We start from the raw sequence: 69,563 nt of genomic DNA on the forward strand, positions 1-69,563 counted from the left end.
GAAACCCAGGTTCCTTGTAGTGCAGGTGAACGTGATGTCTGTTTCAGGAGTGGTGACTGGAAACCTCATCCAGATGTTGAAGTCCCAGAGGACCATGATGTGATAACTGCTTCACCAAAGGAGCAGAAGTACCTGGTGCAGAGAGTCAAGACACAAGCTCCAGTGGCTGAGAAACTCGGTGGAGGATTTGTTCAGTTTAAACAGTTACTGGATGGGAAGGAGGCATCAGTGCTGGAACATTAACACTGACGTATCAAGAATTCATGTTTTACTTCCTACCCTGGAGGAGTGGTTCCTCCTGCAATCTTTCCAACCCAGAATTATCACTTTTCTGCTGCTTCCCTCTCTAATACAGCAGCCATGAGAAGTGTTGTCTGCAGGTGGCAAAAAGGAAAGTAATTTTTTCCATCAGTTCAGTGTTAATGGTTTCCTGGCTTGAAGAAACCTGCATTTGGCTGAAATGGAAATGACAGAAGGGGTAGGGAAAGACCATGGAAAAAAAGATTACAGAAACTCAAAGCAGGTGTATGGATTGCATTTCCATCCTTTCTGCAAACATGGAGGCTGCATGGGCTTGATCCAGGAAAGTGTTCTAGCTGTAATACAAGCACTTTGACAAGCACACATTAAAAGATGGCCAGGCTTTCCACTAACACTAAGGCAAATACAGCCCTCTGGGATTAGTATCCGCGCAGAGGTTACAATCCTTCCACAATGCTTTTCAGTGCATTATGCTGAAAAAACATGCTCAAGGATGCTAACATGCACAGGAGATTGTCAATATTTGTGATGAAAATCCATTCAAATTCAGGAAATTACAGCTAACATGAAGCCTGTTTGATCCTCTTAAGGCAGTGACCTGATTGTGGAAACATTTCTCTCTGCCTGTTTCTCTAAAATACAGAGAAGTGAGGCAGGGCTTGACTGAAGATGGACCCAGGCTTGCCAGGAGACCTGAAGGTGTTCCTCAGTTGTGCTGCATATCAATTTTTAATGCCTCCACTTTCCCTCCAGCTTACAATGGACAAAAGTTCCCCTACCAAAGAGCAGCAGCAAAACTGGTATGAATTTACACCCTCAGCCAAGAAGCTACGCTCTCAGGCACAGCAAGCCTTCAGCCTCACCCATGCAAGAGGGATCAAGCTGGGTTTGACGGCACTTCTGAGGCGATGTGGTGGAGGCTCACACTGTTGCCCCTTTTTCTTTTGCCAGAGCTGTCAAGCTGAGATTGTGCTCAAGTGCTAGAATTTGCCATGTGACATTTCAAATGGTAAGCAAAGAACAGCTTGCCAACCACTACTCTCAGGTTCTGAACTAAATAAAAACAGATTACTGGCATTTGCTGCATCTGAAAGAAAGGCGGGTCTATCATATTCACAAACAGTAAAGGATACAGAAAAACAAACGTATTCCCTCAGAGCCAAATACAGTTCCTCATCATGCCTGGGAATCCCCATGGAAGGAAAAGGGGTCATGCTGTTTTAACAAGAAGGGATTTGACCAAAAATACTGAACCAACTAGAGCAGCTGCAAAGTTGTTTTTCTTTGTGCTGGATTTTTTGTTTGTTTGTTTCAGTTTTCAATTTTTTGCTTTTAAAGAAAGCATTCGCAGGCGGGTTTCTCAGTCGGTCCTACCATCACCAGCAATAGCAGGAGGACTTCTGCCCCCCAGAGCTTTCGCTAAGCTTTGCCAGACTGATTCTAGCACCACCGAAAGTCACGCTCTGAGTATTTCATTAAAAACATTTATGTGAATAACAGATAATTTTCTCACCTAGAAAAAGTAGCAGGGAGTCAAACGGCAAAATGCTAAATGTCAATAGCAAGGGAAGTAATAGTTTTCTTTCTGTTTTCAGCAGACGTCTATTGCAAGGTGTGAATTTGCTGATGTCTAATGAAGGTTAAATTTATGCTGTGCCTCCCCCTCAAGAGAGGAAGGGGAAGAGAAGAGCTAGGCATGCCGATTGATATCCTTTTTATCGAGCTGCCTGTTTTCAAACTTGCAAAAATTGATATCCTTTGAAATTGGTCAATAGATTCAAAAATTTTAGCAAAGGATCCATTTTATATATTTATAGACATACAATGCAGTTGCGTAAGAGTCACTGCATTAAGAAACCTTGGTAAAACTGACTTGTTTCCTTTACTAATTCTTTTTGTATGATGCATTAAGAAATTCTGAACTTTTTTCCTTTTTTTCTATTCTTTTTTCTGTTGGAAATGCTCAGTATGCCAAATCAGCCTTCCTCAAGTTCTGCTGGAGGACTTGTAGATCTTGATAGGTCAGCCCTTAACAAACGAGGAGGCCTCCTGGCCCTTTTAACAAAGCATGTTCTCAGAAACATAAAGCACTGTTGGGCGGTTCTGGTTTAGACGTCACCATTTTAGTGCCTTTCAGGGAAGAGGAAAAAACATCCTTGAAATGAAAGCGTATCTGAGGATCTCCCGATATTCATCTGCTGACCCTTCATCTCCACATACTTGTGTATGACTCCCGAGGAAACACCTCATCCCTCCATGCCTATTTGTCACTCCAAAAAGCCCTATCCTACTGTTCTTTTAATGTCTGTGAAGCCCTTGGCTGCCTCTGCGGTGACTTCTGCTAAAAGAGTCCTCAATAAATCAGAAAAAAATTGGAAGAGGAAACTTGTGCTGAAGTCAGGTGCTTTGTTCCCATTCCTTTGAATTTATGGTAGTTCTTTACACTATGCCACAGACAGGGGTTTATAGCCACAATGGTCGACAACCTGAGGCAAGGCCCTTGACCGAAAGGCTGAGCAATAGCAGCTCCTGAATCGCGCCAGTCCCTGAGGCAGCGCCCTGCTGAGCGACACCACTGTGCCTCACACGTACCCAGCACTGCTAACGGCAAGATGTTAAATATATCCTTCATAGCACTTCAGGAATGAGTGGCCTCCTCCCCACATCCAGCCTGGCCAGTGGGGGCCCTCATGGGCCTCTGCCCGGCCTGTGCTGCCTGGGGGAAGCGGGGGGCACCCCTGCACCAAGCCTAGGCCTGTGCTGCCTGCCCCTGCCCCTGCTACCAGGCCTCCCTCCTCGCCTTCCTCTTTGTCTTCCTCATCTTCCTCCTTGTCGTCTTCTTCTTCTTCCTCTTCTTCTTTTTCCTCCTCCTCCTCCTCCTCCTCCTCTGTCTCCTCCTGCCACACTCACCTCATCCGCTGCGCACTTTCCTCACGCCCCGCGCCTTCCTTTGCCCCCTCACCTGGCCCCGCCCAACCCCCCGATGGACACGCCTATTCTACAGCCACGCCCACCATATATCCCCGCCCCTTCCTAGACCCGCCCCTTCACCAGCCCTGCCGTCTCTTCTCTCCCCTTCCCATTGGCTCCCCGGTGCCACGTGACGCCGCGGCCGCGCGCTGCCGGAGCGCGGGGGCGGGGCCCGGCGGGGGCGGGGACGGGGCGGGCAGGGGGCGCGCGCGCGCGCGCGCGGGCCAGCGGCGGCGGCGGCTGCATGTGCGGGCGCGGGGCGGCGATCGGGGCTGGGCGGGCGGCGCGGCGCGGGGCGGCACGGCCGGAGCCGGCGAGCAGGTCAGTGCGCGGGACGGGCGCGGCGGCGTGGGGGAGGCGGCGGCGGCACGTGGGGCCGCCCGCGCAACAATGCGGGCGGGGGGGGCCGTGTGCTGCTGTCCGCGGAGCCGGCGCTGCACCGCGGGGGAGGCCGGGCGCGGGGCGATTCACCCCCCGCCCGGGGAGGCCGGGCGTGGGGCGATCGCGGCGGGGGAGGGTTGCGGTCGCGGCGGAGGGAGGCCGTGCGCGGAGCGGTCGCGGCGTGCGGGGGAGGCCGCGCACGGCGCTGCACGCTGCTGGCCCGGCGGGGGTGGGCGCCGTGCGCGGCGCTGCGCGATGCAATGTCCCCGGAAGCGATGAGGGGCCGTGCGCGGGGCTGCACGGTGCAGTGACCCCGGTAGCTGCATGGGGGGCCCGTGCGCGGGGCTGCACGGTGCAGTGACCCCGGTAGCTGCATGGGGGGCCCGTGCGCGGGGCTGCACGGTGCAGTGACCCCGGTAGCTGCATGGGGGGCCCGTGCGCGGGGCTGCACGGTGCAGTGACCCCGGTAGCTGCATGGGGGGGCCGTGCGCGGGGTGCACGGTGCAGTGACCCCGGTAGCTGCAGGCGGGGGGGGGGTCACGCACAGCCTTGCCCAGTTGCACTTATCCTGGTAGCAGCAGTGAGGCTCCAGCAAGGCGTTTGCACAGCGCAGCCATCCTGGTAGCAGCGGAGGGGGGTCATGCACGGTGCTGCAGCGTGCAATGGCCCCGGTGGGGAGGCCATGTGGGGCACTGCACGCTGCAGTCACCCACCCCATCAGGGGACTGTGCACGGCGCTGCACGCCACCAGGGCAGCTCCGAGCAGCAGAGCTCCCTGCCAGGCAAACGGCCCACTGCGCTACACGCTGGGTGTGATGCAGAGTGCAAAGCAGCGAGCGTGAGCACTTTCAGGCTCCAAGGGGCCTCACCACCCTCACGAGGCCGGACGCAGGGCTCAGCGTTGCAAGGGGCCCAGGGGGGAAGTGCATACTCCGTGCTGTCCGGTCTTGCCATCCCAATGGACGTTTCCCACCTCTTTGCAAGAAAACGGCATCAAATGCATGGGGCTGTGCTCGCTGCATCAGCAGTAGCAGCAGCGATGGCCTCTCCTGGGCCATATTTGAGCAGATTTCCATTAAGCTACCGAGCTTTTCACTGGCCTGGCCATGGCTTGGGGGATTTGGGAGGCTGGTGGGCCCCATTGCACAAGCAGACAGGTCGCATCGCAGAAGGATACCCCATGCAATGCCTTTCTCTGCCGTAAGTAAGGTGGATTTTGCATGCGACTGGAATTATTAATCCAAGCAATTAGCTGGAATCTGGCAAGTTTGCGCTGCTCCCAATTTCCAGTTAATTCGGTTACAGCTTCATCTTTCTGCTCAAAGGAGCTGAAACAGAAACGGGATGACTGAGTGTCTGGAGCTGCTGGGTTGGTTTTACATGCATCCTCGCTAAAGGAGGATCAGCAAGAAAACAGCTCTAATGAAGTCATGTATGTATTGATAGCAGTGTAAAAAGAGTAGCATGGATAAATGAGGCTGGTGACTTGTTTATATACTAAATATCATTAAACTCCCTACCCTGTTGTGAGCTAGATTTAAATTCCACTGCTATAAGGAGCACTAATTTTTTGGTTGTATTGTTGCTAATAGCATATGTTGAAAATGCTGCAGGTGGATTTAAAGCTGGGGGCTTTGTACACCCACCAATATTCTGCACCAATATTTATGTACATGCAGGAACTTAATAGTGTGTTGTCACTAGGCTTCAGAGTTAACCATCCAGGTGCTGGCTAGCGGGGGCTGTTGCAGTACAGTCCCCGACACAGCCGCTTTTTGGAGATGTCAGATGCTAGTAGTGGCCACCAAATTTGACACGTGGGTAAGTGGAGGAAGAGACTTTTAACGTTGGTAAATGCTCCAACCTGAAATTCGTTCCTTTGGGAAAGCGATACTTCTGTTAACTTTCGTGAGGCTGAAAATAGTCGCGTTACCAGAGCCCTACGAGCCTTCGCCCCTTTGGCTCTGCTTACGGAGAGCACTGCTTGCAGAAGCAAAAAGCTTTCATTACAGCTATTTTAGTTTTATTTTTATGTGTGTCTTGATAGCCCAAAAAATCACTCCCCAGCTTCCAGTCAAGGCAGTCCCGGATGAGAAGCATCCGCTGGGATCAGCCTCTTAAGTGCATTTCTTTGATTTGACGGCAGAAGTGCCTGTAGATACGTCAAAAAAACCCGGCATTTAGGCACATTTCCAGCTTAATCATCCCCTGCAAGCGATGGAAATCAGTGGCTTGAAATCCAACAGCACTTGATATTAAAATAGCAAACAGTAAACATTGGCTCCTATCAATAACTTTAATTATGGTTTGGGTTTTGTCTTAAATAGGCACGTGTTGCCATAGGGAAATAAAAGTTTAGCATCCAGACGTGCTCAGTGGGGTGGTAGCATCTTTGGACGTGGCGTAACGTGCTTTTATAGCATAAAATAAAACAGGGTTTTAGCAGCATAGCATGCTGTTGTGTAAGAAAATTGCACACTTTTGGGCTGAGACCGCGTGGTTTCTGGGCACCATGTGCTGCGGCGTGTTGGTGGATGGCGTTCCTGGGCAGCTTCGGACGGGGAGAGCAAGTTTTACCGCTCCAGAGCTGAACCCCGCTGGGGTTTTTCAACCATAAAACGAAGTGCAGAGGAGGCTTTGTGTGTGCCACTGATAGCCAAACTGAAAGCAAAAATAAACACCCGCGAAAGCTTTTTTTTTTCTGTCATTGACAGAAAAAGAAAGTGCTGGTCCAGGGGTGGGTGTGAAGTGCCGCGTTTGCTACGCTCCAAACCTGGAAAATATGGATCGCGGCACGTGGAAGGGGCATGCATGGCTCACACACACATTTTGTATCTTTTCTTTTTCCCCTCTAATTTTACCCAAAATTACGGGAGGGAAGCAGCACCCCTCGGTCCGTTAAATGTTCATTTTTGCCAAGTTACGCCACTTTGTGAACATGAGACGGGACCGGATTCCTGTGGCAAGGAGCCCTTAAAATTTCAACAGCTCTACCTATAAATATAGTCGCCGTGAAAGGCAATCCGGCTTTAAAAAAAAAAAAAAAAAGCCATGCTCTTTTTTTAGTCCCACTGTATCTGCCTGACTTTAGTGCAATGCAATGCATCTCCAGCCAGGCAGTGAAGGCGAGGCAGCGTGGAGCATTAAGTCTCTTAATTCCTCTTGCAGATTTATGTGAAGAATGGGTGCAAGCAGGGGAAAAAAAAAATCATTTTCGTTGTCCCGAAGATTTTAGGGGGTGGGATGGTGAGGCTGGCTCTGTGCAGCCACGCGGCTTTTGCAGAGGGACCTTTGCTGTTCGCTTGGTCCCGGTGGGTCCCCGGGAGCTGCTGCACTGCGGGGCGATGCAGGACGGGGGGAGAAAGGAGCCTGAAGCATCCCTTGGGTGAGCAGCAACGTCCCGGGTGAAAATTAAAAAAAAAAAGAAAGAAAGAAAGAAAAAAGCTAGCTGCCACCTCGCCCCGGAGGTGTCTGGGCTCACCCGGCTGCTCTCTGATGCAACTGCGGCTGCCCGGGGAGCTCAGAGTCTGGTTTTGGGCATGCCCAGGGTTGCCCAGGGACAGGCTGGCCCCGGGAGCGGGTACGGCATGTTCTTCTCCTGGGTGCTCCTCCACACCGATGGGGCCCCCCACCAGCCCCACATGATGGAGTGGGGTGATGGCCACCATGCATATCCGGTGGAGAAGACACCGCTGCCTGCAGGGCTGGGATTTAGCTGGAAAACCTAAAAGGAGGGGTCGTTTTGCAGCTTAGCAATGCTTTTCTGCATGCCCTGCACTTGCATGGCAGAAATCCACCTTTGTGGCCAGAGCGGCTTTGGCATGAAGCGCTCGGTCACCTTGCAGTGCAAAAACCTGCTGGGGGTTTTCAGACGGGGCACGGGCTGGAAAACGGGTGAGAGCGGGGCGGGAGATCTCGACGCGGCGAATTGCTGTGTGTGCAGTTCGGCGAAGTGCTGAGCCTGGGCTGCGCGGGAGCTGCAGACAGGCTGCTCACGTGACCGTCTGAATTTCAGATGATTGCTGGACCACTTTGCCAACAGCCTCTCACGACTCATCAGCTGCAATATCACTTCTTTTTTCCCTTTTTTTTTTTTTTTTTCCCCTTTCCCCTTTTCTTCCTCACCCTGCCTGATTTCCAAGCCGAAGCAGGAGGGGTGAATACAACACGGAGGGTGGCTGCAGCTGTGCAGGGTCTGTATCCAAATGGTTTCCTGGAAGGCAAGTTTTTTTGTTGTTGTTTTTTTTTTTAATCTTAAAAATATTTTTACTGTGAGTCTCTTGTATCTGGGCGGTTTGGATGTCAGGTTTCGTTTCCCATGACATCGAGCAATTAGAGGGGGGGAAAGGAGGGACTGAATGCTTTTTTACTTGCAGATCTCTCTGCAGCGGTATCGTAGCCGATCGATCGTAAATGTGTTCCCTCTCATCTTTGCGATAGTTCTCGGCGATTTCCTCTTTTACGTCACTGCAGTTAATAAGATGTTTAACTTGGGAGCTGGGGGCAATGTGGCATGTTATCGTGTTGCAAGGAAGGGGGGGGATGGCGAGTTCCCGCACAGACTTGTGCTGGGGAAGATCGTATCGATGCAACCTTTCAAGCTGGGAGAACAGCTGGGTTTGGAGTCAAACCGCTGCCTTTCACCCTTAATGAACCCGACCTGGCTGTATCTAATTTTTTTATTTTATTATGACAATGATTATTTTTCCTTCCAATACTGAGAGATGCAGCTCAATCCTCTATATCAGCTGCATTGCTGGAGTCAAGGGTGCACCCCTTGATTTTTTTTAAGCAGACTGTACCTGCCTGACTGGACTTTGATTCCCCCCCCCCCTCCTTTTTTTTTTAATCCCCTGAAGCATTGTACAAGACCACTTGATGGCTTTTTTGGGGTGACAATGCAGATGCGGTGCCTGCAGAGCCAGACTCCTCCCCAGGAGGGTCATTGACTGTGTGTTTTGAGTCCCGTGCATGCTTCCCGTTGATTATATAGAGTTAATAAAGCGTCGCCGTTGTACGCGCCTTGACCAGAAATAGCGTCCCTCCCTGCCGTGGTTTGCAAGGCCAGCTTGTTGAGAGCGGGTGAGTTGGTCAATAAACGCTCTGAGTGGCACCCTTGGGAGTTTTGCACCGAAATGGAAATACTTGTGTCCTTCAGCCCTTCCCTCCTTGCCAAGTTGTTTTCTTCCCCCACTCCTTCTCCAACCTGCCATTCAAACCCTCTCCTTTCTGCTGTGTTTTTCCACAAGTGTCTTTCAAGCATGACAGCAGGGAGAAGAAAGCCAGTGCGGGCCATGGGCTGTGGTGCGAGGAGCTGATGCCTATCAGCCCAACCCTTGCCTGTGGCTTTGGTGGCCCCCTTTGCTCCGGGTGACTTGGCGGCTGCCGGCTAGCCATGCAGCACAGGTGGGTTCACATCCGGCAGCAGTTGGGCATGGGGCTGTCTCTACCCACCACCAGACCCATCCCACCTGCCTGCACCTCTTCCAGAGCTACCACCTCATCTCTAGGGTTTGAGTCAGATAGCCCAGCCAGGGTGACCAAGATGTCCCCATGTAGGTGTGGAGCAGAGGGCTCCATAACCCTCTCAGGGCAGCAGGGTAGGTGTGGGGGCACAGAGGTTTTGCAAGAGGAACAACAACAGCTCAGGTGGTGGCATCTTCCAGTCTTCAAGCAGGATCTGTCTCTCAGAGTCCTGCCAGTGCTCAGCCACAGACTTCCATTGGTGATTTTGCTCAATAACCCTTTTTTTCTTAAGAAAAAAATGCTTCTTAAAAAGCAGTGTGCCACCAGCACATTGGGATGTTGGCTTTTTTTTTAATTTTTTTGGAGGGTCACAGCCTCCCAGCTCTGCTTTTGGTCCATGGAAGAAGCAACGCGGTTGGGTGCAATTTTCAGCCCTCATGGGAACAGGGTCTTAAATAACCCTACCACATCCGAGCTAAGCAAGCTCACACCCTCATTGCTGGATGTGGGAGTTAATTTTTCTTGCTTCTGCCATGCACAACAGCCCTCTCCGTGCTGCTCCTGCAACGTGGGGCGAGGGGAAAGACGGGTGCAACTCCAGGCGGTGCTGGCTCGGCACATGTTCCCAAGCTGGGCGGTCACCCGGGGCCCACTTCATGCGAACGGGGTCAGCAGCTGGGAAATTGCAGAGCAAAGTGCCTCCCTGGTAATTCCCAGCTGCCGTTAAAGCGGCTTTAAAATAAATTCCCTCAAAGAGCAATTCCAAGTATTTGAGGGTTTGAACTTTTCCAGAGAAGGGTTTGGGAGCTGCTGGCTACCGCGCTGCACCCTGGCACGGTGGGGAAAGGTGTCGGGGGAATTGCCTTGATTATCCCAACCTCTAGAAAACACTTTTTTAATGTCTATATTATGTTTATTTACTAGCTGCGTTTGCAACGCAATGGTCAAAAAAGGAGTGCTGCTGGAAGCAAAGTTTGCATTAAACTGGGAAGATGGTTGCTGAGCAGTGTCCTGGGCTGCAGGCAATGCCCAGGCTCAGCAACCCTCACCGTGCCCTCGTACCTGGCCGCCAGTGCTTACCCAGGGGTGCAGCCTGGCTGGGCACCCCTCGCCGTGCATTCCTCAGCCGGCTCTGCTTGGTAACGTGGGCACAACAGAAAACAAACTTTGCAGCGAGCCTTGCTCTCCCAGAGCCCCTGAAGCTTGCTTTAAAAAAAAAAATACTTTGGAGCAATGTGGTCTTTTTTTTTTTCCTTTTTTTTTTTTTTCTCATGCTCATGAAAATTCTCATACCAAACCAGTAACCTCCGCTGCCCCCAGTTCATTATTTTTTAAGGTGGTGTTAGGGGGTATTTAAGGGGAGGCTTGTCCAGCCCGGCTTCCCAGCCTCTGCATCCCCTCCTCATCTGCACCCCATCAGTGCCAAATTGCAGCTTCGTGTTTGCTTATGTGGTGGGCAGAAAAACAGGGATTTTGGTCAACAAAAGAGGAAAATTTGTCTCATCCCCACTTCCCCACCCTGAAAGGCTCTGGATGTGCCTGTGCTGGTGCTTCCCAGGGTGATGGGGTGATGCAGCCCGGGGGGTGCAACGTGCTGGTCACAGGGATGTCCCCATGAGGCTAGGTACCCCGAGCTGGGGACAGCCAAGCCTTTCCTTGCAAGGACAGTGCTGGGCTCCTGCCAAAGTCCCCTCTCTGGGGCCCTGCCACCAATGCAAGTGCAGCCAGGCTGAAGGCTGGTGATTAAACCCATGATCCAGGTCACCTCCTGCCCTTCTCGGTGCCCCGAACGATAGGGGTGCTGATAGCAGGGCCACGTTCAGGCAGGGAGCTTGCACCTTTGTGTGCACGTTGAAAGGGGTTGGGGATGAACTGAGCCAGTTTGGGGTAAAACCACCCTAGAAACCCCGTTGCAGCAGGGGTTTCCTCCTCACGCACCCTTCATTGCATGGCTCAGCCGCTCCCAGCTCAAACCGATTTTGTTCGTGGGCTGTCCTTTGCTCTGATGGCTTCTTAATTAACTTTCAATCATGTATGTAATTTTTTAAATATTTTTTTTCTGTGTGGACATGGCGGAGCTGTCACCTGAGGTGGGAGAAAACACATCTTGCTTCTTAAGGACAAGTAGAGAAACCTGCAAATTGCACAGGGAGGTTTGCTGTGGATGGGACAGCAATGGGTGCAGTCCCAGCCCAAAGTCGCTTCCAGTGGACCACACACTTAGTTCTCTTGGGTTTTTTTTTCCTCCAAAACTAATCCCTCCAGCCCCTTAGGCTTGTTGTTGTTGTTGTTGTTGTTGTTGTTGCTCCTCTCTGAATTCCTTCTAATTTGCAGGCTCGCTGCCAGCATACAGCGCACTATAAAAAGGGGACTTGTTCTTCAAGCTTCCCTCCGGTACACAGCATTTGCACAAATAGCAACACGCTTGACAAGTAGGTCTGATTCCCCCTGCTATTACTGAAATGCTCGTAGGGTGCTTGGGGAGTAGAGCCGCTGTCTTAAGACAAGCCAAGTTGAATTTCACGGAGGGCCCTGAGCCCAAATCCCAGCTCGTGTTTAAGCTCCTGTCAGCTGGAAAAACGGAGCTGTGCCTTTTTAATTTTCTCCCCGTGCAGCTTCCCTCTCTCCAAGAGCAAGCGGATGCGGTTTGCATCCCTCCATACCCCACCAGCGCAGGTACGGCTGCCGAGCGGGATGCGGGCTGTGGCAGAAGACCCACATCCTGCCGAAGCCAGCCCCAGGGCCACCACCGATTTTTGGCTGGTCTGGAGACTGGTCCCCCCCGCCGTTACAGGCAGCCGCGATGCAAACCCCCTGCCGGCTTCCTTCTTAAAACTAATGAGCCGTTTGACCCTGGCAAGTCCTCCGGGAAAGCTGCTGTCGGAGCCTTGCTGCTCGCACGGATACAAACTGCTCTCGTTTCCAGCTTAAATTTATTTGTAGATGACTTGTACCCATTTGGCCTTGTTCTTCTTGTACCCACACTGGCTTTTAGCTTGGATGGCTCTTTTCCCTGCTCTGGTATTTATCCTCTGGCAGGCTGTACCAAGCATCATGGGTCTGCCAACCTAAATAAGCCCAGTGTTCCTGGTTGAGAAGGGATGGAGGGGGCGTAAGGGCATCGAGGTTTCCCCATCCCTGCAGTGGAGACAGCCCCAGCGACTTGCATCTGCAGGTCATCTTCCCATTGATGGAGGAAATGTCTCTCAACATCCTCTAGGGATGGTCCCAACCTGCAGAAGGACACCCTTACCATCAGATTTGAAGCCGCCGTCATCCGGTATCATTAGCATGCTCCTCTTTTGCAATGCAAAAGCCATTTTGGCGGAGGATGAGGGTTTTTTCCCTAATGCAGCCTACAGTAACACCCTTCCCTCTGCTTTCGGTTGGCAGCCTTTGGTAGTGGCACGACTGCTCGTGCTCCCGGCTGTGCTAATCTCGTGCTAATCTCAGCCCTGGTCTTCTGAAGCAGAAGTTTCCTGTGCACGGCTGTGCCAGGCACTTCGCTCAAAGGCTGAAGTGGATTTACAACACTTTAAGTTCATCAGAGCAAAACATGCATGCAACCTCTTACCACGGGTCCCCCTCCGGGTGCGTTGGACCATCCGGGATGCAATACGTTTTGATTAAAACCTGTACTGGGTTTGCGTGGCAAGGTTTTGGTGGTGGGCGGGCTGCAGGGGTAACTTCTGTGAGAAGCTGCTAGAAGCTTCCCCTATGTCCGATAGAGCCCATGCCAGCCAGCTCCAAGGTGGACCTGCCGCTGGCCAAGGCCGAGCCAGTCGGTGATGGTGGTAGTGCCTCTGGGATAACATATTTAAGAAGCGGGGGGAAAACTGCGCAACTGCAGATGGAGAGAGGAGTGAGAATATGTGAGAGAAACAGCCCTGCAGACACCAAGGCCAGTGAAGAAAGAGGGGGAGGAGGTGCTCCAGGTGCCGGAGCAGAGATTCCCCTGCAGCCCCTGGTGAAGACCATGGTGAGGCAGGCTGTCCCCCTGCAGCCCATGGAGGTCCACGGTGGAGCAGATATCCACCTGCAGCCTGTGGAGGACCCCACGCCAGAGCGGGTGGATGCACCCAAAGGAGTCTGTGACCCCATGGAGAGCCCACGCTGGAGCAGGCTCCTGGCAGGACCTGTGGACCCGTGGAGAGAGGAGCCCACACTGGAGCAGGTTTGCTGGCAGAACTTGTGACCCCGTGGGGGACCCACAGTGGAGCAGCCTGTTCCTGAAGGTCTGCACCCCATGGAAGGGACCCACGCTGGAGCAGTTTGTGAAGAACTGTAGCCTGTGGGAAGGACCCACATTGGAGAAGTTTGTGGAGGACTGTCTCCCGTAGGAGAGACCCGACGCTGGAGCAGGGAAGAGTGTGAGGAGTCCTCCCCGTGAAGAGGAAGGAGTGGCAGAGACAACGTGTGATGAACTGACCACAACCCCCATTCCCTGTCCCCCTGTGCCACTGGCAGGGAGGAGGTAGAGAAATCAGGAGTAAAGTTAAGCCTGGGAAGAAGGGAGGGCTGGGGGGAAGGTGTTTTTGAGATTTGGTTTTATTTCTCATTATCCTGCTCTGATTTGATTGGTAATAAATTAAACTCATTTCCCCAAGTTGAGTCTGTTTTGCCCGTGATGATAATTGGTGAATGACCTCTCCCTGTCCTTATCTCGAGCCACGAGCCTTTCGTTATATTTTCTCTCCCCTTTCTAGTTGAGGATGGGGAGTGATAGAGCGGCTTTGGTGGGTACCTGGTGTCCAGCAGAATCAACCCACCACAAAACACTACCGAGGGGGTTTCAGCTTTGTGCACGAGACCTTGCAAAACTCTGCACTCAGGGTGATGGCTGGGAGCCGCTCAGATATGGGAAGAGCTGCAAGGTGTTTGCTTTCCCCCCAGGAGTGGTAGTTTCCCACCTTGGGGTCTCATTTCCCCCACCCGCTCTTTTCCCTGCCACATTCGACATCTTTGCTGTGGGTTTTCTTTGCACATGGATGCCTTTTGCGCTTTCTTTGAAAGCTCTGTGCTTATTCCTGGTGATGCTGAGATGCTGGTTTGCCCATCCCAGTTTGGATCCCTGCCTTCTCCTTGGCAGGTGGACTTCGACTGGTACCTTTGATGGAAAGAAAGATGCTCCAGGAGCCATCATTCACCAGCTCCTTACTTCCTCCAAGTTTTCCTTTAGTTAAGAACCTATTTTTGTTTATTTCTTTTTCACCCTGCCTAACCTAAACTGCATCAGCGTGTGTCCATTTGAGGCAGGATTTTATATTCCCCTGCAGTGTCCTTCATGCCTCTCCCTCATTAAACGACGTGTAAATTGGCATCATCGAGGAGGAGCTGGGCTCTGCGGTTATTAGCAGGATTATTCTCATCTCCCACGGTTTCCAGCAAAGCTGCTCGGCTGGTATAACACAATTCCCCCTGACGCTCATCTCCGCTGTCAGGGAGAGTGATGCTAATCCGGCACTGAGAATCAGCAGCAGATACTGGGAGGAAACCAGCAGACCCCATCGCGTCTTTCCACATTAAGTGATTTCTGACCCTGAGCTCCACTTCTCCAAGCCATGGTTGTTTAGTACCCAACATGGTTGTTGGGCATTAACTTTCCACCTTGAGTCTTTTCCAAGCAGCCTGTGGGCTCCTTTGTAGCCGCAGCTCCAGCGCAGGAGTGTATCGCATCCTGCGCTTATCGGTGGTATTGTTGGTTTTGCTTTTTGCATCGTGTTTTCTCGCTGCCTAAATCAGTATCCACAGCTTCCAGCGCTCGTGGTCGGTGCAGCTGGGCATTTTCTCCCTGCAGTTGATCTTCCACATTCCTCTCTCCCCGTTTATTTGATTTCTCGCTGTATTTAAAGCAAGGGGTGGTCAGTGCGTGTTTTGCAACCTTCTGCTCCTGTTATTCATTTAGAAACGAAGGGGAAGGAACCACAAGCAATAAAGAGCCTGAGGTTTGAGGACTGCCTGTTTATTTGTCAAAGCTAGAAATGCAGTGTCTGAAGAGGACGAGAGGAAATCCTCAGTGCAAATGTACCTCAATTAAATTCAGGCTTGCGTAAGTCAAAACTGGGGGGGGGGAGGCATAGCTGTAGCAGCTGGAGGGGGGATTTCCTCCTGCTGCAGTTTTAGATGGAAGTGTTACCACTGCCATTACTGCAAATAACATCTTAGTTTTGCCTTTTGCACCCCATTTTTGCACCCCCCAGGCTGGCTTTCATGCTCAGCTGGTGCTGGAGGAGCAGTGCTGCCCATCTCAGTGGCATCTTGGCACCCCTTGCAGTGGGATTGCACGTGGCTGGTGGCAAGTGGGTGGCTGTAAACCAGCCCCAGGGACGCAAACACTGGCCAGGAGGCTGAGGCCGGCCATTAGCTGCTGGGGAGAGGGGATGAGGAGCAGCAGGATGGCTCAGACGGCAAAGCAGAAGATGCTCTGAAGCCCAAAAAGGACAAAAATAGGTGTCCGGATTCTTAAAGAGGGCTGAGGACTGCTTAAGATCTTCTCCTTCGGAAGCAGCAATTACCAGATGAAAGGGAACATCTTCAACCAGGCATTTTAGAGCATCTGTTTTGAATTTCACACATGTGTTTGGGGAAGCGGGGAAGGCTGCTCGCTAGGTTGATGGCTGGGCAAGGCAGAGAGTGTCCTTCAGGGGATACGGCTGGTTGCTTACGAAATGCGTTTTGACACCAGGAGCTATTTCCACATCTCTCCTCTTTTTCGGACTGTGTTGTCAATAACTTTCCAAAGTGCTAATGCTGGGCACAAGTCAGATTTCTGCTTGCAGGAGGGCGAGGGGGTGTCTCCGCACGAGGCGGCAAGTGGGGGGACATGCACGTGGTTTTCTTTTTCCGTTTTGCCCCTCCTTGCTGCAGAGGAGGCATTGGCATGTAATTACTGCCGGCTTTAATCCAGCCAGACCAACTGTCTTTCTGGCAAACGCAAATACAATAGGAGCCAAAGGTTATTGCATGCCCTAAATAAAACCATTACAGCCCCAGGGCCTCACCCAAGCCCAGTCTGCAAAGCATCCAGGACCAGCTCGGTTCAGTTTTCCTGAGCCCAGAAGACTTGGTTTGATGGCAATGACCCATAACTTTATTTTTTTTCTTAGTTTCCCCCTGCAAAGCCACCTGCACGCTTGTGGCCACCGCGGCACCTGCCAGGAGCAGCACATCTGGCCGGCATTAGCAAGCCCACCATGGGATGTGCTTGTTTCAGGGTTTTCTTGCTAAAATTATTAGCGGCTTTAATTGAAACCAGAGGCGGGCGAAGGCACATCACATGGACGCGCACCACCGGCAGGCGTGAATGGCTCAGCCCAGTGCGTGGCTATGAGCAGTGTCCTCACGAACTGCTGCCAGATGCAGCCCGATGTCCTGCTCATCAGTGGGATGGATGGAGATGTCAGGCACCACGCAAGGTCCCGCTTGACCTGGAGGAGCCACCCAGGAGCTAGTGCATCCCACCGGGCTTTTCTTCCAGCTGCTGCGCTGAACTGAGATTTACTCCGAAACCCAGAGGATTTAACTTTCTGTCCCTGAGCAAATACAGCCCGAAGTGATGCAAATGCATGACCTTACCCAAATCTTAAGAAGAGGTAAATATTGCATCACGCTGAGCGTGCTGGATCCTTTGCCCCAGTCTGAGAAGCTCTGCCCGAGTCCACCCTGCTGCAGGGACAAGCCAGGCCAGGGAGGAGGCGTATGGTGGGAAAGGCTTTCTCCTCACCACCCAGTTTAATTATCGGTGTCTCAGCATTTGCAATGTGATGGATGCTGGTCCTGCCCCCATGCAGGGCTGCTCTGGCTGCTGGCGTCCCCACAGAGCTGCAGGCGGGAAGGAATTGGGTTTCATAACCCGTCTTTCCAGGCTCCCACAAGATTACTGGAGGGAGAGGAATGCGCCGGGGAAAATATCCCAACTGCTGTTAAAAGGCACAGCTTTCTCTGTCCCTTTTCGGGACAGCCATTCCTCCACCCCAACAGAGGTCCGGCTGGCAGCACCCGCTGGAGCCAGCCCTGTGTCACTTCTCCGTGTCACCCTGGGGTGCCTTTGACCTCCTGGCCTCCCCTTCATGTGCAAATAATTGCCATTGTGATAAGCAGGCTCTTTCATGAAGAAACTCTTTGCTTTTCCCTTGCAGTGCTCCTGGGACAGAGCTCAGTCACTTTATATCTGGACAATAAATTTCCAGGCTTTCCAGGACACACACTCCACACAAGGCAGTAATGCCTCTTAAATAATGGGCCTGTCAGATGCTTGTTCTGCCTGGGTGAAGAGCATGCCAGCCAGTCGCAGCATCTGTAAATCATTTGCCAGGACAGCCGAGGCAGCACAGGAGTCTTGGTCAAATCCCTTTTGGCCAACCCTTTCGAATCATGGTGAAGGTTTCTGGGCTACCCAGAGCGGAAATATCTGTGAGCTGCGGCAGCCTGCAGTCCCAGGGTGAAAGATGGGAGGCTCCATACATCTCAGGAGGAAGGTGGAGAAATCTGACCTCGGTACCAGGGAAGCTGATGGAGCAGATCATCCTGAGTACCATCACACGGCATGTAGAGGATAACCAAGGGATCAAGCCCAGCCAGCATGGGTTTAGGAAAGGCAGGTCCTGCTTGACCGACCTGATCTCCTTCTACAACAAGGTGACCCGCCTAATGGATGAGGGGAAGGCTGTGGATGTTGTCTACCTAGACTTCAGTAAAGCCTTTGACATGGTTTCCCACAGCATTCTCCTGGAGAAACTGGCTGCTCATGGCTTGGATGGGTGTACTCTTCTCTGGGTAAAAAACTGGCTGGATGGCCAGGCCCAAAGAGTGGTGGTGAGTGGAGTTAAATCCAGTTGGCGGCTGGTCCCAAGTGGTGTTCCCCAGGGCTGAGTATTGGGGCCAGTCCTGTTAAATATCTTTATCAATGATCTGGATGAGGGGATCGAGTGCACCCTCAGTAAGTTTGCAGATGACACCAAGTTGGGTGGGAGTGTTGATCTGCTTGAGGGGAGGAAGGCTCTGCAGAGGGACCTGGACAGGCTGGATCGATGGGCTGGGGCCAATTGGATGAGGTTCAACAAGGCTAAGTGCTGGGTGCTGCACTTGGGTCACAGCAACCCCATGCAATGCTACAGTCTTGGGGAAGAGTGGCTGGAAAGCTGCCTGGCACAAAAGGACCCAGGGGTGTTGGTCGACAGCCGGCTGAATATGAGCCAGCAGTGTGCCCAGGTGGCCAAGAAGGGCAATGGCATCCCGGCTTGTATCAAAAATAGTGTGGCCAGCAGGACTAGGGAAGTGATCGTGCCCCTGTACTCGCCACTGGTGAGGTTTCACCTCAAATACTGTGTTCAGTTTTGGGCCCCTCGCTACAAGAAAAATACTGAGTTGCTGGAGCGTGTCCAGAGAAGGGCAACGAAGCTGGGGAAGGGTCTAGAGCAGAAGTCTTATGAGGAGCGGCTGAGGGAACTGGGGTTGCTTAGCCTGGAGAAAAGGAGGCTCAGGGGAGACCTTATTGCTCTGTACAATGACCTGAAAGGAGGTTGTAGAGAGGTGGGGGTTGGTCTCTTCTCCCAGGTAACAAGTGATAGGACGAGAGGAAATGGCCTCAAGTTGCGCCAGGGGAGGTTTAGACTGGATATTAGGAAATTTTATTTCACTGAAAGGGTTGTCAAGCATTGGAACAGGCTGTCTAGTGAAACAGTTGAGTCGCCATCCCTGGAAGTATTTAAAAGCCGTTTGGATGAGGTGCGTAGGGACATGGTTTAGTGGTGGACTTGGTAGTGTTAGGTTAACGGTTGGACTCGATGATCTTAAAGGTCTTTTCCAACCTATACGATTCTGTGATTCTGTGAAATCCTTGCCAGACAAAGGCTAAGGTAGTCCATTTTCTTGATCGCACTCTTTGCGTCTGCTGTTGCTTCAAAATGCTGGGAGCATCAGACGATGAGATGTGGTCCTGGGCAGTGGAGGGCACCGGGGAAGCTTGAACTGGTTTGGTGTTGGGTCAACTTCTCCTGGGTGATGGGACATGGAAAAGGCTTAAAGTGGAGATGGCTTTCTCTGATGTTGGGTCTTCTTTTGGAGCTCCACAACCCCAGTCCACATGTTTTGCCTCCAGCAAGGAGAACACCTACAAGTTCTCCACAGAAGATCTTGTTGCATCTGGAAGTGATGGCTGGGCTGTTGCACTCGCCCTGGTTTCTCTCCAGGCTAATTACAAGCCTCTTGGACTGTCTCAGGCGGCTTTGGCAAGTGTTCTGCTTTTCTAGCTCCAGTGCTGGGGAGCCCCAGCCACAACCATAAAGTCTTTCCCTGGCTATTAGAAAGCGGTTATGCTCCTTTCGTGTCTTTTCATTGCCGGAAGCTGGTAAGTGGATGGGTCCTACACAAATAAACTTCTCAAGGGCAGGGAGTCAAAATATCCCTAGGCTTGTTTGGTGGAAAAAGGTTAACCAGCATGAAGTATGAATTGCTGTTGACACAACTTTGTTGACAAAATACGGTGTTATTAATTGGAGTTGCAGGCAAACCGCCTGGGGATATTTAGAAGGACCTTGTCCATCTAAAGCCGAGATCTCCCTGGGAGAAGATCTGTCTGGGCTCTTTGGAGATGCACCTAGGGTCTTGGCCATGGCTCTGGTTTGGGGTTTTGTTGCTGAGGATGAGCTGTGTAGGGGTCTCAGTCTCCCACAGTGGCCACGGGAGCGTGGGGATTCACTGACAATGGAGCTGTGGCAGAGAAGGACAGGAGGAGCCCACCAAGAAGCCAGGCACCAGGTGACTCCTTTAGGGCAAGCTGAAATGGTCTCTGTTGATCTAGTTGACGCTGTCCCTGCTCATTGCAGGGGGGTGGGACTAGATGACCTTTAAAGGTCCCTTCCAACCCAAACCATTCTATGATGACTATAATGAGACTTCTGGGTCCCTAAATTCAGGTTTCTGCTCTCAAGCTGAATCCTACCCATAGCATCATTGCCTGGGCAGGAGCAACAGCTTCACGGTGAAGGTGAAGTTCAGGAATGTGACCTGTGCTGCTCCCAGCATCGTCATAAATCTCAGCAGCTGCTGACCACTGCGTTGGCGTGGGAGACGCTCGCTGTCACCCTGCCGTTCCCCCAGCCCGGCAGCTTATTTTAGACTGCGGCAGGGCAGTGGTTGGTACATGGTCCTGGGTGCCATCACAGCATTTTAACCAGAGAAGAGCCGCCGTCGTGGCAGCCGAGCCGCGCAAGCTCCAGAGCCGGCTGCTCCTATTGCGGCTGGCAAGTTCGTTCACAGCCTCTCACGGCAGCACGTGACAAACAGCTTGCTTCCCTCGGCCTGAAAGCGAACAGAAAACCCGTGCTGGCGCCAGCCCAAGACAGAAGCTATGGGAATCCTCCTCGACAGTGTGACAGCAAGCACTGGTCTTGAGCAGGGCCGGTGCCGGGAGGCTCTCGCCCAACAAGCCCACGGCGAAACCCGTCCCGTTGCAGGAAGAGCTTGCCTGGGGCTGTGAGGTTTCCTGCACCTGCGTGACTAAGTGCACTGGAAAGCACCTTCGGTGTGTGCCAGGGTGGTGGAAATTGGGCTGTCAGCAAACAAACGTGCCAGTGCATGTTCTGCCGTGCTTTGAGGAGGTGGGTAGCACCCAGTGGAGGTGGGCAAAGGGACTGTGCCCTCTCCTTGGTTTCCCTAAAAGGCTGACAAACACTTCCAAGGCAAGGTCAGCCACATTTAGGTGGAGCCTTGTATGGGTGAAAGGTGCTCCTCAAGGGCTGCCAGGTCCCTGTAGCCCCACAGCTGAAGCCCTCTCTCCTGGGATGCTCAGTCTTGCCTAATTCAAGTTGTGCCATGTGAACATGACCTGGGAGAACCAACGGGAGCAAGATCCATATGCCTGTTCCTCATGTGCAGCCTCTCAGCACCGTCTTGCCCAGGGTGAAGTGGCCGCAGGAGTGGAGCAGTCCATCGGGCAGGAGTTCGGAGTGGCTTGTCCGTTCTGTGCAGAGCAAGCATGGCAAGCGGCCCACGTTTCACAAGTGGGGTTTTCCCATCAGGCTCTCCAGCTGCTATAAATAACAGGAAACGTTTTGTCATTTTCTGCTCTGGAGAAGGTCAGGAGCTGGATTCTGTGGTCTTTGGAGCTTTAATGAGGTTGGAGATTTATGCAGTATATCCAGAAGTCCCCCAGGGCAGCCTGCCTGGGGCTGTTTGGCTCCTTGGATGGAGAAGTCTTGAATGCCAGCCTTTGACAAAGTTACCTTAGCCACCCTTTATGAGATGTCAGGTCCTGCTAAATCCTTCATGTGCTCTTCATCTCTGAGGCCAGATGTTAACTCTTGGATTGCTGCAGAACCCGCTTACGAGAGGTTTGAACCATTCTCTATCTGCGGTAGGAAAAGCATCTACTGTGGATCCCAGGACAGTCACAGGGACATCAGTCACTGGTCTTGTGAGCCTGCTAGGAGCACATCTTGCAGCTTCCCTGACTCGTCAGCAATTGGTATTCTGCTCATGGCGGGCAAATGCCTAAAATTTTCTTTTTGCCTCCTCTATCAAGGAAGGCTGGTCCTTCCTGAATCTCCCCTGGGGCTGATGGACCAGCTGTTTGACTCCTAGGTGGTCGGTGTCTGATGGCCAGACCATTGCATTTACCAGCGTGTTCCTGCCACAGAGGAGCAAAGAGTCCCCAGGAAATGGCAGAATACTTTAAGCAGCCCTCAGTGCAAACTGATTTTCTAGCTTTTATTCAAATTACAGTATTTGCCTTGCAGTATCCCCCCAAACCAATACTCCGTCAAACTTGAGGTGAAACTACCCATGCAGTGCTCCACCATCTCCATTTTTGGGGTGTGCTCCTTGTGCCTGCCTCCTTCAGCTGGTAGGATCCTACCAATGTTCTGGTTCTTCAAGGTTGCTGTCCTCCATCCTCATGGCTAGGACGTTGGTTAACACCATGGCGCCAAGGGGTGGTTGGAAAGGTCCTAAGAATGGTCTCAGCAGAAACAGATCAAAATAACCTGTTTCCAGTGCAATTGATGTATGCACACCAAGGCTGGGAATTATCCTACCATACCTCTTAAATAAGGGAGGTGACTGCCCCATGGTCCCGCCATAGTTACTATAAGGGATGGGGAGATGCCTCTAGAAGTTGGTTTGCTCCACAGACATGGCAACTGCCCTTTCTCTCTCTGTTAATTAGAGAGAGAAGAAAGTGCAAAGCCTGAAGGGTGCTTGTCTGGCTCTAGCTGGCATGGAAGAAAGTCAGGCACACCTTCTCTGGCTGGTGGCAGCGATGCGTCTCCATTGGGGTCATATTATTTCCCATTGGGCATCCCCAGCTCCTCTCCTCATGATTTACCTGGCTTATGCTTGCAGCAGGATGGAAACCCAACAAATCAAGCAGGAAAATCCAGCCCCAGGATTTTGCTCAGACGTCTCGACAGCTTTCTTAGGTCACGGAGAGCCGCAAGCACCAGGTCCGTGCTGCCTGTCGCCCCAGCAGCCGCGCGGGGAGGAGGCAGAGCCACTGTCTGCTGCCTCTCCCATTTCCCCAGCAGATGCAGGAATGCTTTGATGTCCGCTCCCCCGGCCCTGAGCACCCAGCACAAGGATTAACCACCAGTCAGACCCCTCCACCGCCTCCAAATAAATCTCCTAAACTCAGGCAAGCCCTGCTCAGAGGGGTCCCAGCATTCCCCTCTTGCAGAATAAGGGTTAAAAATAGTTTCTGCCCTTGCACCTGCTCCTGCAAAGCCAAGACTGTGTTTTATTTTTACAGCCCAGATTTCCTGGTGGTTGGCTCCTCTCCTGAGGCATAGAGGACAGGGACAAATAGAAAAAATTATCTATCTTAATGGTGCAAAGAAGGTAGGCAGTGTGGAAAGTGCTCATGTATGCATGGGTTGGAAGGAACCCTTCCCACCCTAACCTCTCCTTCCTATAACCTCGTGCTTTGAAACCAAGGCAAAAATGCAGTTCCAGGCATGGTCCTTAGGAAAAATACCATCTTTTGATCCTTTTTGCATTTTTTTAGACACCCCTTCAAGGGATGGGAGGGCTGCAAAAATTAAAAATGGAATTGCGTGTTTGTGAGAGTGTTATATCTGTCTCTAAGGGGTTTTGGGGGTCTAAGTTAGCATCCCCTGTGCAGATCTCTGAAGCGGTGAAGGAAGCCTGGCTCAGCCCTGATTAAATGGTTTCAGTGAGGCTGAATTATTTTTTGTAAAAGCCTGTGTGTTTACATTTCATAAGCTTATTTTAAAACGCATGTGTATACAAGAGCAGGCTTATTTATAAGGCAGAATAGCCCGCTGTGTCCTTACCTGACTTAAGTGTCAAGGAAGCAGCTTTTTTTTTACTTTTTACAAGCACAGTTTAAAATAAAATACTGGTTTGCTGTGCACTAGTGAATCTGCCCAAGAGGAGGTCAGGGCAAGGTCTTGTTTTCTGACTGTAAAAAGCTATTTTGCTTGTTTACGGAGCTTCCTCTTGCCAGCCGTCATTTTAGGTTAATCTGTTAATGACAGCTATAGGTAAAAAAACCCTCATTTCTATCCCCCAGAGTCCTGGCAAGCCTGCATTGCCAAAATCCCAAACCAGCCAGACTTCCCAGTGAACGGCGTCTGGGAACTTTCCATCGGTAAAGCAGGATTTGCTGGGTTATCCTTTCAGCCCAGGTCTTGGCAAGATTTCTGGCTTCAGATCCCCCAGGGAAATACATGAGAAAGACTTTTGGGGGGGATCTTGGCATTTTGGCCTTTCTCTAGGGGAAGGATTTTATTCTTTATTCTTGGTTTTAACCATATGAACTGGCAATGCACCAGCCCAGTGGCAGGAAGGTGAGGAGTACCTTATGTTGGTGAAGAAAGGCTGCAGGTGGATGTTGAAGTACGGTGGATGTTTAAGTATGATGAGTTGTTAAATATGGACCTTAACAGCAGGACAGGGAGGGCGAGGAGAGCCCCAAGGAGCCCGCTAATTTACACAAAAGCAAAGTGAAGCTTTGACTATAGGGCGTACAATTCGTTTTGCACAAGGGATGAAAAGCCTGTACGTGTTTTTATGCCTTTGCTCGGAGATATTTTTCTGCTTCTAGCAAGTGTCCATGAAGCACATGGGCCTGGTGGGTATGAAGATGAAGACCTAGGAGGCAAGGAGGTGAGCAGATGCCATTTATACCCAGGAAAGAGCTGAAGCAGACATGGTGTGAGGGACAGTTTTCCATCCAGCAGAGCTGTAAACCAAAGCCCTGACCACTGGTGGTTATTTAAAGACTCCTGCAGCGCTTCCTGCGATGGGAAGGTGCTTGGCCTACGTTCAGGCTGGGCGACTGCTCTCTGCAAAGCCAAATAAATAGCAGCCACTTGAACTTTCCACCTTGCGGGCTCGGCCGGATGCCTCATTCCCGGGCCACAACCAGGCGCTGTGCCTTGGACAGGCTTTGCAGACAAGCCTTCGTGGGGGATTCAGGGTGATGACCACGTTTTGGGGTTGAGGGGTGCTTTTCTTGTCTCATGAAGGACCCCAGGGGAAGAGTTTGGTGCTGCTTGAGCTGAGAGGGGGCATCTGGGAGGGAGGTCTGTGTCTCCAGGATGGGCTGGGATGCCCTATGTGTGGGTCCGTGTCCTTCAGTGACCTTGGGCAGGGCAAAGAGAGAGGAAATTATATCCTTTAATGCTAGACATGTACTTTAGATGTTAAATTTCCTGAGAGGAGCACAATCCAAGTACCCAGGACCAGGAATCTTGTCCATCCATCAAGGCACGTCAGGGATGCGTGAGTGTGGTGACAATCTCACCTTCAGGATGTCCATGCAGGTGCCAAGGCTTCAATGGTGAGATGACCATGGTGGTGCTTCATCGGTTGGGGAGGTTGGAGGTGGTCCCTTCCAACCTCAACCCTTCTGTGACAGTCAATGTGAAATGTCAGGCGCTTGCCTGTGTGTATTTTGGTGCTTTTATTGAGTTGTATTTAACATGGTGCATGTCTCTCCCCGCTTCTGACCCTTCCCCAGCGACCTGAGATGTTTCAGCAACTCACATGAACCCTGCAATGGATGCTCCTTCCTCGCATCCAGTGGCAGCCCCTCAGCCTGGGAACTTTTGCAAGACTTGGCAGCAGGGCTGTTGCGGGAGTATTTCACACAGGACCCAAAAATATTGCTGTCGGTGCAGCATCGGTCGGCCTGAACGCAGGGTCAGGTCCCTAAGAAATCAGACTGTTGACGAACAAGCTTGAGCATATTCAAATGTTTCATCTGATTTTCTTGGACTGCAAAGTTTCCAAGGGAGCCAAAAAGCTGGCTGCTCTTTTTGTTGACTTTGCAGACCAGAAATACAGCCGGGTTCAGTGAAATAAGGAAGCTCGAATTCTTGTATTGGTGTAGCAGAGAGGGAAAAAGCTCAATTTGGAAAAGCTCAAATGTCTGCTTTAGAGATAAAAAATAAAAGTCCAAGGTGGTGTGTCCCAGCTCTGCTGCCTGCTCTCTGCCTGTGCTCAGCATCAAAGATGACTGCTCGGGCACCGGGCAGCCCACGATATCTAGCCCCAGCACCAAAATCCTTGCTTGACATCCCTCTGAATTTCTAGCAAAGGAGCAAATCCAGGGGCATTTCTCTCGATCGAGGTCAATGAGGTGGGTCCACGCAGGCATTGGGGAGTGCAGATACAAGCGGTGCCGGTACGCGCCAGCGCTGAGCTGGGATGAGAGCGCAGGAGATGTCAGGCAGGAGCAGAGCATCGCTTTAAACTGCAAATGAACTCTGCAAATGACAGCAAACTTGAAGCAGGCCCACATTTCGGGCCAGGCTGGCCGTGAATCAGCTCTGGAAAATGGAAGACGAAACTTTCTGACTTCAGTTCAAGTTATGAACTTATAAACTCCCAATTATCTGGTTTAATGGATGCAAGCCAGAGACAAACATTTTTCGAGGCGAGTGTATGGGACAGCTTCCTGAAAATGAACTCATTGAAAAAGGCGTGATTTGGAGACTAAAAGTTTGACTCAAAATCTTGCATTTTAAAAAGCTGGGTTAATTTGACATGAAGATATCTTGCTGTGGATCCCAGAGCTGCTCTTGAGCATCCTCCATTCCTTTACTGCTCTTTGCTAAAATGTAGGGGCATGATAAATCACTTCCAAAAATGAAAGTTGAAAAAATGCCACATTTTGAGCCCATCTGAATGATGGCAAATGTGCAAAAAGCTTTTGCACAGGACAGCCACATGAGCTTACTTTTCCCTGAGATAACAAGCCCAGGCTGGCAGTGAACTATGGACAAGTGCCGATAACGGGGCAGCCCATGGCCCACCTTTGCTATTTCATGGCATACCTTTGGGGTAGGGGTTAGAATAGGGATGTCCCACATGTGGGTGCAGTTTTTGTCAGCAAATCTTAGTACTGCAGGGTTTTTTTGCAGATGCTGTTCCAGAATAAGGCTTTTTTTCCTCTGTTTCCCTTTAAAATACTGATTTCTTTTCTCTGTTACTTTAAAAATGACTGTATATTCCCCAAAACTGTCTTCAGGCATTAAGAAAACCAGAATATATGTTTGAAGCTCTGCTAGGGATAAAAACGCAGAAGAGGCATCATGCACACAGCTGGGCAGCAGTTCCTCCTGCGAGCTGCTAAAATAGGCATCTGCTAAAGTTAGCGGAGATTTCATTGAGCTCTTGCTTGTTTTATTGAAGTGGACGGGTCAAGGACTGGGGTTTTATCAGTGCCCTGGCATCAAAGGGATGCACCTGTGGTCCCAGCTGCTGAGAATCATCCTTGTCCTTGGGGCTGTGGCTGCAAGCCAGGGGGATGGCCAGGGCATGCTGCTGGTAAGGAGTTGGTGACGCTGGTGCCTGCAGTGATGCTCCTGCCCAGCTCCTGCCTGCGGTTGTGCCGGCGAAGTGGGTGAGTTCAAAGTTAATCCTTGGCATTAATCAAAATCTCCTATTCTTACCCTGATGCAAGACTTGTGTGCTGCACTGGTCTCCTGGGAGCAGATTTGGGGCAGGTGCCCCTCTGCAGTTGAGTTGTGAAAGCTTCATGGGTGCATCCATTCAAATACAGCTTGCCGTGGTCCTGCAGGCTAACGGAGGCTCAGCCGGGGAGGCTGTGGTTCCAGCTTCAAGGGGGAGGTCGATCAGCATTTCCAGACCTTTCAGGAAAGCCTCTTGGTGAGGTCCCCAAAGTCCTTCAGGTGCCACCATCAAATGCAGCACACGAGTAGAGTTTGAGGGAAGTCCTTCTGCTGTGTTTCTCGTAAATGCCTGCTCAGGGCATGCTAATGATGGCAGAGAGGATGTGCTCCATCTGTTTGACGAATGACAGTTACGGTAGATCTGGAAACAGGGCGGCGGGTGTTTTATCGACCAGCTGATAAAAGAAAATACCAGGGAAATTCCTGCCTGTTCTCTGTTCACACTGTGCCTCGGCATTTAATTACAGCTCTTTTAGCAGCTCTTGGCTACCCATCCCTGTCCCCATGCTGCCCACGGAGCCGTGCCAGTACAGCTGCCTGTTTGCAGGGAGATGGGGTGGGAACAGATCAAGCTGAAAATAATTTTTTTTTTTTTTTTTATAATTCCCCCAAGGCGAGATTGGCTCCCGGGTGCCCTTGCCAAGGCGGCTGTTGACGTCTTGATGCTCTCGTGCTAGTGAGGCTCAGTCAAGGTGGGGGGCAGCTGACTTTGCACTGGAGCGGATGAGCCTGGTGCCCTGTGGCTGGAGGGGACATCTTTGGTGCCCCTTGTCCCTGCTCCCTCAGGCTGGACCACAGTGGGACAGCCTGTCCCTGGGCTGGTTTTGCTCTTGGTTGTCATGTGCAATGCCAAATTTAAATTATTTGTAAAACAGCAAAACATCCTTTGTGCTGGCTGATGCGAGTACTCTGTGCACAGCTCCTGTAGGGCACTGTAGTGTGTTTTTTCGGCTGAGATAGTTAAAATAGCACGAATTTCAGCGTAGAGCCAGGTATATTAATAGGAATGTCCTCATTTAGCTGCTTCTCCATACCACAGGAGCTTATAATGGGGGAATTGATCGAGCCCTAAGTCAGCGCTGGGTGTTTCTGCCCTTCTGCAAGGTCTCTGTAGATTTTCCTCGATGTTGTGTTTTCTGTTTGCTGCAGCCTGGCTCTTTAGGAAGCAGCATGAAGAAGAGATGGAGAAAAACCCTCCCCGGGGTGTAGCCGTGACAGGCAGGATCAGGAATGTCTGTCTGCCTCCCTCCCCAGGCTGAAACCATCTTGTGTGGCCCTGGGAGTGGAGAGGCAGGGACCACTCTGGCCGGATCTCAAAGCAAGTCTTTAACCCAGTAGGCCAAGCTGCTCCTGACAACCTCTGTTTCTGGCAGACTGGGAACACCCAGCGTAGGTCCTGTGGCTCCCCTACGTGTGGGAGCACCTGGTAATGCTGAGCAAGGAGTCCAGGGCAGGGATCACTGGTACCAAGCGCAGTGGGGCCGGAGATGAGAAGGGACGATGATGGGGCAGTCTGGGTTTTAGTCATGGCCCCATTTTTCTCATGGCACATGCAGCCAGGGACGTAGCGGGGATGCTGCCCTGCATTCACTACCGACTGTGATGCCCCATGGCTAGGCAGGGCTGGTCCCACCAGCTTTTTAGAGCCCAGTGTAGCGGCTTAGTCTCCAGGAGCCTCCAGTGGGATGGTTGGAGCATTGCTGGATTCGTTGGGACAAGGCTCCAAGGGTTTGCCTCTCCCTTGGGTCTTGTATGAAGGGCCTTTCCCCTGCACAACAGCTTTGGCTTCTTGCTTGTTACTGGGGTTGCTTTTTCATTCACCTCCTTTGCCTTTCCTCCCCGCACAGAGGCATAGCACATGCACGTGCATCCCCAAAAACATTTATTATCCTCAGTAGTTGGCTACTGGCTTCATCATAAATGATGAATTTGGGGTTGTGGCTTAATTTATCCAGGGAAACTCGTTTGCTTTCAGCTTGGTTAGAGCCTACTCCAGCGTAGCAAGGGTGTCCGGGAAATGCCACCCGCACCGGGGTGTCAAAACACCTCTGAAACCATGCAGGAGCCAAGCAGAGCTGGAGCAGCTTGCATGTCTCCAGGCCATTAAAGCTTACCCCTGGGGCTGGGGAGGATGTGCAGAGCACAGATGAAACGCCGCGTCCTGCCCGTCCCATCCCTGCTGGATCCGGCCGTAGGAGCTGAGGAAATTTTCCTGCTGAGCAGGGTGGGGAGGCTTCACATCTCAGCCTTTATTTAATCTTAAGGTGATAAAAGTGTTGCTTCCCTCCCCAGCGCATCTGAGAAGCCAGCACGTTAAAATGTTTCTCTTTCTGCAGGGAATTTGCATTTCCCTAAAGGCAGAGCCGGTTTTATGCAAATATCCCGATGAAAGAAAGTCAAAGCCAAAGCATGTTCGTGAGTAAGCATTCCTGGGCATTTCTCGAGCAGTCAGATGCTCTCTTGCAAACCTTTTGGCATTTCAGGGAGAAGCAGCGTGGTGTTGCCAACAGCGGGCTCCTCTGGCCCAAAAAGCGCTGGGCGATTACCACTTCACCTCCACGTTGTCCCAACAGCAGTATCAGTCTGGAAAGGTGCTTTGGGGTTGCAATGTCCCGCTGTTGGATTTGCTTTGCCTGGGTGCACCATTCCCGTGGGACGTGGCATCCCCACTTGTTGCAGTGTTCACATGATGCTCGGCAGCGGCACTGTAGGCAGGATGGGTTTCCTCGGCTTCCTGCCGTTCCCCTGAGGAGGTGGTCCTTCTCCTTCAATGGTCTCCAAAATCACCTGGGCATGGTCTATCGCAGCCAGCTGCGCTTTGCTGCACAACCTCCTCCTTGCTTTCCCTTCTGGGACGGGGAGAAGAGCGAGTAGCAGCATCCCTGAATAGGTGCCAGCCTATAGTAGCAGCCACCCGAATAGGTGGCTCTGGCATCTCCTATTCACAGCAGGCTTTTCACTTGTGCAAATCGTTGCAGTTTCTCTTTCTGAGATGCCAGGGCATTTGCTGGCTTTTATAAAGCCACTGCTGGAAATGACTGTGAAAAAAGTCATTTAGCCAATGGCTTATAAAGCCAATGCTGTGAATGACAGGAATATGATTAGATGACTTTGTTCATCTTATGTATCGAAAGACAGTTCATTTAAGTGACAAGAAGCACCAGGATCTCTATAGTTTGCTATCAATTCCTTTTTTAGCTGATTTTGTCTCAAACAGCGGCTGGGAGCAGCCTTGGCATGCCAGAGCATCACTGCGTTGCAAGTGAGGATATGATTTAAAACGTGCTCATCTGGAGCACCAGTAGCCTGCTTTCTGCTTCTGGTTTGCAGCTCAGAAGGAGACCAGCTTGATTGTAATGGGGGAGCCCATTTTTGCAGTCTGAGACCACATCCCAAGCTGCAGCATTGTAGGACTCCAGTCCTAAGGAGTTTTCAGCCTGTTTTCCTAATGCTAAGAAAGTCCTGTTCCAGCGAGGTTTTTTAATCCCTTGGTTAATCTGGAATCCAGTTTGGACCCCACTTGATGAAGAGGCAAGCTGGGAGCTGGGTGGAAGCCGACATGGAGAATCCTGGGGAAGGGCCACAGTGCCACCCAGCCACCCTGGCCATCAGGCAGTCATAGAATCAGAGAATGGTTTGGGATGGAGAGGACCTTTAAAGGTCACCTAGTCCAACCCTCCTGCCATGGGCAGGGACATCTTTCACTACTTCAGGTTGCTTAAAGCCCTGACCAGCCTGACCTTGAACGTTTCCAGGGATGGGGCATCCACCACTTCTCTGGGCAACCTGTTCCAGTGTCTCACCACTCTCATCATAACAGATTTCTTCCTTATGTTCAATCTAACCATACCCTCTTTCAGTTTAAAACCATTGCCTCTTGTCCTGTCACTACAGGCCCTGGTAAAAAGTCTCTCTCCGTCTTTCTTATAAACTCCCTTTATATGGTGAAAAGCTGCAATAAGGTCTCCCCAGAGCCTTCTCTTCTCCAGGCTGAACAACCCCAACTCTCTCAGCCTTTCTTCACAGCAGAGGTGCTCCAGCCCTCTGACCATTTCCACGGCCCTCCTCTGGACCCGCTCCAAGAGGTCCATGTCTTTCTCGTGCTTAGGTCCCCAGAGCTGGACACAGTACTTCAAGTGGGGTCTCATGAGAGCAGAATAGAGAGGAAGAATCACCTCCCTTGACCTGCTGGCCACGCTTCTTTGGATGCAGCCCAGGACACGACTGGCTTTCTGGGCTGCTAGCGCACATTGCCGGCTCATGTCCCATTTTTCATCCACCGGTATCCCCAAGTCCTTCTCCGCAGGGTGGCTCCCAGTCTATTCATGATACTGGGCATTGTCCCGACCCGGGTGCAGGACCTTGCACTTGGCCTTGTTGAACTTCATGAGGTTCGCATGCGCACTCCTCAAGCCTGTCAAGGTCCCTCTGGATGGCATTTTTTCCCTTGAGTGAGTGTATCAACTGCACCACTCATCTTGGTGTCATCTGCAAACTTGCTGAGGGTGCACTCAGTCCCACTGTCTATGTCATTAATAAAGATATTGAAGAGTACCAGTCCCAATATGGATCCCTGAGTGACACTACTTGTTACTGATCTCCATTTGGACATTGAGCTGTTGACTGCAGCTCTTCAGATGTGGCTATCCAGCCAATTCCTTATCCATCAAATAGTCCATCCATCAAACCTGTCTCTCTCCAAGTCCCCAATGGCTGCTGATTCCTGAGCTGGAGGAAGAGCCGCAGCCACATCCTTGCTTTTTATGCCCCTGTAAGCCCAGCTGCAAGATGCATTTCCAGGGGGTTTTGAGTTTCAGGAGCTCCCCAGTTTGCAGACCCTTAGCAGCCCGAGCTCTGCACTGGCTTAATCTCCTTCCTCCAAAGTGATGTTCAATCCTCCCTTCTCCTACTCCTTCCAGTTTGGTCCCCCATCTCCCACGTTGACAGGGTGTAAATTGGGCTGAGGACAAGGGGCAATGCTTTACATGCCGAGCAGGCTCTGCACGGCGAGTGGAGACACCAATGTCCCACCAGCAAGAACGGCTGTGACTTTTGGCATTTCATCCCCTTTGATCTTTTATTTGAAAGAAAACCACCTTTATTTGCTCTGCAAGCTCTCACGGGCAGGGGACACCTCTCAGCGCCCGCCGGCACAGCGTCCCTTGGTGCTAGGTTTTTGCGCAAGAGCAGCAGCGGCTCAGACCAAAGGATTTTGTCCCTTTTGCTGTGGGTGGCCAGGTGCAGGGGAGTAGGAGAGGGTACAGCATCAGGCCGTGCCTGTAGCCGTGCATCCAAAACTGGCAGCTCGGACATACCCGCTTTTATCCCTAGAGCTTTGCTGACACGTTACCCTTGCAGAGCAGTGGTCCCGCGGCAACCAGGGGTCTCTGCCGTGGCTTTTTGTGGGAGTTAAGGAGGTTTCTGGAAGGGGTTTGCAGGGAAAACCTTCTCTGCAGGACCTGGGCTCAGTGGGGTGAGCTAGGAGCTTGGCATGCCGGGTATCTGCAGCATGCCTGGGCACAGTTGGACCTTGCGGCATCCCATGCTGGAGCAGGGCATTTTCCTATCTCCCTTCACTTTTAGTTATCCCGGCTGACACCCATCATGTTTCCCCTAGTGTCTTTCCATATGATTAGTAGCCCTGGAGGGACACTTATTACCTGCATGCAGCATCTCTGTCCCATCCTGCTGGAAAGGGGACAACCCTGGAAGGGCTGTTTCAAGGGTTGGTTTCTGCTGGGGTGTGGCAGTGGTCAGGGCTGGTGAGGACGAGGAGCCATCCCAGGGTTTTCCATGCAGCACTGTCCTCATGGGCTGGTGGCGGCCTTCAAACATGCTTCGGTGCCCACCATGAGGGAGAGGGCCGGTGGTGTTGCCACCCATCAGCAGCCTGGCACGATATGTGTGACACTGTCTCCATGGGGTGAAATGTGTAGACCCAATACTGGGGAGCAAGGGTGAGATGGTTTGGGAGGACAACCCCTGAGAGCACATGGTCTGGATACTGGAGGAAGCTCAGGGACCCACAAACCCCATCTCAGCCTGGTGTCACTGACTTGGAAGAGCTGCTTTTCTCCAGAGCTTGGCTTCTCAGGTCAATGCTGGCTATAGGTTGATGCCACCAGAGAAGACCTTTCCTTGAGGCTCATCTCAGGCAGAGCATGTTTTCTTCTCTCCCGTGTTGCCATCCCCAGCATGTCATGGAGCAGGGTGTACTTTCAACAGTGTCTGCAGGTCGAAGTCCACCCCTTGGGTAGATTGAGTCCCGTGGAGCCCCCTACTTCGTCAGCAAATGTCCATCAAAGCCACCGCGGCCGGTTGGTGTTGGGGGTTGTGCAAGACGCGACAATGACGCAAAAAGGGCTGCCAGTGCCCTTTGGTCAGGGCTGCCGTTGGCTTGACGAGGAGGTAGGACTGGGCAGTGTAGGGACATCTTTGCATCGGGATGCCACTACCCAGGGGGACATGTGAAATAGCAAAGTTCAGGTCTGCTGGAAAACAAGGCAGTTGAAGATCAGGGGCCAAAACACCAGTTCTGGGGTAGGCAATGGAAAAACTAAATGCAGGCTGCGCCTCTCCCAAAAAATAGCCTCCCTGCACAGGCTCAAGCTGTACTTCGAAGGGGAGGTCACGACAGCCCCCCCATGCCCTTCCTGGGGGCTGCCACTGCCTGCACTCCTGGTGCTTACCCCATAAGAGGCATCGCTCCCCCCCTCCGCCGCATTTTGCCGTTCAGGCACCTGCCACGAGTATTAAATTCGCTTGAAATGCTTCGAGGAACCACAAGAAAAGACAAACAGATGTTCAGCTGCGCTGGAGATTGGGGGTGGGAGCGGCACATGGCAGTGGCAGTTGTCGGGGGGGACCACTGGGGTCGGCTTGCCCCTCTATGTTTGTTTTGGGGCAAGGATGCTGCTTTGGGATTTTTTTCTTTCCAGGGATGCTCTTGGGCAAGGCAGGAAGCCTGGAAATGCTCCATCAGATGCAGAACTGCTTTTTTTTCCCGATTCCTCTGGCCAAAAGAAATCCCTGAAGGATGGGGGGGAGCTGGTCCCCAGTATTTGGGGTGCCTGACTTCCCTGTGCATCAGGTGCCGGAGCGTGGGGACCGGCCGTCCCCAAACGACCGAGCCTTCCTCCCTCCCAAAAAAACCCTCCAGGGCGCACCCTCTGCAGATTTGGGCGGCAGCCAGCCCAAAGCCTGCTATTACAGTTCCCCGTGGAGTTGGCCTCTCTTCCCCCCCAGCTTTTTTTCCTCCTTTCCCTTCAAATCCGAGCCAGGAAAAGCCTCTGACGTCGGCACCGCGGCTGTGGGCTCCTCGTGGCTGCTGGGGGAAGGCGGCGGAGGGGATATCCCGGATCATAAAACCAGGATCTTGCTGCGAGGAGGGCCGCCACCGGCTGCCCGTGAGTCATCCGCTGCAGGGGACAGGGTGGGAGGGATGGGTGGGGGACTGCCTTCAGCTGGGGGGGTCCTTTTCCCCCCCAGCACTGAACGTTTGGTGCCTTTTTGTGGTTTTTATGAGCTGCTTCTGGTGGCTGAATCTCTTACAGTGCAAGAAGGAGTTAGGTTAAAAAAAAAGCCATCCATGCTCACCTCAAATTTGAGCTGCTTGGGGGTTACATGTGGGGTGAAAAGGGGTTCAAGGGGTGCCTGGAGCATCTTGCATTTCCTCCAGGGCATTGCCCCACGAGCACTGGACAGGAGAGGCAGCCCCGGCACCGGTGGCCATCACAGGCATCCTTGCATCAGCACCGGGTCCATGTCCCATTGGGGTTGTGGACTGGCACTGAAGCAGACAAGAGGGAGAAACAACTCTCAAAGGGCCGTTTTAGGCACTTTCTTCACTATGCCTCAGCCTCTCTTCAAAGAAAAAAGGTGCAAATAAAAGATAAAAAGGGGTCGATCATGGTTCTGGGGCCTCCGGTGCATTCCCTGCTTGCACAATGCTGGAAAGACTGTGCTTTTCTTTTTATCTGGCTGGCTCGCTGTCTCATCTTCCCCATTCCTTCCTCTTTACCGGTCTCCCGAGTGCCTCCTGCTTGTGAATCTCCACACTGACATCATGCCAGCATCTTTCCCTGCTGCCTAAATACCACCAAACTCCTTAAATCTGACTGGAGCTATAAAATCAGGGGCCGTACGGCTCTTTTCTGTGAATTTACGTGTGAGCCGGCGTTTACCACGTGCCAAAAAGGATGTGAAGGAAGATTCATGACCTGATTTATCTTGCAGGTGTGTTTTGGTGGGCTGCCGAGAGCTCCCTGTCACTCTCCCTCTGCACCCGTGCAATTTTAATCTTCCTTGCCATTTTGCTCAGAAAACATCCTCTGTGGCAAAAGAAACAAACAAAAAAAAGCCCCTTGGAGGAAAAACCCTGCGACGCTTCCCCAGCAGACGGTGCCAGGCGCTGCTCCACTCCCAGCAGCAGATACCCTGCAGCCACTGCTGCCTCCCCACGGTATCCGGCACGGCTTTTCCGGGACATCCCTGTCTGCTCTTTCCAGCTCTGCACCTGGAGCAGGACGTGTGGGTGGCCACTTATGCCTCTGCCCCCAGACGCTGGCTCCTGCAGGGTGTTTTGTTTCCGTTGCTCTCCTCCCGGACCTTTCCTGTTTCCTTCCACGCGGATGCGGCCAGAGGAAATCTCGGCGCGTTGGCTTTCCTCTGACCGGGTCCCAGCTGCGGTCGCAGGCTGGGGACAGCACTCTGGCTCTATGCATCCTGGGACCTATCCTCCCTGGCGGTGGTGCTGGTGGTGGCGGTGCTGGTGGCAATGGTGGCAGTGGTGGTGCTGCTGGTGCTGGTGGTGGTGCTGGTGGGTCTCCTTGTGCATGCAGCCAAGCCTTGTAGACCTTGCTCACTGTGGTCACACGTGGCAGTGGTAGATGTGTGCAGAACTCCTATGTGAGAATAACTGGGACTACTCAGAAACTTGCCTTTAGTTTTCAGGGTGATGGAAATGCTTGTTGCAGAGGTGGGATTGGGAGCAGGGAGAGTAGGACTTGATCAGCCGTAAGGGGAAAGGGCCAGTCGGTGTCTTGCTATGTGGCTGAAACCAGGAGAGAGGTCAAGCAAACGTAACACAGATGGGTGTCTCGTTAGATTTTTCTGAAGGTGAACTTTGAACGTGAGATGTGCTCACTCCGGAGATAGCTATATTTATATACGGGTAAGATACATATTGTTTGGGTGAGTAAGAGCCTTTGTTCCAAGTCCTGCTACTAAAGCCCATGTGGAGCAACAATTTGGCTCTGCAAAGCTTCCTTTTCCTTTGCTTGGGGAGTTGCTGTTCTTAGGAAAAACTGACTTCACCAGCTGCATCCCGCTAGCCTGAGTACCAGCAGTGCAGCCGTCAGGTCTGGCATCTGCTCGCCAGTCCAGCCAAGCCCTTTCATTAACTGCAGCAAAGAAGACCTGCCCTTTATTTTGCATCGAGGTGCCAGAAGGAAGAGCAGCCCCATCCCCACCATTGCAGGGTTCGTCCCTGGACGGCTGGGACGAGGCCAAGGTATGTGTAATAGAGCCACTATGCTGCAAAGGAATAATTAGGAGAGCCTCATGATCCCCTCTGCTTTGGGGTGATGGCTCAGTGGTCCCCATCCCCTGAAGCAGCATCCTCCATTGCCACACTGGAGTGCATTTGCCCTGGATCTTCGCTGGGCTCTTGACTGCAAAACTTCTTGGGGAAGAACCAGAAACTTCCAAAATTGTGGCGAAAAACATCATTGCGGCTCGCGTGGTACGTGTGTCTTTTGGTGGCTTTGTAAGGAAGAAGCTCACCGTGTCACACCACTCCAGCTGGAAAATTAATGCTTGTAGAAATCTAAAGGCAAATGTCACCGGTGAAGCTTTGAAATGAGCTTGCCGATGTTGGGGTGGCACCGATGGGCACATTGTGGGGAGGTGGTCCCCATCCCTCCCCAGCCTTGGGCATGGCAGGGGGACGGCGGCAGCAGGCTACCCAGCTCCTCCGGTCATCCGTGCTGGATTTCCTTTGTTGAGCTTCACCCCCATGGGTTTGAGCCTGAAAGGCCAGTGCTGCACCGCTGAGCATCCTCATCCAGGGCTTGCTTACTGCATCCTCACCTGCTTCATCGAGATCCAGATCCCCTGTAGCGCTCGAGTCAGAACGATATTTATTCACTTGGCAGGTTATTAATATTAGCTGAAATACCCTTTTCTACGTTGTTCTGCCGTGCTTAATACGGTGATCAGCATCGCAGCCTGCAGAGCTGGGGATGATTGGTGATTGAATATCCATTAGGAATTTATGGGCTTCGGGACTGAATTGCCGGGACGTGCAATTGCCAAAATACTTGAAACACTTCCACTGGAGAGGAGACCTTGTGGGAAAGGAGCACTCGCTGTTCTCATACACGGGCGGTTCCCAGTGAACCTCCGTTACTGGCAGTGAGCACACGCAAGCCAATAAAAAATTACATGGTATCCAGAGCGCGGATGGAGCATGAACCATGTGTCGGATGATGATGGGGAGCAAGCTATCGCTCCCGGCGTGCAATGCTGGTGTTGGTGCTCACAGCGGCTCCCAGTTCCACGGTGTTGCTCAGCGGGTGGGTTTAATCCGGGACACGGTTAAACATGGGCACGGTTTGTATTAACACGACCCTGCAGCCAGTTAAAACAGGGTATGAGGTTGTTTGGAAGGGGAAAAGTTATTTTATGCTGCTTTTCCTTGTGTACCGCAAGCACTTCTCATACTAGTGCGTTGAGCCCGAAGGGGCAGAAGGCAAGATGTCATTAAACGTGGTGGAAGCTGAAAGAGCCAAGAGGCGAAGGCGTTAAAAGGAAAAGCAGAACATCCTCCAGTCCTTTGTTTCAGCGAAACTGGGTTTGCAAAGGGATGATTTGGGGCAATACCTGCTTTCCAGCAGCTCTTCTCTTTGAGCAGGCATCTGTGGCTGCCCATTCCTCCCACCTCCCATCCCTTTGGAGGGTTTTAACCTCTTTTTTCCTTGAAGTGAATGGAGAAGGAAGGAAAAAGCTTGCTGAGGGGGTTGCCAGCAGGTTGTTCTTGGGAAACATTCACTCACTGGGTTGCTGGGTCTTTTTGTGGCCATGCTGGCCTGCAGCTCAGTGGCTGGACCTGTAGGAGCCACATAGCCAAAACCAGCCCAAAATTACCCTCCAGCAATACCGTTTCTTACCCGGCCATGGTGAGCTCATCTCGGTGGAGAGCAGACTCCGCAAGCGAAGTGATGGGTGGGAACATCACTGGAAAAGCACAGTGAGCCCTGGAGGGAGAGCAGGTTTCCCATCCCATCTTGCAGGAGCATTGCAAGCTTTGAGCAAAGATCCCCGCTGCTGTGGTCCAGCTGGGGAGGGTGAGCTGCCCCGGAGGGGATCAGCATCACCTGGGGGCTGAGCTGCTCTGAACCAGACCTAAAATGCTGCTGGGAGGCAGTTCCCACCTCGCTCACATTCCTCAGCCGAGCTTCTAGCCTCCATCAGCTACTAAAATCTGATTTTCTCAATGGGAACTGGGAAATCCGGGATGTCCCACTCGTCCCCTGCAGCCCAGGCAGGGTTTGAACTTCGCAGAGCATCCTTGCAGGGCAGATTATTATTGTTCTTCATCATCCTTCAAAAAAAACCTCAAACCAACGTACCCTAACTGAAGGAGCCCACGGCTTGATGCTGCTCGGCCACGAGTCACCATCGCAAACCACAGAGCTGCTTCTGTCCCATCTCCTCCTGGCTCTGGGGTAGCATTACCCAATTTTTTTACAGGCAAAAAAAATGAGTCAGGAGTGATGGGACGTGATTGACAAGGGGGCTCGGGGCAACTCAGGGGGACAGGGACATACAAGGGTCTACAGAGGAGCAGGGGAGGGCTCAGTACTGAAATTCCCTAGAGTTTTGGCCCTTTCCCTGCTCCCAGCCCCCTCTAAGCTCCTTTCCAAAATCCCAGCTGTAAAACCATGGGCGCAGAGATGCACTGTGCGCCGGGGCAGCACCAGAGCTCGCACGTGCTGCCAATAATAAATAATTAGTGCCCTGCCAGCAGGAAAGTCCATGATTTTAGCAGCCAAGCTGAGCATGTTTAGGAGAGCAGCCCCGCTTCCCCTTGCCACCTCGCCTGGCTTTTTTTCTCTTTGCTATTTGATTTTTTACTATTTGGGTTTTTGCTATTTGATTTTTTCATTTCTGGGGACCGCTGGCAAAGCAAGAGCTGGCAAGCGGGTTGTAAACGATGCTCAGGCATGGAGGAGCCCAGCGACAGCACCCGGGTGGTGTGATGAGCTAGTCGGTCCTCAGCACACCTCCCTGCTCCCATCTTGTCTTGCAGCATGGGGATAAAACGACCCAGAGGAGAAAGTTTCTGGGCACTGGGGCATCAGGAGGAGAGGCGAGGCGGTGCATGCCAGCCCGACTCGGGTTACTTATGTGCTTATGGTCTATTTTGAGGCTCCAGCCACGCGGCGCTAAGCAGCCACTGACCCAGGGAAGGGACCAGCTTCAAAACAAGAGTCCAGCATGTAACAACCCGGGGAAACACTGGGTTTCCCTCATCTCTGAGTGGGGCTGGCAGCACCCTTGCCTCCCCCATGAGCCCATCCTCTCTTGGATTTTGGCATTTCCACAGTCGGAATTGATACTCTTTTTTAATTCTTCCCGTTGCTATCCTTGAAGGTAAAGATGCCCCAGGTTGCAAGGCCGGGGTACTTTATAGGGAGCGATGCGCCGGCAGTGATGGGGATGCGGATGAGCGAGCAGGGGGACACGACCATCATCAGTGTTGGCGAAACTGCTTGCCCACAACCCCCTCCTCTGCTCCTCCCCTCCCCAAGAAAGCTCATTTGCAGGCGGCTTAGTTGGCCTAAGAGCATTAGAGGTGCATTTGGTGGACATTAGCCACTCGAGCAACGCCGGGAGCATGTGGCCGATTAGGGGCAGCAGCAGCTGGTTTCGGGCACAGCACTGCGTTCAGGGTGGAAATATTCGCCGTGCCACCCCAGGCTTTTCTGGGACGCAAAGGTGAGGTCTGGAGGGACAGGATGGGTGCTGGGACGGGTCAGCTCGTGTGGCTCCGGTGCTTAAATAAACCAGCTGGGCGCTGGTGTTGGGTGGCATGAGAGCAAGCCCTTACCTGCCATGTGCTTTCCCTTTCACTGGGGGGAGTGTGTGTTCCCCCCCTACTTCCCAGTGCCATTTCAGCTTTTCAGACAATATTTCAGCTTTTTCTTTAAATACTGCCTCGCTTTCTAATCTGCTGTCTCCTACGAAGGTGAACATGGTCAGGGATGCTCGCGCAGGATGCGGCGGGTGCTGGTGCGTTCGGGGACACCGTGTCCTCCCCCCCGCACCAGCCAGGGGCTTCCTTTGGAGCCAGCCTGGGGAGGAGGACACCCTCACCACAGTGTTTTCTTTTCCCTCCCCTGCAGCCTCGCTCTCCGCCGGAATTTATGGAGGTGCTGAGGAGGTGTTCTGAGCCCCGCGGCCCCCGGCAGCCCGCCCCGTGAAGCAGCACCCAGCCACCTCACCTCGTCTCGCCCGGCATCCCGACCCTCCGACTCAACCATTCAAGGCTCCTGTGCATGGATCGCCCCAGCGAGGGACCGCTGCCGGACGCCACCGACGCCGCCCTGTAGGCTCCCGGCCCCCCGTGCCGCCCCCAAGTACTCCACATACCCCGATGGGGTAACGTGACGGGGGTCACCCTCCCGCCACCGCCAACCCCCCATATGCAGAGGCCTTTCTAGAGCGCCAGGGAGCGCGCGGCACCGGAGGCGGCAGCTGCTCGCCGTCGCACACACGCCAAGGACACCGACACTACAGCAAAGGGATTTTTTTTTTTAATTATTATTATTATTATTATTATTATCATTAATATTATTTTTTCCCGTCTGGCTTTTTCCCCCGGGGGGCTTGCAGTGTGTCGAGGAAGCCAGCGCGCTCCCAGGAGCTGGGATTATTTGCACAACGTCTGTATATTGAGTTCTCGATCCTGTTTTATTTTTATTTTTTAAGCGCAGAGGGGTTGTTTTGGGTTTTTTTTCCCTCCACGCCGCGCTTTTCTTGGGTTTTTCCTCCACCACCATCAGCACCACCTCACCCTCCTCCTGTCCGCCATGGCCCGGATGAACCGCCCTGCGCCGGTGGAGGTCTGCTACAAAAACATGAGGTTCCTGATCACCCACAACCCCACCAACGCCACGCTCAGCACCTTCTTGGAGGTAAGGAGGGGAGGCTGGAAGGGGGGAACTGGGGCCCAGCTGCACGTTTTGGGGCTAAAAGCCAATGTTGAGATGCAACAGGGATCAATCCTCCATAGGACGAGGCAGCAGCATGTCCACTTTGGTACCGTGACCCTGGTGGCATCCCAGCATGGTGGGTCGGATCACTGCTGGCTTTTTAGGGCAGGACATTTTGGAGGACCCCAAGCACAGTGTTTGGGCATGGCGGAGCCGTAGCAGAGTTTCACCATCCCTGTTGCATCCCCTGCCAGCTCCACCAGCACGTCACATAGAGGGGCTTTGCAGTGATGCACATGGATGCACGAAACCTCCCCTGCATCTCCCAGCACCTCAATAAGGACTTTCCATCCCAAATATCCCAGCATCTTTCCAATGCCTGGAGCGTGTTGGGCAGTGCAGGAGGAGCCAGAGGGCTTGCTGTTGCATGAGCCAGCGATGGTGCCCTGCCTGGGAGCGCTGCCTCCGGCACTGGCAGCCGCCAGGAGTTAGGGGGGGATTAATGGATGCGTGTCTGCGTTCCAGGGCAAAAGGCTTCGACTTACTCTTTTTATCAGTGCCTGGGGGAAAGGCAACATCCTGCAGGTTCAGTCAAGCCGGCTCAAGCAGCTTCTGCTTACAAGGAGGCGTTTGGGGATGTTGCTGTATTTGTGGGGGGACCTGGGGCTGTGTGTGAGCCTGGCAAAGGGTTTTTACCTTAGACCTAAACCACCTTGAGGTCTGATGTGCTGGCACCAGAGGCATACTCTGAGCTCAAGGCAACCCTCCCAAGTGTGAGTGCCACCGGCTCGGAGAGCCGCAGGAAGGTGGTTGGGATTTGGGGACAGCCACCCCATACTCTGCGTGCTGCACACAAGGTGATGGGGATGGCACAGTGGAAAGGGGGGAAATTCCGCTTTCCTCCAGCTTCTTAGATTTTTGGCTGAGCTGCTGTGTGTGCAGGGGTTTGCTGTGGTCTGGCGAGCGCACATGGAGAAGAAAGGAGATGGATCATTGAAGGGGATGATCTCACTCGGTGCCCAGTGGGACCAGTACACCGGCACGTAATCCAGGGGCAATCCATGTGGCAGGCGATAAGCCATGCTGGAAACAGCCCAAGTCCCATGCCCAAGCCTGCAGCGCGTTGGAGTGATGATGGGATACGGCAAGGAGGAGCGCCTGAGCAATCTGCAGGATGCTGAGCGCGGTCGGTGGGGTATGCTACGACCCCCCCAGCCACCTCCGTGCATTTCTGCAGCAGGAGTTGCGACTTCTCCAGGCACAAATAATTTCTCCTTTGGGGGATTCGCACCCGTGTCAGGGATGTTTCTTTGCCTGGGGTGTAAAGTCCCTACTGGTGCAGCCATCAGGGCTTAAAAATAAACAGACCCACTGGCGCTTGTGAATCCAAGGAGTCGTGAAGGTGCTAGGTAAAAATCCTACCGTGGCCACGCAGCTTTGGTGCCCTGGGATTTAATGTTTCCTTGTGCTTCCCAGGCTGGATGGACCACAGAGGGGTTTGCTGAAGGGTCCAGAGATGGGGCGCAGCACTGTTTTAGGGTCCGTAGGGGTCCATGTGGTCGTAGCAGGGCTTGGATGTGTTGGGGTTAACTGGGGTGTGACTGGCAGGGTTTTTTCAGACCCCTCCTTCTCCTTCCCTCCCCAGGACCTAAAGAAGTACGGTGCCACCACGGTGGTGCGAGTGTGCGAAGTGACCTACGACAAGACCCCCCTGGAGAAGGACGGCATCACCGTCATGGTAGGTGGGCGGCAGGATGGGTGCTGGGGGGGGGGGCTGCCCGCCCCCCCTGCTTAAATATCCCCATCTCTGGGGTCTGCTAAACACCCCGTGTTTCGGATAGACTGAATCGGCATCGCGCTTGCCTGGGAGCAGGGTTTGAAGCCCAATTTCATCCTTGGGGCGAGGCGGGCGAGCTCCCCACTCCCCGGGCTGAGATGGGGCTGGTGCTTTAAAAAAAGAAAAGTGCTGCCCACGCACCCGAAACTGTGACTCATACGGTTGAGTCGGCAGCTGCCTTCCCTGCCTGTGGCTCGGGCTTTAAACATCCAGGGGATGAGAGCGCCTGATCCCACTTGGAAGATGCATGTGGTTCCTGTTACCCCAGCATTATCTTATCGGGGGGGGGGGAGGGGGGATGTGTGCAAGTTTTTTGCTCTTCCAGCAGCCGGCTGGTGCAGTTTTGGGGCAGGAAAAGCCAAGGAGGCAGAGCAGGCAGCTGCCTGGGCTGCATCTTGGCTGATAAGTAATTGGAGATGATGTCAGGCGTGATCGCCTTGCCAGGGAGTTCAGCTCCAGTTGGAAAGTGAGGCTCCGCTCGTTGTTTAGGAAAGGTTTTGGAAGTGCCTCATGTTTCCTGGGCTGGTCCTCTGTGTGTAGGTCCTCTCTATATAGCTCTCTCTGTATAATGTATAGCCTAGAGAGAGATAGCTATATCCTAGATCCTCTGGGATATAGGTAGATAATAGATCCTATGTCTCTCTAGATACAGTTCCTCCAGATACAAATCTCTCTAGATATAGATGCTGTGTCTCTATAGGATATATCTTGTAGAGAAAGATAGCTGTATCCTACATATAGATCTGTATGTAGGAGGTCATCTGTGCTCTCTTACAGACCAACTCTGCCTTTTACCCTGGTTCTGGCTGGAGTCCTTCAGTCTGAGTTTCTATATCTAAGACAGACATACCTCTCTACATATCTTATACAGAGAGATAATCTATATCTAGGATATATTTTATATAGGGAGATACCTATATCCTAGATACAGAAACTATGCAAGATACTGTATAGAAACTGTATAGTTTCTATATATAAGATACAGGTTTCTATAACTATATAGAAACTATATAAGATCAATAGAGCAATATGTATATCCTATGTATCTATGGACAGATATATCTATGCAGATACAGACATATCTCTCTATTTATATCTCTATATACCTATATCAAATACACAAAATAGAATCATAGAATCATAAAATGGTTTGGGTTGGAAGGGACCTTTAAAGGTCATCTAGTCCAACCCCCCTGCAATGAGCAGGGACATCTTCAACTAGACCAGGTTGCTCAGAGCTCCATCCAACCTGACCTTGAATGTTTCCAGGGATGGGGCATCTACCACCTCTCTGGGCAACCTGTTCCAGTGTTTCACCACCCCCATCATAAAAAATTTCTTCCTTATATTTCATCTGAATATATATATAGACTGTATCTATATATCCTATCCCTTTCTTTGGGGAATAGGCAAAAGCTGGTCAAGGCCTGACTCTGGTGCGGTGTGCCTGTGCACGCATCCGCAGCCACGATGCCCACGGTGGTCCCATCCTGGATGCGTTCCCTGGGGGTTTTGGATGCCTCCTTTGCTTTGGGCTCCTCCACATGCCACAGGGGATCCTGAGCAATCTCTAAAGCTGACAGTGGTTACCGAGTTGTGCCGGACGCAGGTGTCCTGTGTTGTGGACCTCTGCTTGGAGGCTGCATTCACCAGCGGCTCCTCCGTTGCTGATCCTCGTCCCAGCCACGCCGCCTCGGCAGCACTCAGTGCTTCGGCAGCTCTGCCTGCAGGTTGGAGATGGGGCACAAATCCTGCCGGGAAACGGGTGCTGTGCGTGTTTCACTGTAGGAGGGTTTATGGTGCAGGATGGATACACTGTATTGGGTACACTAATACTGTTTAATATCTTCATCAATGATGTAGATTCTGGGATTATGTGCACCCTGAACAAGTTTGCAGATGACACCAAGCTGAGTGGTGCAGCTGATAAGCTTGAAGGAAGGGATGCCATCGAGAGGGACCTTGACAGGCTTGAGGAGTGGGCCCCTATGAACCTCATGAAGTTCAACAAGGCCAAGTGCAAGGTCCTGCACCCGGGTCAGGACGATCCCCAGTATCAGTACAGACTGGGTGATGAATGGATAGAGAGCAGCCCTGAGGAGAAGGACTTCGGGATACCGGTGGATGAAAAATGGGACATGAGCCGGCAATGTGCGCTAGCAGCCCAGAAAGCCAGTCGTATCCTGGGCTGCACCCAAAGAAGCTTGGCCAGCAGGTCAAGGGAGGTGATTCTCCCTCTCTATTCTGCTCTCGTGAGACCCCACTTGGAGTACTGTGTCCAGCTCTGGGGACCTAAGCACGAGAAAGACATGGACCTGTTGGAGCGGGTCCAGAGGAGGGCCGTGGAAATGATCAGAGGGCTGGAGCACCTCTGCTGTGAAGAAAGGCTGAGAGAGTTGGGGTTGTTCAGCCTGGAGAAGAGAAGGCTCTGGGGACACCTCATTGTGGCCTTTCACTATATAAAGGGGGCTTATAAGAAAGACGGAGAAAGACTTTTTACCCAGGCCTGTAGTGACAGGACAAGGGGCAACAGTTTAAACTGAAGGAGGGTAGATTTAGATTGGACATAAGGAAGAATTTTTTTACGATAAGGGTGATGAGACATTGGACCAGATTGTCCAGAGAAATTGTGGATGCCCTATCATTGGAAGCATTCAAGGTTAGGCTGGTCAGGGCTTTGAGCAACTTGATCTAGTGAAAGATGTCCCTGCCCATGGCGGGGAGGTTGGAACTAGATGATCTTGGAAGGTCCCTTCCAACCCAAACCATTCTATAATTCGATGCTTTTGTGATATGGTGTGTCATCCCCCGTGTGAGCCCAGTGACCTGTGCTCATGGCTGAAGCAGTGCTTTCCAGGCGCTGCAGGGAGGGGATGATCTTGTAGGACGAGCACAGGCTGTGCAGGGTGGACTGGCTGAAGCATTAGCGTACCCTGAAGCCCAGCATGCTCCTTTCCTAACAAAGTCACACTGAAATCACATTACAGGTTCAAAGACTGAAGTGAAGCTCAGGGGCTTCTTTTGCCATATTACACCAAGGATGACTCCAGCACAGCAGCTTAGTGACTCACTCCTCAAACATGAGGATTACAGCCCCATGCTCCCCTCTCACCGGAGATCACCGTGCCACGTCCCCTCCAAGCAATGCTCCCCTGCCCGTCCCCCTCTCCCACTGCTGCGTAGCTGGTGGCCACATTCCTCCTGCCAAATCCATTTTGGGAGAGAATTCCCCGTTTTGGGAGAGACATACAGCCTAACTGGCTAGTGGTGCCCATGAGGAGAGACCATCTCTTCCCCAAAAAGCTGCAGCAGTCACAGGCAAGGGGGGTGACACTTTTCCCCCATAGCAGAGCCCAGGGCCGGGGGCTGCTTAATGCAGCACCCATTTTACCCACCTCGTCACCAAGCTCCGATGTTGAGTCCATGCGGCTTGAGGATGAAGCTTGGAAGAAGATGGACGCTTTTTTTTTTTTGTCCCTTAAGAGCCTTTCCTGAAGGATGCTATTTAAATGGCCCCATTTGGAGGGGTCTCACTCCCTCCCTTCGGCTCCCTCTCGGGCTGTGTTAGGGGGTCCCCAGAGCATCCTTTGGGGGCTGTGTGTTCATTTTCACTCCTATGTGTTGCAGCAAGCTGAATTTCGGCACCGCGTCAGGCCCTGAGATTTCAGCCATCTCCAAGCCACCTTTGCTCAAACTTCCTACAAAGTGGCTTTGTGCTCCCAAGTGCTTAATTTAGATGGGAGCTGGCGGGAGGAAGGATGGGGGCTGCAGCTCCTCAGAGCACAGCGTGGTCATCCGAATGGGGAGGAGGCAGGCGATGACCATTGTGGTCCACGGAGGCAGGAGGACATGGGGACCATGTTGCAGGTCCTGTAGGTGCTCCTGAAGGCTGAACTTGTCCATAGGAGATGGGAGGACCCCAGACCTAGACTCGTATGGCTGCTACATCCCCGTGGAGCTGCGCTGCGAGCCTGGTTGCTGGCACACGCATCTGCCTTCCCGCTGCTGAGGTCCAAAACACCATCGCCCTGAGGAAAAAGCAATCCCCTGAGTTTGTGCCCAGGGTCTGACAGTGTTTCTCTTTCCCCAACCTTGCCCCTGCCTTGCAGGATTGGCCGTTTGATGATGGAGCACCTCCTCCCAGCAAGATAGTGGAAGATTGGCTCAACTTGCTGAAGACCAAGTTCTGTGAAGACCCTGGCTGCTGCGTGGCCGTGCACTGCGTGGCTGGCCTGGGGCGGTAAGTCAGAGCCCGGCACCCCAGCTGCCACCCCACCCATGAAGGGGGAGAAGGGAAAACCATGCCTGCTCTCCTCCTTCCACCTTAGAGCAGGGTTTTTGCGTGCAGTGGAGACCTTAGCAGGAATAGGCATTGACAGGGGGGAGGGCTGCTGCCTGAGCTCCTCCTTGCACTTCTCATTGCCAAATCCTGGGCACTGGGGGGGACCCGGGTTGCTCGGTGCTGTCCTGCCAGTGCCCCACAGCAATTTTGCTTTTGCTAAGTGCTCGTCGTGGAAATATTGCAAAATGCTTCCCGCTAGAACCGGGAGCCACTGCGTTTGAAGAACTGTGTTTTGCTGCTCCCCCCACCTCAGGTCAGGTTTTGCATGTGTATTTACATCCACTTTTCTGATAGATTTGCCTCCAAAGTCCTCGTGCTCATTAGGAGAGCAGCAAACAGCTGCCAGCTCTGTCCTGGGGGTTCTACACCTAAAATCAGCCGTTCCTTAGGGCAGCACTTGCAGCCAAATGGCAAGAAATTACAAACTAAAAGCCAGCACTGACGATTGCCTGCAATGCCACCACTGTGGCCCTGCAGCATGTCCCCCCACCCCAGGACGGGATGTCAGCCTCTGGGCCACATGGCTGGGGAGTGACCGCCACTGCCATTGCCTTTCAGTGCTCCCGTCCTCGTCGCACTGGCCTTGATCGAGAGCGGGATGAAGTACGAAGACGCCATCCAGTTCATCCGACAGTAAGTCGAGCAGCATGTCGGTGTTGGGAGAGAAAGCAGCCCCTCTCCGAGGGAACAGAGAGATCCGGCGTGCCTCAGGGGTTTTTTGGCATGCCAGGGTTGCTTTTCTCTCCTTTTGGCATGGAAGAAAAGGGGGGGCCAGCACCAAACACCCTGTGCCTTTGCATCAGGGCTGTGGGAGGCTGGGGAGGCATCCAGGAGCATCCCTGGGGGGCTTTTGGCAGGCACCCCGCTTTAGGCAGCCTCCCCACGTTTCTTCCCTAGTTCTCCGTGTCCTAAGACTCGCAGGGCAGATGGGCAAGAAAAGCTGCTGGGGTCAGTGCCTGTCTCCATCCCTGGAGGACGCACGAGGCTGCAGCCTCCAAAATCCCTTCCTACTCCAGGCAGGGGGGTTCAGTAACCTGACAGGGATGGGTTTGGGGTGGGGGGTCTTCTCCTGCCACACCGCTGACTGTGCCGGCCCTTCCCACAGGAAGCGCAGAGGAGCCATCAACAGCAAGCAGCTGACGTACTTGGAAAAATACCGACCAAAGCAGAGACTCCGATTTAAGGACCCTCATAACCACAAGAACAAATGCTGCATCATGTAACCTCAATGACCTCTTGCCAAAATCTGTGCACACAGACACCCGGGCACTTGCACGCATCCCACCCCCTCACCTCCTCGCCCAGCCCCATGCACCCCACAGGCTGCCCCCCTGACAGGGCTGTGGTGGGGGGACATGGAGCACCACCACCGTGTTCCAGCACCCACAGCACGGTCGTCTTGCTGGACCCCCAAAAAATGCTGCTCTCTCCAGCTACAGCCCCGAGGAGGGAAGGCAGTGCTGCCCTTTGACTCTTGGCATTAGCAGGCAATGAGCTCACGTGACGGTTCTTCATCGCCTTCCTCCTCCTCCCTTTCCCCTCCCATTGCACTGAGAGGAATGGGTGGAGGATGCTTGGTTTGGGGTGATGCAGGCAGGGCTGTGCCAGCTGAGAAGGGATGGGGAGCAGGAGGGCCAGAGCACCTCCAAAGAAACCCTTTCCCACCTCTTCCCTATAAATAAGGGCTGCAGCAGTGGGGACAGAGGTGGGGATGGCGCAGGGGCCTCAGGGGGGAAGATGGTGATAGCAGGGAGAGGCGAAGGGGGCTCATAGCTTGGTGCTGGCCTTGTGGCCATGGGAAGGGCTGAGCTAAGTCCCCCCCCAGCACCATTCCCTTTCTCCTGGCCCCTCTGCCGCTTCACCATCTCCCTGTTGCCTTGATGCCAGCCAGGATGCTGCAGATGGGGCTCGTTGGGAGCTTGCTGCAGCGAAGGCAGAGGTGCTGGGAAACTCGGGGACTGTGGTGGGGCTTTGAGGCACCCAGCTTTGCCGGGGTGCACGGTCAGCACTGGGTCCCCCAAAGTGTGGGGTGCTCTTATTTATAGCTTCCGAATTCAATGCACAGGGTGGTGGGTTCTCTCCTCTCGTGTCCCCATCACTGAGCCGTGGCACAAACCCCAATTCTGGCTGTGATGCCCTGGGGACGCAATGCATATCTTGGGGCATGTCCGTGTCCTCCACCGCTGCGTTTGCTGTCCGAGGGATGGGCTGCAGCTTTCCTGGGGGATTTCGGGTGCTCCTGGCAGGCACACGTCACCAAATTTTGCACCTGCTCTTTCCCATACCCAGTGGCATCTGTAACACAATGCCTGGCACCCCAAAACCCCCCAGTGCGTGCCCTGGTGGAGTGGACTCAGAGCTGCCCCTGAGCTGGGACATTAAACATCTCTCAACTTTCTGCCTTTGAATGCTTGCAGCAGCTGGAGCGGTGGGCACGTAGGGGGCGTGGGGGTGTTTTTTTCTTTTGATGAGGATAAGAAGAAATTTGCTAATTAAAGGAAAAAAAAAAAACTTAAAAAAAAAACCTGTTTGTCTTCCGCACGTCCTCTGGCCTTTGTTTCTCCCATCGCTGCCTGGTGGAGCCCAGGAGGTGACCCATGGCCCCCCAAACCGATCCCCGGCACCAGGTCACAGCCAGCTGCCATCTGCTGTCACCAGGGCATACCTGTGGCGCAAGGGATGCTCCAGGTATCCCTTGGGCTTGCTGCTGCTCACCCCCTCAGCTGCAGAGGATCGCAGATGTTGGGGCAAGGAGGGCTAGTCATCCAGTGTCTTGTGGTTTTAGGCTGCCCAACTTGAGATGCCTTCAGTGCCCTGTGTTGGGTATCTCCAAAGGTTTGTGTGCCTTCCGAAACAGTATCCAGAGACATTTGCTTCAGGGGGTTCATCTCTTGGGATAAATGGTGAGGAAGGCTGCTTAGACACTTTCAGTACCTGCAGAAGGGTAGGGGACAGCTTCGTGCCATGTGGCTGAGGAGGAGCTCTGAGCCATTTCCAGCGCCACTCCTCCTTTCCCGATGGGAGCCAGTCCCACTGCACGGCAGGGATGGCCATCTCATGAGACAGGCCATAGTGCTGAGCGAGGTGGACATTCCACGTGTGGCCCCGGAGCTGTCATACGGCACACCTCGGCCTGTCCAAGCTTCCACATTGTGGGACAGCCCTCGGTCCCTTGAGTTTCTCCTGCCCTATTCCAGGCTGTTGGTTCCTGTGTCTCATGGGGAAGGTGGTGGTCGTTGAAGGGTCTGCATTGGTTGGGAATAGTGAGGAACTGGGCTGATAAAAAGGTCTGATCCTGTATTGCAGCAGTCCCGCTGGGTAGGTCACCATCCTCTTCCTGCCCCATTGTGTCCTCCTGCTGCTAAAATAGGTGCTGCTTTGTCCCCAGGGGCAGTAGGAGGTGGCTCAGCATTGTGAAGGGGACAACCCCAATCCCTCTTAGCCAGGAAACCTCATGGTCTCATGTGCTCCCCAGTCACAACAGGCTGTGGCATGACTTGCAAAGAGTTTAGGATAAAGCGGTGGGAACCGTTGCTTTGCAGACTTGGAGAAGTTTCCGCCCAGGCAAGCGGAGGAGAAATGTTTTCCTCACCCACATTTGTGGGAGCATCGCATGGCAGATTGCCCAGGGCAAGCAGTCCAGGGCTTCAGCCATGATGCTTGTGAGTTGGGCTCGGGATGGGGACAGAGGGGCTTGAATTCAGCCTCCTTTGGCCACAGGAACTCTTCACCTCCTCCATGTAGGGTTTGATGGTGGAAGTGCTCAGTGCTGAGCTCTGATGAGAGTACACTCAAATCTCAGCTTGGTGGGCTTGTTTGGGGGGAACACAGCAGGGGGATAGGCTTTGCAGTGCTCCATCGCTTTATGTAGCATCAACCCAACCACCTTAAAAATAGAGAGCTTCTAGTGTAAGAGCAGTCCTTGACCTGGTACAATCCATAAGGCCAAACCCTGAGCACCTCTGGCTGGCAGAGCGGCATCTTGATACTCTTCAGTTTTGTGAGTCACTGCAAAAAAAACCCCAAAATCATGCTGCTTTAATCGTCCTAATTTTTTTCTTTTTTCTTTTTTTTAATGCATGTCTCCCCCCGTCCTGGAACTTGCTGTTACCTCCCATGTGCTGCTTCATGGACAGGACACCTCGGCAGCCCAGGAGCTGCCGGCCTTGCATGGAGGGCTTGAACCTGCTCCAAGGTTTCTCTAGGTTGGACTGGCAAATATTTGGGATATTTTTGATATGGACTTGGGCTCCTACCTCTGAGGTACCAGCTCCTTGATGTTTCAGCCTAGAGAGGGTTACAGAAACATAACAGGCTGGGGAAACTGAGGGATTTTCCAACTGGGTTTTGGGTTAGAAATCTCAAAGAAGAGCCCAGTTCCCTCACAAAAATCTTGGGACGGTTGGGGAAGAGGGAAAGCTGGAGCTCAGTAGACACACAGCAGCAGAGCGAGGCCTAAGCAGTCAAGGGCTCATGGTTTGGGCTGCTTTTGGGTTCTCTTCTTGTACGCTAATCCTCATTTCACCTCAGATGCCAAGATGTTGAAAGGAGAGCCTTAAAAATCTGACATATTTGCCCATTCTGTTATTGCTCCAGTTGTCTCCATTGGGTCTTGGCAGATGTCATAGGGAAGAGACACCACCATGGCTTTGGCTACAAACCAACCACCTTATCCTGCCCTTTTCTGCAGAAGCAAAGGCACAAACTGGGTTTTATACCTCCTCACCCCTATCCACCTCCCTCACCCCCTCCATGGAAACCCGCCATCTTTCCATAGCTTGCAGGGACAGGGCTCCAAACTGGTAGCAGGAGCTTTGGAGACCCAAGGGATGTCAAAGCAGAGATGCCCTAACCATCAAACCAAGAGCTTGTTGGCTTTGCCCAGGAATCAGTCATGGCTGAACCTTGTGCGGGGGAATAAATCTGAGCAGGAATTCATAGTTGTGTCCTCTCACTGGTGGCACACGTGTGCCCTTAGCTGCGTTTTGGTTAAGAGGCTCGTGTGTCCCTTCTGTTCTCCATGTTTGCCATCTGTGGATGGAGCACCTGGTGGGGACAGTGGTGGGAAGGAAAACAACGTGGCCATTGCAAATGGCCAGCTCTTTATTTAAGAAAAGTCTGGTGACGCGTATTTAAAGACTTCGCATTTGTAAATTCATATTATGAGTCTTGCAGTAAGGCTGATGCTGTGGTGCTTGGGCTGAGAGCTTCGGATGAGGAGGTTTATGAGTAACAGATTTCCCGAGGAAGCAAAGAGTCTTGCTCTATCTACAATAGAATGAGTCGTTTTCTTTTTTTTTTTTTCATTGGGTTTGTTTATTTTTTATTAGTCCCAGTGGGAAAGCGCACAGGGAGATTCGTGACTTCCAGGCAGTTTCCAGGGTCTTATATCTTATTTGCTTCCAGCAGGCTGGGTAGGTGCAGTTTGGCGGGTGGATTTGGATGGGATACTGTCTGGTGGGAGAAAAATGTGGCTGGTTTCTTTGCGCAGCGGGGGATCACGGGCCGGCTGCGGTCCCGCTTGCAGGCTCTGGCAGACATTCCCGGGGAGGGGGGCGTTTCGCCGCGCTCGGCTTCCCTTTAGATGACGATCTCCCAGTGAACTCTCGACTTCCCTGCTGTTTCTTTCTGTGCAACAAAGAACTGCATATTTTCCTTTTTAACTCCATGGGCAATCATAGTAGTATGTAGATTAAGCCCAGATGACTTCTTTTTTTTTTTTTTTTTTTTTTGGTCTGAGCCATAGCTAAATTATTATACCCAATGCTTTTTGTATCAGACGGCATCACTTTGAATATGCAGATGAGGTATAGGATCTTGACACTTTATAACCTTTTTAAAAAGAAACTTGTCTGTTTACTTACGTCTTGTGTAAAAAGGAAAACAAAAATGTATGCCTTTTAGTAATCACTTTTTTTTTTTGAGTTTTATGAAATTACAGTGGTTTCACTCCAGCAGCGAAATAAAAAGCGTTCACTGTTTTGTACATCCCTGTGTGCTGCGGTGCTGCTAATGGGGGAGTTATCAAGATGGGGGAGGCAAAGGTAGAGCTGAACTCTGGCCAAGGGACGGTGGAGGAATGCATAGGGGGTCTGTTGGGGCCCTGCTGCCTCCCCTTGGCTGGAGACGTCAGCCCACTCCCATCCCATCCCAAATGTGCCCCAGCTACATTCCCCACCCATTTCCTGGGTTATTTTCCTCCTCTCATCCCATTCCCCTTTCCTGGGAGCTCCCAGGACAGACAACAGGTGGCTGGGAAAGGGATGGACCTACTGCAATTAGGTGATGGGCTGCAGCCAAATTAGATAAAGTAGAGCCCAGGGCAGAGAGAATTGATTTGCCCCGTGCCAAGGCAGGTGCAAGGGGTGCACCTAGGGCTCCAGGCATTCACATAAAGCCCTTTTCCCCGTGGGCTGCTCTCTGTCCCATCCAGCATAGTCACTGCACGGTCCATCTCCAGCCCTTCCTGAGCAAAACATTGTGCAGGTCTTCAGCGGTGATTGCCAGGCCAGCATCTGGCACCCGCACTTCCAGCATCCCCCCAGCATAGCCACCATGATCACAGCAGCGTCAGGAGCCAGCACCTTGCCAGAGAGAGTCCAGCCATCAGCACAGCATTTACTCCCAGTCCAGGCGAGGTCTTCTCCAGAGGAGGGTCTGGCAGCGGGGAGATCCCAGAGCTGGTCCGCAGCAGCAGACTTGCCTTGGCTGAGTGAGCTAATTGCGTTGCTCACTTACCAAAGTGTCATGGTTTTTAAGTACCCATCTCATCATCAAATAATTGGCATAAGCAGAGCCCACACACACCCTGATCCTGTGTCCAGCATGTCTCGACTGATGCAGTTGGATAAAAGATGTTGTAAGGCTCAAGGATGCCTTTTATCCCATGTGGAAAGAGCTGACCCCACAGCAAGGCTGTAGGGTGCTGTTGGACAAGCTGCCCAACTGAGGGCCCTGGTTGGGCCCCCAAAGGGCCATGGTTAATAAATCACAGCATGCAAGAGCCTGACCACTTGAGGCCACCTATGCAGTGGGCAGCCCTTGTACCAGAAACACACCAAATACCTGGATGGACTGTGACCAGCCTCTGAGCTCTGGCATGAAGCAGCAATGGGAGGGACCAACTCCTAAATATGCATCGTCTGCCAACACAAACACACCTGCCAGGGACGCCTGGGTTAGGAAGATCTTGTAGCTGGAGATCTGGTGGCTGCTTCTCCCTTCCTTGCTGCTTTTCCTACTATAGACCAGTTTAACAGCTAAATCTACTGGGTGGAGAGCAGCTGCTCAGTGACTGAGGTCTTGGGGCAGCACCTCCCAGCTGAGCAACACAAGACATGTTGACCTCAGTCCACCCAGGAAGGTAGACTGGGTGGACTGGTCAGCACACCAGCAAGGAGGAGCCGGGCTGAATATTAGGGTAGACTTTCTGCTGGTGAAATGGACTTTTGGAGGGAGGACGTGGTATTCAAGCCTTTGGAGAACTTCTAAGAACAGGACAGGCGTTTTGTCCCATCCAAGGTCAGGATGGGAGGATGACCTCTGCAATATATTTATCCCTAACCCCACTAATGCTTTGTGGTTAGCTGTGGTCCAGTCTAGCTCTTCTTCAGGCTCAGAACCAACTGAGCAAGTTAAAACTGCGGAGGCAACTAAGCTAGACAGGACATGGGACACTCAAAGATATGGCAGATATCTCAGCATTTCTGCAGTAACAACGGGCATATGTTATCTATGGGAAAGTATCTTCCCTTGCCTGGGAGAGGGGGAAGGCTGAAATGACCTGGACTCAATGTTTTCTGCAGGAAGGGCCTGCTAGGAAAAGAGGTCTGATTTGGAAGACGTGAGATCGGTTTTACTTACACACTCTCACCATCTAGTTCCAACTCCAGACCCCTCAGTCCTGCCCTGTAGCTGGGACTCTTGGAGGAACCAGGCACTATAATGTACCAGCCAGGCTGCTGAAGAGGTGAGCTCTTGGGAACCACCACAGTTTAAAGAGCCAGCAGATCTGGGGGAGCTTTTGACCCTCTCCAGTGAGTGTTGTCCATAGCAAAGCTCCTCCAGGGGAAAACATTCAACCAGCTCAGCCCCGGGTTAGGGCAGGGGGGCACAGGCCAGTGGGTTGCTGCATGGGAAGCTGCTGCAAGGCTGCTGCAAGGTGAGCACTGACATTACAGCCTCAAATTCAGGAGTGTGATCAGGTTTCCATACACTTCCACTGCCAGACTGATGGTTCAGTATTAGTCTCGATGATTAGTCTTGAGCCTTGTAAGGCCCCTTTGTCCATCTCTCTACCCCAAGAATTTCAATCCAATGATTGATTTAACCCCGCAGAGCACGAGAGCTCCCAACAACACCATGTTCCTACAAGACCAATGAAAATAGCAGATAAAGGACAGACCTAAGTGGTATGTCCGGTAAAGCATGGCCTAACCTTGGTTAGATACCCAAGAGTCCACCCAGACATTAGACACACCCCACCCATTGGAGATCTGCTCAGTGCTTCACCACTGGCAGAGACCACCCACTGGACACAAAAACAGGCTTCACTCACAAAACCAGTTGGGTTTTTAACTCTGCCCCCCATGACCAAAGCAGGAAGGCAAAGACCAGAGGCTCCATGGAGGCTGAGGAGCAGGAGCTTGCATGAACAGGCTGGTAAGCAAGGAAAGCTGACACTAATTGTGTGAGCTCCAAGTAATTACAAGGGGTTGGGTGGGGTAAGTGGGGAAGGGGGGAGGAAAGTCCCCTCGTGCTGCTGTAGACTCAAGAGGGCTTTCCAGTGAGATGCCAGCTTGGAAGAGGGGAGTGCCGCAGCGGGGTGGTGTGGCCAGAGCTGTCCTTGGATTGCCCAGCGCTTCCCAAGTGCTCTGCAAGGCAGATCCTTATCTCCTCACATGCTTTGAACCACGAAGCTGCAAGGGGCACTGCCTCCAGGGTTGTGCAATAAGCCACTGGGCCTTCAATCAGCCTAATTGCTGCCTCGCCTCCCAACCAGGAGGGCCAGGGGGACTTCTGAATGCGGGCATGTGTGCTGGAGAAACACCCGCCCACACTCCTGCCTGTACACGCTGTCTCCTACCTGCCTGCATTCCTCCTCGCCCTCTGTCACTGAAAAACATGCACCCCTTTGCAAGCCAGACCCCGACTTTCTGTGTTAGGCTGTTGCCACTCCATGCAGAGGTTCCTGCCCTCCCCAAGAGGAGCACTATGAAAGCCCATCAATTGGAGTTGTCTGGAAAGTTCTGAATTGGCCACTCACAGGTCCTGGGATCTCTTCCCAACTTGTGCCACGATCTGCAGTGCCTTAGCCCCTTCTCAGCAGAGGAGGTGGGTACCTACAAGCCCCATCACAGCCACGTATTTCAGTGTCTTCAGTCTTGCCAACACCAAAATTAGTGAGATCCACCCAGCTCAAGGTGGGTGTCCACAGTGTGGTGTCCCATCCCTGGCTCCGTTTCCAGTCAACAGGATCAAGTCAAGAGTTAATACTGGAGATTCGGGAGGGATCAATCTGATACTGGCATGGACACTTCCTTCAGAGCTCCACCACTGCAGAGGGTCCCTGGACACCCAGCTCACATAGAGACACCCACGCTGGAGACACCCAAAGCCTTGGGAGATCACCCATGGCTCAGAGCTCACCCTGTCAATGTTACTAACCCACCTCAGAAAGTCAGCTCTCTGCAGAGCCATGGAGGCAAAGGTTGCAGGGTCTTCAGTAAAGTCTAGACCAGCCATGGTCCAGGCTCACGAGACTGAGGGCTGCTTTGCTTCCTGTTTGCTACATGCTGAGCCATGATGAAACATTTTCTTGCTTATTTTGGACCGCTGCTGGCTGTCACAGCCAACACTGGCTCTTCCTGGGCACAGCGCAGCTCTCATCACTGCTCCTGTCAACCTGCTTGGGATCAGCCCTTTTGCAACATCTCCACCTGAGGACATCGTGCTGTCTGAAAGGGGTCTTCCAGCTTTCCTCTGTGCCCAGGGACACATGCACCATCAGGGAGAGGCTGTGCAGCGATGGGAGGCTGCAGGGGCGAAGGTCTCACCTCCCCCCAGGATCTGGGGGACCCTGTGGGTCTGGGCACGAGGCACAGGATGGTAGGAGGTGCTGCCCTACTTGCACTGCGGTATCTGGAAACTCCCATGCTTGTAGGTATGAAAATGTAGGGCAGAGCTTGGGTTGGGAAGAAAATTAAAATGTTTGTAACAAATGTAGCTGAGAAGTCAAGTGGGGAATTAGGCACTGCTTGGCAAAGGTACAGTAATGCGGATCACCAGGGGTGGGTTTTGCCCTGGGAGCTTTCCCTGCAAACAGAGCAAGGAGGGGAAAGAGAAACCCTTTGCCCAGACTTACACAACTACCCCCACAGTTCAGAAAGGGGGTTCTGCAAATCACAGCTCCATGCCGTGCCCACAGCATGGAGCTGTGCTGCCCTGCCTGAGCCGCTCACTGTGCAGGACCTCAGGGCAGAATTTGTTTTAACTGTCAGAGAGAGCAAACATTTGAGTGGCAGGAGGGGAAGAGGCTTGCACAGAGCCTGGAAAGGGCTGAGTCACTCGCTGTCAGCGTCAGCAGCCGAGGACAAAGTGTGGCTGCCAAACAGCCACCTGGAGCTTTGTCAGCGCATCCTTAAAAAAAAAAAAAGAAAAAGGAAAAAAAACCCAACTGACAGCCTCTCCCGCATCCCGCAGGAGAGCTACATGTGCTGCACGCAGCCAGGGAGTTCCCCGCAAAAGCAGTGGCTGTGGAAAATGCCCTTCCCTGGCTGCAGGTGCTGGTTTCTGTTGCAACATCTCCCTTGGGGCTCGCAGAGCAGAGGAGGCTGCACGGCTCTCCCACAGCAACCAGGCAGCCTCCAGGGACGTGTCACGGCCAAGCTGGGGTTCAGTCCAAGGAGCGGGGGTGGGAGATGATTGGAGACCTGACGGCTCGGCGCTGGGAGAAGCACGACGCAAGAGCTGCCTCCGCCTTGCAGAGATAACTGTGAGGCTGGCAGTGCTGCTGACTTCAGCTGGGGACTGACTCACTTAAGCCAGGGCATCTTGTCTGGATATCAGGTGGAGACAAGGAGAAGCAATGCATTTAAATGAGCTTTGGTCTTTAAGGCAAACAACACCAACTTGTTTTGCAGTGCTCAGGCAGCCATGGGTGACAGAGAAGGATGGCCATACAGGTCTCGGGGTGTCTGGTTCAAGGCACTCATTTTTGGTGGGTGAGTGCTCAGCACTCAAAACAAGGGCTCTGATAAAGGGGCTATCATGAAAACTCATCTGGTGCTGTCAAATACCAGGGCCAAACATCTCGGGGCTCTTCCTGTGTTGCAAATCTGCTGGGTTGAGGGAGACAACATGGCTCAGTAGTGCAGAGAGACACATGTCTGTAACTACCCCAGCTGTAGCCAAGTGACATACAGGGGAAGCGAAGTTGAGCCTTTCTGGTTGCTGCTCCTCAACCTGTTGTATCTGCAGTCTTCATCCTGGGAGGCTTTCAGGATAAAGCCATGAGCAACTGGGCTGACCCCCATAGCTGACCCTGCTTTGAGCAGGAGACCTCCTGAGGTCCCTTCCAGCCTGAATTATCCTATAGTCCTATGATGATCCCAGAGAAGAAAATAATATCTTATAGCTCGTAGGGTACAAAACCGGGTCACTGAAAGAGACTCCAGAGAGATACTCCCCTTGGGGCATGCACCTTCTCCTGACACTGCAGCTGTCTCCTCCAGCTCCTTCTGTTAGGGTTAAGGTGTCCATAGCTGTAGAGGAAATTATGTCCAGACTGCATGCTCCCCACATAGACAATCCAGTATCCTCTCTAAAGTGTGGACACCAGAATTATATGTTGTACCCAATTTCAGACTCCATCTAAAGCAGTTAAATCACTTCCCTACATGCACCCCTTACTCAACCTGTCATCTGTTTTCTATTGAGAGTGTTTCTATCATGGGATGCACATTTATCAAACGCAAAGCCCTGCAAAGAGATGTCTCTGGCTCCATCATCTGTCGCCACGCAATCCATCATGCCGTGAAGAGGCTGAGCTGCAGCCCATTGCACTTTGATCCCTTAACACACCACTGGGTCCTTTTCCCCAGGGATATAACTTTTCCAGCCAGCTGGGCTAAACTCTGCATGGAAACAGCTTCTTACCAAGAGAGGCTGACCAGGGCTTGTCCTGTGGCTGGCTGTCCTCATCCACTTCATTCCACTTATTTTTCTCCCCTCCTAGCTTCTTCAGGAGCAATTTTGCCTTTATTTCCAGCTCACTGGTGGAGAAGGCTGCATGGCTTTGGGCCTAGGATTTTCCTCCAAAGAAACAGATCCAGTCGCTAGCGATTCCCCATTGATCACCACTTTCTGAGATCTGTCAGTTAGCCAACTCTTAGCTCATTTAACACGTGCTCTACTGATGTGCAGTGCATTTTCCCCCCACTGGAATGCCACGCTGTACAAAGCCAGTATTTTACAAGCATATTGCATATACAGTTATGTTTATGAACCAACCTTATGATCTAAAAGAACAAAATCAAATTGGTACAAGACCCCTTTTCCATAAAAACACGTTGACTGGCATTTATTATATTTCTGTTCTTTCTGTTTTCATTAATCAGATTGTAGATCAGACTGTTATTATTAACAGTCAGCCTGTTATTATTAGCCTGACATCGCTCCTAGACATGTCTGGCCCATAAAGGCAGTTGATCTGCTCAGCAGGCTCCTGAGGCTTAGTACCATGTTAGTACGGGTACTGGGGACCAGGAGAAGATATTGGCCCATGCATCAAAGCCTTTGTCCTGGTTTCAGCTGGGATAGAGTTAATTTTCCTCCTAGTAGCTGGTATAGTGCTGTGTTTTGGATTTCGCATGAGAATAATGTCGATAACACACTGATGTTTTAGTTGTTGCTAAGCAGTGCTTATACCAAGTCAAGGACTTTTCAGCTTCCCATGCTCTGCCAGCGAGGAGGTGCACAAGAAGCTGGGAGGGAGCATAGCCAGAACAGCTGACCCAAACTGGCCAAAGGGTATTCCATACCATATGATGTCATGCTCAGTATATAAACTGGGGGGAGTTGGTCAGGGGACAGCAATCACTGCTTGGGGACTGGCCGGGCATCAGTGGGTGGGTGGTGAGCAGTTGCATCACTTGTTTTTTTTCTTCAGTTTTGTTCCTCTCTCTCTTTTTGTTGTTTTCCCTTTTCATTACAATTATTATTATTACTATTATTATTATTTTATTTTATTTTATTTCAATTATTAAATTGTTCTTATCTCAACCCATGAGTTTTCTTACTCTGCCCTTCTGATTCTCTCCTCCATCCCACCAGGGGGGGAGGGTGAGCGAACAGCTGTGTGGTGCTTGGTTGCCAACTGGGGTTAAACCATGATGGCCTTTGCATCTTCCAAGGAGCCAAGCTCTAGTCTTGCTTGGGTTGAGCCTGAAACAGCTGCTCTTCATCCAAGAACTGGTTTCCTTATTGCATCCTGAAGTTTTTAGGAAAGCTCAGTTAGAAGATAGGTACAATGGCAGCATCTAAGCTCATGGGGGCTCACAGCATCTCCCAGTGGCCTTGCACAGTGGCCAAGAAGAGGAGATGGTTGTGTGGAGCCTGGTGGGATACCCCTGGTGAGAGCTTAACTCACCCCTCCAAGCTGTTGGAGATGTGCAGCCAGGGTGGTCTGCAAAGCCCTTTCTGTGTGACAGTGGTGTTTTGTGGTCTCTGACCCTCAGGCTGTGGGACGGCAGGGATCAGGCTGGGTGTGATGCACAGCTGTAGGAAGCTGTCCCTGCCCTCAGAAGTTTAGGAAGCAACAGCACCATTCCTAAAACCTCAAATCCTACCTGAAATCAAGGAGTGAAGCAGCTGACCCGCTGAGACCACTAGACCACACTGGAGAACCTCACTTGACCATTGCCATAAGGACCCTCCTGTTGCCTCATCTTGGGCTCTGCTTGGGGCTGTTTGGCAAGAGACTGCCCTCATTTTATTCCACATGTGCAGCTTCCTTCACAATATGTGTCTTCCTCCACAAATTCCTGATCCACCAGGTCCACTGGTAGCCCCCAAAACCTCAGTGCAAAAGAGAAGATGCCTCACATTTTGGACCCGGGGTCAAGCTAGATCCTGCTGCCCAGTTCCACTGCCATCTCACCCTGAGCTCACACCCACCCCAGCCTTCTCCTGTCACAGCCTGCGCTCGAGTGAAATCCTTTGCGCACCAGAAAACCCACCAGCACAAACAGCCAGCTGCCCACCCATGCTCTCAGCCTGCCACCAGGGTAGAGAATCCCCGTCCTTAAGGACGCAGCCTTGAACAAAAGCCAGGGAAATAAAAAAAACAAAACAAGCTCCTCCACAGCCTGACCTTTTATTGTCCGGAAGGGGCTGCCAAACCAAACTGCGCCGTGGGTCCTTCCCGCTCCTAGCATCTCGTCCAAGATTCCTCCCCGCCCTGCTACGGCTCACGCGGTTGCAGCCCCAGCTGTGTCATCGGGTCTCCCTGGGAGTGAGGAAGACAATGGGGGGATCCTCAGGGCGGCGTGGGCAGCTTCCTCAGCCTCCATCCAGGGAGGGGGTCCTGGGGGGGGAAGGCTTGGTGGAGGGTGGGATCTGCACTTCCTGGCAGATGGGACAGTGAGTGAAGGTGGAAGAGCATCTGCAGCCTTTTGGGATTGACCACGTTGGAAGGACCAAAGGGAACATGTCAGGTTAAAATAATCTTCTCCCCTCCCAGGGCCCATTCGGGCCACTTCAGGAGGAAAAAAAAGAAAAAAAAAGAAAAAATAATCCCCCTGCAAATGTCTGGTGCCGGCTGCCAGAAGAAAAGCTTAGCTCTGGGCTGTGCTTGCCCCAGCAGAGCCTGCCTCGCTTTTGCTACCCTTCACATTCCCCCACCACCCCGCCCCGACTCAGCTGTGAGCTCCTGAGGACACGAGCTGAGCTGAAGCGTCTGAGAGCCCTTTGCCTGGATGTGGCAAGCCGTGCCCTCCCTGCCTGCGAGCATGCAGCCGGGGCTTGTCCACATTAGACAGAGCCGGCTGCCTCTAATTAGCAGTGGGTGATAAATCCAAGGGGGAGATGACAACCCAGCAGGACGAATCCAAGCATCCTGCCCTTTCAATTCTCTTCCTCCCATCATACATGGCCGGGCTTGCCCAGTCCTATCATCCCTTGTGGCAATAAGCCATCCCCCCGAGATGGGGAATGAACTCAGTGGCTGTGTGTGCAGCCCCATCTGATGGACTAATTGAATGGGGCATTTGCTTTGTGCCCTCCTGTTGAGAAGTGGAGGCCATCCCAGCCTCCCTGTCCCACTGGTGGTGGAAGGAGACGCCATGAGGTCTCCTCTCTCAGACTCTCAGACCATGGAGGGGCTCAGCCACGTTGCCCAGCATGGACATGCAGTGCCAAGCTGGCCTGGGACCCTACACCAAACACCTCCGAGAGGTGGGGGACAAAGGTTGGGAGCAGGACAATGGCAATATGGGGTTGTATGGGGTTTCTGCCAGCCCTCTCCTCCACGGCAGGAGGGGATGGTCCATGCCAGCAGATCGATGCATCGGCTGGGTGGCACCTCATCCCCAAAGACACAGTCCAACATTCCCACCTGTCCCCGCTCCCAACCCACCCCAATGTCTCCTGCCCACCATGCATCCGCACACCACCACCACCACCCCCCCTCCCCAGCCAGGGCAGGGCCTTGCTGCCCCGAAACATCGCCTCTGTATGTTTCCAGCTGGGAGAGCAGCTGGTGTGGCACAGGCTTCAAACAACACCTTTCGCACCTGAGGCTGCTGGAGTGGCCAGGCAGAGGTGGGTGCCAGGGTGGAGGGGCTCCCACAGATGGAGTGGCACAGCTCACCTCATTTTTTCCCTGTGGTTTCAGTGAGGTTCTGCCAAGCACAGGGAGGGCCGCCTCAGTGCCACACTCTCCAGGGGCAGTGGCTGCTTTTCCCCTGCAAATCTGGAGGGAACATAATCTCCTTGAGGGCTCGTCAGTTCGACATTGTTTGGGTTGAAACTGCCCAGGATGATTCACATAAATCTTGTTTCTTTAGGAAAACAAGGGAAAAAGGCTGGGGTGTGGTGTAAAAGCAGCTTGCTGTGCCAAGAGCATCCCTGCTGGGTTTGGAAAGCCTTCCTTGGTGGCTTGCAACCCTGCTTTGTGATCAGCACTTTTGGGAGACTATAAACCATCACTGGGACTGGCATGGTTTTGGGGACTGCCAGCCCCAGGGGTGATCAAGTCCAATGTCTGCTCTGCAGACCTTCACAAACTTCTCTGAGCCCAGCCCTGCTGCTGGCTGGGGTAGACAAGCTGTGAATTCATCCCCCGCCAAGAAAAAATGGACTTATGACCATTTCTCAGCTCTGCCCCCTGTAAGGAAAGTGTGCACCTCACTGGAGACTTTCTTCAGTGTTGTACAATCATGCTTTGGTTTATGGTGCATTACTCATTGCACCAGTCTTCCTTGTGGAGGAAATAAAAAGTGAGAGCAGATGTATGAAGATGTAAGCCTTCAGTTTGGCCTCAGGCTAGGGTGGGATGGGTGCTGGACAGGGGAGGAAAGGAGGAGCCACAGGACATGGTTTCAGAGTGATGCCCAGTTACATGCGGGGACACCTTGTTCATGGCTGGAGGATTCTGGAGGCATTTCAGATCCTATCCGCAATCTGGGGAGGCAAAAATCACTGTTAGTTGGAGGAGGAGTCAGCAGGTGAGAGTATGGATGCAGATCCGGGAAGTCTGGAGGTTTGTGGTGTTGCTTCAAATCAGCCACTGATCTGATGGGAAATCAGTTCTCTTTTGGAGCAGCCTGACTCCTTTTTTTGGGCATGATTTTCACTTGGTATTGGTGGGGCAGCACCTGGCACAGTGAGGATGGCTGGGACATAGGGCTGGGATGGGCAAACTGCAGGTCTAGCCATAGTTAGCTCAGCCCAGCGGCAGCCTGGCCATACACAGTGCATCAGAAAATCGTTTAGGTTGGAAAAGACCTTTAAGATCATCAAGGCCAACCATTAAACTAGCACTGCCAAGTCCACCACTAAACCATGTCCCTAAGCACTGCATCTACATGTCTTTTAAATACCTCCAGGCATGGTGACTCAACCACTTCCCTGGGCAGCCTGTTCCAATGCTTGACAACCCTTTCCATGAAGACATTTTTCCTAATATCCAATCTAAACCTCCCCTGGCACAACTTGAGGCCATTTCCTCTCGTCCTATCACTTGTTACTTGGGAGAAGAGACCAACCCCCACCCGTTTACAACCTCCTTTCAGGTAGTGGTAGAGAGCAATAAGGTCTCCCCTGAGCCTCCTTTTCTCCAGGCTAAGCAACCCCAGTTCCCTCAGCCGCTCCTCATCAGACTTGTGCTCTAGACCCTTCACCAGCTTCATTGCCCTTCTCTGGAAACGCTCCAGCACCTCAATATTTTTCTTGTAGTGAGGGGCCCAAACCTGAACACAGTATTTGAGGTGAAACCTCACCAGTGGCGAGTACAGGGCGACAATCACTTCCCTAGTCCTGCTGGCCACACTATTTCTGATACAAGCCAGGATGCCATTGGCCTTCTTGGCCACCTGGGCACACTGCTGGCTCATATTCAGCCGGCTGTCAACCAACACCCCCAGGTCTGTTTTGTCTGGCAGCTTTCCAGTCACTTTTCACCAAGTCTGTAGTGTTGCATGTGGTTATTGTGACCCAAGTGCAGCACCCAGCACTTAGACTTGTTGAACCTCATCCAATTGGCCTCGGCCCATTGATCCAGCCTGTCCAGATCCCTCTGGAGAGCCTTCCTACCCTCAAGCAGATCAACACTCCCACACAACTTGGTGTCATCTGCAAACTTACTGAGGGTGCACTCAATGCCCTCATCCAGATCATTGATAAAGATATTAAACAGAACTGGCCCCAATACTCAGCTCTGGGGAACACCACTTGGGACCGGCCACCAACTGGATTTAACTCCATTCACCACAACTCTTTGGGCCTGGCCAGACAGCCACATTTTTACCCAGCGAAACGTAAGCCCATCCAAGCCACAAGGAGCCAGTTTCTCCAGGAGAATGCTGTGGGAAATGGTGTCAAAGGCTTTACTGAAGTCTAGGTAGGCAACATCCACAGCCTTTCCCTCATCCACTAGGCGGGTCACCTGGTCATAGAAGGAGATCAGGTCAGTCAAGCAGGACCTGCCTTTCATAAACCCATGCTGACTGGGCCTGATCACCTGGTTGTTTTGTACGTGCTGCCTGATGGCACTCAAGATGATCTGCTCCATAACCTTCCTCTGGCACCGAGGTCAGACTGACAGGCCTGTAGTTCCCCGGATCCCCCTTCTGGCCCTTCTTGTAGATGGGCATCACATTTGCTAACTTCCAGTCAACTGGGACTTCCCCAGTGAGCCAGGACTGCTGATAAAGGATGGAAAGTGGCTTGGTGGCACTTCTGCCAGCTCCCTCAGTACTCTTGGGTGGATTCCATCCAGCCCCATAGACTTGTGTCTGTCCAAGTGATGTAGCAGGTGTCTAACCATTTGCCCTTGGATTATGGGGCCTTCATTCTGCTCCCCATCCCTGTCTTCCAGCTCAGGGAGCTGGGTACCCGGAGGACAACTGGTCTTCCTATGAAAGACTGAGGCAAAGAAGGCATTAAGTACCTCAGCCTTTTCCTCGTCCTTTGTCACTAAGTTTCCCCCTGCATCCAGTAAAGGATGGAGATTCTCCTTAGCCTTCCTTTTGTTGCTAATGTAGTTATAGAAACATTTTTTATTGTCTTTTACGGCAGTAGCCAGGTTAAGTTCTAGTTGGGCTTTGGCCCTTCTAATTTTCTCCCTGCATAACCTCACAACATCTTTGTAGTCCTCCTGAGTTGCCTGCCCCTTCTTCCAAAGGTCATAAACTCTCCTTTCTTTCCTGAGTTCCAGCCAAAGCTCTCTGTCCAGCCCGGCCGGCCTTCCCCGCTGGCCCGTCTTTCGGCACATAGGGACGGCCTGCTCCTGCACCTTTAAGATTTCCTTCTTGAAGAATGTCCAGCCTTCCTGGACTCCTTTGCCCTTCAGGACTGCCTCCCAAGGGACTCTGTCAACCAGGCCCCTAAACAGGCCAAAGTCTGCCCTCCAGAAGTCCAAGGTAGCAGTTCTGCTGACCCCCTCCTCACTTCCCCAACAATCAAAAATTCTTTATCATTTTGTGATCGCTGTGCCCAAGATGGCCTCCAGCCATCACATCACCCACAAGTCCTTCTCTGTTCACAAACAACAGGTCTAGCATGCGCCTTCCCTACTTGGCCCACTCACCAGCTGTGTCAGGAAGTTATCTTCCACACACTCCAGGAATCTCCTAGACTGTTTCCTCCCTGCTGTATTGTATTTCCAGCAGACATCTGGTAAGTTGAAGTCCCCCATGAGAACAAGGGCTAGCGGTTGGGGGACTTCTCCCATCTGCTTATAGAATATTTCATCTGCCTCTTCATCCTGATTGGGTGGTCTATATCAGACTCCCACCATGATAGCTGCCTTCTTGGCTTTCCCCCTGGTTCTTACCCATAAACACCCAATCCTATTGTCACCATCATTAAGCTCTAGACAATGTAAGCTCCCTAACATACAGGGCTACCCCACCGCCTCTCCTTCCTTGCCTATCCCTTCTGAAGAGTTTATAGTCATCCACTGTAGCACTCCAGTTGTGTGAGTCATCCCACCATGTTTCCATGATGGCAACTATATCATAGTTTTCCAGCTGCACGATGGTTTCCAGCTCCTCCTGTTTGTTGCCCATGCTGCATGCATTGGTCTAGGTGCACTTCAGTTGGGCTATTGATCCTGCCATCTTTCTGGGGGGAGAAGCCCTAATTCCTACATGACCATTCTCAGGTGCTTCCATGGTTTCTAACACATCAATAACCCTTGTGTCTTTGCTGCCACCTGGATCTCCATCCCCTACCTCCACTGAGACAGCTGACCAAAGGACCTCGCTAGCACACTGTCCCTCAAACACTGGTGTGCTGCCCCAGGCTTATGTCTAGTGAACCTGATTTTATCCCTTCCCCCCTTCAAATCTAGTTTAAAGCTCTTTCAATGAGCCCTCCTAACTCCTGCACAAAGCTCCTTTTCCCCCTTTGAGACAGGTATACCCCGTCTGTTGCCAGCAGGCCTGGTGTCGTTTAAATTGACCCATGACAAAAAAACCCAACATTCTCCTGGTGACACCAGGCTCGGTGCCAGGTATTGATCTGCTGGCTCTTCCTGTTTCTTCCCTCACCATTCCCTGCAACTGGAAGGATAGAGGAGAACACTACTTGTGCACCTGATCCCTTAACCAGTCGTCCCAAGGCCCTGAAGTCTCTCTTCATTGCCCTCAGACTTCTTGTTGCAACTTCATCGCTGCCTACCTGAAAAATCAACAGTGGATAATAATCTGAGGGCAGTACCAGGGTAGGAAGCTTTCTCTTCGCATTTTTAACCCGAGCCCCAGGGAGGCAACAGACTTCCCTAAGAAGTGGGTCCAGTCTGCATATTGAGCCTTCTGTTCCCTTCAGAAGACAGTCTCCTCTGGCAACGACCCGTCTTTTTTTCTTTATGGAAGCAGTTTTGATGTAGGGCATAGGCCAATTTAACCTTGACAACACCTCCAACCTAGATGAACCACTGTCCTCATCATTGTTGGGTTCCACTTGCAGAGCCTCGTACCTATTATGCAAGGACACCTGGGAAGGTGGGGTGGTCACAGAGGAGACGCCCCTGCTGCGCCGGGCAGGAAGTTGTCGCCATTGCCCCCTATCCCTTAAGTCACTGTGTTCAGCCAAGTGGAGAGCGGATAAGGAATCCTCCGTATCATGTGTTCTGTCTGCCTGTTGGGCCTGTCCCAGGGATGGTAGGGTGCAGTTCCAGTAGTCCATCTCTCTCTTGCACTCCCTGATACTCCTCAACCTACTCACCTCCTCCCAGAGCTCTGCCACTAAGCAGAGGACTCTGCTTAGTACTTACCTCCTCTACCTGTACTTACCCTCCTCAGTACTTACCCTCCCCTACCTGGGTGCACCTCCCACAGGTCTGCTCACTATTGCCATCCGGTACTGGCATGAGAGCAGGGGACACCCTGATGACACCTGGGTGGCAGCATGTTCCCATCGGAGCTCTGTCTGGGAAGCTGCGTCAGTCGTGGTGGGTGCAGAGCTTAGAGAGGCCACGGCTTTCTGCCGGGTGGATACCATTGCTCCCTGGTCGATCTGGCAGAGTTCAGCGCCCTTCCTGCACGCCCTTCCGTGCGAACTGATGCACCACGCCTTTGCTGACGCACCACGCCCTGGTCGCTAGGGCTCCCTAAGGGCTTCTTTTATACATGTGGGGGCTTAGCTGCTGTTGCTCCTGGCCCCACCCAGGTCTCCTCAGCCGCTGTCGCGGGAGCTGCGTGCTCCTGCCGGGCCTCTCTGCTCCCCTGAGGTTCCCCCAGTTCAGGAAACCCCCCTGTGCACCGCGCTCGAGCACTCCACTGCTGATCCTGCCGGCACTGGAGCCCTCTTCAGGAATTTTGCAGGCACCGTTGCACCCTGCATGGAAGGGACCGTGGACCACAGGGTTTCCGCATGCGAGACAACCAGGGCATGGTCCTATGGCAAAGCTCCCTGGACTGGAAGAGGCTGAATCAAAAGAGGGAGGCAGAAGGGATGTAATTCATGACAAGGCAAACTCATTTCCCCTTGTTTCCTCCCCACCATCCTCCCCGCCAGAAAATGATGGGGAAAATAAAAGGCTAAATAGAATGAAAAAGACTGCGAGTGCCTAGGAGCAGATCTTTGCAGCTCCAGTTGGAGTGGCCTGTCCCTGAGCAGACCCTACAACACTTGGACAAGGCCAACTTGACCATCCCCCAGGCAGGCCAAGTGAATGGCAAGTACATCAGCAAAGTTGGCAGCTCTCTTTCATGACTTTCTTTAAAAAGAAAAATTATAGAATTAATTGCAGGCCAGTTAAACACACAAAACAATCATTGTTGAGAACCTCCATCATCCTGTGCTGTCATGAAATGTGAGAGCGGTAAAACAGGTCCATCCCTCAGAGTGGGAGTAACAACAAAGTGTGGTTTGCCCTGCTCCAGCACCACATACCCAGCCCAGACCTTCTGCAAGAACAAAACACACGTTGC

General features: G+C 52.5%; 2 protein-coding genes across 4 annotated transcripts; both read left to right on the forward strand.

The window, feature by feature from the left end:
- Positions 1-3,451: 3,451 nt before the first annotated feature.
- On the forward strand, positions 3,452-53,388 carry PTP4A3 (protein tyrosine phosphatase 4A3). Of its 2 annotated transcripts, none has more exons than XM_072851814.1 (6): positions 3,452-3,552; positions 40,421-41,212; positions 42,876-42,968; positions 47,177-47,307; positions 47,968-48,042; positions 48,515-53,388. In XM_072851814.1, exons 2-6 carry the CDS (start codon positions 41,108-41,110, stop codon positions 48,630-48,632), a joined length of 522 nt encoding a protein of 173 aa, XP_072707915.1. In that variant the 5' UTR covers positions 3,452-3,552; positions 40,421-41,107; the 3' UTR covers positions 48,633-53,388. The 2 variants fall into 2 exon arrangements, with proteins under 2 accessions (XP_072707915.1, XP_072707916.1); XM_072851815.1 differs by lacking the exon at positions 3,452-3,552 and adding an exon at positions 34,296-34,420.
- LOC140647331 (uncharacterized) lies at positions 5,124-13,651 on the forward strand. Of its 2 annotated transcripts, XM_072851812.1 has the most exons (5): positions 5,124-7,832; positions 8,862-9,018; positions 11,413-11,510; positions 12,299-12,358; positions 12,807-13,651. In XM_072851812.1, the coding sequence occupies exons 2-5, from the start codon at positions 9,008-9,010 to the stop codon at positions 13,271-13,273; spliced, it is 636 nt and encodes a 211-aa protein (XP_072707913.1). In that variant the 5' UTR covers positions 5,124-7,832; positions 8,862-9,007; the 3' UTR covers positions 13,274-13,651. The 2 variants fall into 2 exon arrangements, with proteins under 2 accessions (XP_072707913.1, XP_072707914.1); XM_072851813.1 differs by lacking the exon at positions 12,299-12,358 and having other exon boundaries at positions 7,813-9,018.
- Positions 53,389-69,563: the final 16,175 nt, after the last annotated feature.

This window comes from Ciconia boyciana, chromosome 2, assembly GCF_034638445.1.
Source record: "Ciconia boyciana chromosome 2, ASM3463844v1, whole genome shotgun sequence".
NCBI classification, from domain to species: domain Eukaryota; kingdom Metazoa; phylum Chordata; class Aves; order Ciconiiformes; family Ciconiidae; genus Ciconia; species Ciconia boyciana.

Excerpts from the sequence above, each read along its gene's own strand:
- PTP4A3 (XM_072851814.1), top strand. The coding sequence starts at position 41,108 with ATGGCCCGGATGAACCGCCCTGCGCCGGTGGAGGTCTGCTACAAAAAC. Across the intron at positions 42,969-47,176 it reads AGGACGGCATCACCGTCATG|GATTGGCCGTTTGATGATGG; the intron begins GTAGGTGGGCGG and ends CCTGCCTTGCAG. Across the intron at positions 47,308-47,967 it reads TGCGTGGCTGGCCTGGGGCG|TGCTCCCGTCCTCGTCGCAC; the intron begins GTAAGTCAGAGC and ends ATTGCCTTTCAG.
- LOC140647331 (XM_072851812.1), top strand. Across the intron at positions 11,511-12,298 it reads AATAGCAACACGCTTGACAA|GGATGGTCCCAACCTGCAGA; the intron begins GTAGGTCTGATT and ends AACATCCTCTAG. Across the intron at positions 12,359-12,806 it reads TTTGAAGCCGCCGTCATCCG|AGCCCATGCCAGCCAGCTCC; the intron begins GTATCATTAGCA and ends TATGTCCGATAG.